The sequence below is a fragment of the Lactuca sativa genome, chromosome 5 (genome assembly GCF_002870075.4).
Source record: "Lactuca sativa cultivar Salinas chromosome 5, Lsat_Salinas_v11, whole genome shotgun sequence".
NCBI classification, from domain to species: domain Eukaryota; kingdom Viridiplantae; phylum Streptophyta; class Magnoliopsida; order Asterales; family Asteraceae; genus Lactuca; species Lactuca sativa.
This window is the reverse complement of record NC_056627.2, coordinates 280,449,323-280,521,411: the sequence shown is the minus strand read 5'-3', so window position 1 is coordinate 280,521,411 and position 72,089 is coordinate 280,449,323. Positions and strand designations below refer to the sequence as shown.

General features: G+C 37.9%; 3 protein-coding genes, 1 non-coding gene and 1 pseudogene across 4 annotated transcripts; 4 read left to right on the top strand and 1 right to left on the bottom strand.

Annotated features, from left to right (window-relative positions):
- Window positions 1-33,430: 33,430 nt before the first annotated feature.
- LOC111920016 (TMV resistance protein N-like) lies at window positions 33,431-40,402 on the top strand (annotated as a pseudogene).
- A 10,332-nt stretch (window positions 40,403-50,734) lies between these two features.
- Window positions 50,735-50,841, bottom strand: LOC111920029 (small nucleolar RNA R71). Its single transcript, XR_002859698.1, has one exon. It is a non-coding gene; the product is annotated as a small nucleolar RNA R71 (small nucleolar RNA).
- A 1,069-nt stretch (window positions 50,842-51,910) lies between these two features.
- Window positions 51,911-52,426, top strand: LOC111920017 (uncharacterized). Its single transcript, XM_023915594.1, has one exon. The coding sequence runs from the start codon at window positions 51,911-51,913 to the stop codon at window positions 52,424-52,426; it is 516 nt and encodes a 171-aa protein (XP_023771362.1).
- A 591-nt stretch (window positions 52,427-53,017) lies between these two features.
- On the top strand, window positions 53,018-57,082 carry LOC128126028 (uncharacterized). The gene is made up of 6 exons (XM_052763723.1): window positions 53,018-53,735; window positions 53,848-54,153; window positions 54,216-54,317; window positions 54,986-55,518; window positions 56,529-56,972; window positions 57,062-57,082. Exons 1-6 carry the CDS (start codon window positions 53,018-53,020, stop codon window positions 57,080-57,082), a joined length of 2,124 nt encoding a protein of 707 aa, XP_052619683.1.
- A 1,668-nt stretch (window positions 57,083-58,750) lies between these two features.
- On the top strand, window positions 58,751-61,929 carry LOC111919986 (sodium/calcium exchanger NCL2). The gene is made up of 9 exons (XM_023915560.3): window positions 58,751-59,193; window positions 59,308-59,523; window positions 59,632-59,813; window positions 59,897-60,042; window positions 60,160-60,427; window positions 60,503-60,648; window positions 60,734-60,992; window positions 61,084-61,362; window positions 61,569-61,929. Exons 1-9 carry the CDS (start codon window positions 58,797-58,799, stop codon window positions 61,803-61,805), a joined length of 2,130 nt encoding a protein of 709 aa, XP_023771328.1. The 5' UTR covers window positions 58,751-58,796; the 3' UTR covers window positions 61,806-61,929.
- Window positions 61,930-72,089: the final 10,160 nt, after the last annotated feature.

The following is a 72,089-nucleotide window of genomic DNA, read 5'->3' as shown; positions in this document are numbered from 1 at the left end:
GGCTCAATTACTGGCGCAACATTTCGGCATATGACCTCGCCACTACGTAGGACGCGGATCGTCGCGGTTAGGGATAGACTTATCTTAGTAGGTCATTAGGAACTATGCTATGTACCCCGACTCTATGTTTAAGTGACTACACTACTCATAGAGCCGTTATGCTGTCGGACTAGTGTCACTCATGTATGCTCTTACGAGCAAATTTTTCATATATCAAATGCGGATAATATTAGTAAACTTTTACGTGCCTTGTTATGATATTACAAATTGCTATGTGTTGAGAAATCTATGATTGTATGTTGAATGATAGGAATGTTTTAGTACATACATTACACCTGGTCAGTAGGGTCACAACCTTCCAGAAACCCCAAACACTCAACATCTTTCCGTTTCATGACAGAAAGATGCCTCGCCGACCTACTCGCGGAAACCCTGGACCAACCCCACCCGAAGTTGACTCCACTGCATTCCAGGCAGTCGTGTCTGCTGCGGTCACCGCAGCTATGGCACAACTCCATCAAGGGAATAACGGAGGAGGCAACGGGCAAGGGGCAGGGAGTTCGAACAACGGAATGAATCAAGGACCTACTAAAACATGTACCTACAAGGACTTTACAAATGCCAAACCACGAACTTTTAATGACACTGGAGGAGTGATCACTCTGAAGCGATGGATCAAGAAGGTGGAATCGGTATTCGAGATATGCGATTGCCCTGAGCAGATGAAAGTGAAGTTCGCGGCCTGCACTTTTGTCGATCAAGCGCTCACCTGGTGGAACGGACATGTGGAAGCCATGACACTCCCTGTAGCCAACTCCATGTCGTGGGTGGAGATGAAAGAAATGTTGATGGCTGCATACTGCCCACGAGGGGAAATTCAGAAAATGGAGCAAGAGCTATGGAACCTCGCTGTGCAGAATGCGAATATCGATGCCTACATATCGAGATTTAGTGAACTGTCTCTGTTGTGCCCGGGTATGATCACCTCGGAAGGAAAGAAGATTGAGCGATTCATCTGGGGACTAACATCACCAATTCAACGAAATGTGATAGCTGCAAACCCCGAAACATTTGACAGTGCAAAAAGATTGGCAAAGAAGTTGTATGACCATAACTACAAGAAGGGTGAGAAGCCGGCGGAGGCTGAAGGAAAGAAGGAAGGTGATGGCAAGAAGGGGAAGAACAATAAGAGGAAGGGGCGTTAGGGCCCCGAGACCTCTAAAAAGCAGCAGACAGTGGTAGTTAACGCTGTCACCGCACCAGTTCCAGCCACACCACATGCTCCAGCCTCAGCTGCTTCAAATGCTCCCAGACCTTATTCCGGTAATCTTCCCAAGTGCAACAAATGTGGTTTCCATCACAATGGAGAATGAAAGGAGTTACAATGCACCAGTTGTAACCGAAGGGGACACACAGCGAAGTACTGCATGACTTACCCTCCCCAGAACCAACAACAGGGAAACAGCAACCACAACAACAATCGCAACAACAACAACGTCACCACCGGCGGCAACAATGCAGGGCCTAGCCACACCTGCTATGGATGTGGGAGGACTGGGCATTTCCGCCGAGACTGCCCTAACAACAACAATCCAGGAAATGGAGGAACAGGAAGGATGCTGACCATGGGTCAGGGAGAGGCGATTCAGGACCCCGTTGTTGTTACCGGTACGTTTCCCCTAAACCACACTTATGCATGCATCCTATTTGACACCGGAGCGGAGCAAAGTTTCGTAAGCAATAAGTTTAAACATCTATTAAAAAAACAGCCCCATAAGCTAAATGAAACCTTTATGGTGGAAATGGCCAATGGGAAAACCGAATCCACCGGGGAAATCTACATCGGATGTACCCTAACCCTCAATCAACACGTCTTTCGAATAGACTTGATGCCTGTATCAATTAGAAGTTTCGATGTGATTATTGACATGGACTGGTTAAGCCCCCACCATGCTGAAATTATGTGTCACGAGAAGGCCATTCGCCTTCGCCTTCCCAATCACGAAACCCTAGTAATTTACGGAGACAAACCTAGCATGAACCTTCGCCTCATCTCGTGCATCAAGGCACAAAAACATCTACGAAAGAACAACTTGGCGTTCCTGGCTCACATAGTGGACAAAATCAAGGAAGAGGTTAACGTTCAAGACATTCCCGTAGCATGTGAGTTCCCAGACGTGTTTCCTGAAGATCTTCCAGGAGTACCCCCGGAGAGACAAGTGGAATTTCGAATCGACCTCGTTCCAGGAGCAAATCCTCTCGCTAAATCACCCTATCGGTTAGCTCCTGTTGAGATGCAGGAATTATCCAGCCAACTCAGCGAACTCTTGGACAAGGGATTCATCCGCCCTAGTTACTCGCCATGGGGAGCTCCAGTTCTCTTTGTCAAAAAGAAGGACGGATCTTTTAGGATGTGCATCGATTACAGAGAGTTAAATAAACTCACTGTTAAAAATCGCTACCCACTCCCATGAATCGATGATCTATTTGACCAGCTCCAAGGAGCTAGTTATTTTTCTAAGATAGATCTACGGTCCGGATACCACCAACTCAAAGTCCGGGAAGAGGATATTCCAAAAACCGCTTTCCAAACTCGCTACGGACATTATGAATTTGTCGTAATGCCCTTCGGTCTAACAAATGCCCCTGCCGCATTCATGGACCTAATGAACCGAATCTGTCGACCATTCCTCGACAACTTTGTCATCGTCTTCATTGACGATATTCTCGTCTCTTCCCGAAGCGAAGAAGAGCATGGCCAACATCTCCGACAAATCCTAGAAACTTTGCGATCGGAAAAGCTATACGCAAAACTTTCCAAGTGTGAGTTCTGGCTCTGGAGTGTGAACTTCCTAGGTCATGTAGTTAGCCAAGATGGAATTCATGTGGATCCCTCAAAAGTCAAAGCTGTTGAAGGATGGGCAATCCCGACAACACCTACGGAAATCCGTCAGTTCTTGGGTCTAGCAGGCTACTATAGGAGATTCATTCAAAACTTCTCTAAGATCGCCAAGCCACTTACCTCGCTTACCCAAAAGGGCGTACCATTCAAATGGACGGACAAACAAGAAGCCGCATTCCGAACCCTGAAACAAGCTCTCTGTAGCGCCCCAGTACTATCACTACCGGAGGGAACGGAAGATTTCGTGGTCTACTGTGACGCGTCAAATCAGGGCTTAGGTTGCGTTCTCATGCAGCGTGGAAGGGTGATAGCTTACGCATCTCGCCAACTAAAGACGCACGAAGTAAATTATACGACCCATGACCTGGAATTGGGAGCCGTGGTCTTCGCTCTGAAAATTTGGAGGCACTACCTGTATGGTACGAAGTGCACCATCTTCATGGACCACAAAAGTCTCCAGCACATCTTGAACCAGAAGGAGTTGAACATGAGGCAACGAAGATGGGTTGAATTACTAAACGATTACGAGTGGGAGATCAAGTACCACCCAGGCAAGGCCAACGTGGTAGCTGACGCATTAAGTCGGAAGGAGTACTCTAATCGTCGTACGAAAACTCTCTTAATAACCATTCAATCTCACCTAGTCACTCAAATTGCAGTAGCCCAGTCAGAGGCCATGAAGACGGAAAATAGAGCAAGCGAAGCATTGCGCGGGATGGAGAAGAACCTAGAGGCAAAGGAGAATGGAGTATACCACTTCATGAACCGTATTTGGGTCCCTAAAATCGGAGGATATAGGGAGGTAGTTATGAAGGAAGCCCACAAGACGCGATACTCCATTCATCCTGGTTCAGACAAGATGTATTTGGATAAGAGGATATAGGGAGGTAGTTATGAAGGAAGCCCACAAGACGCGATACTCCATTCATCCTGGTTCAGACAAGATGTATTTGGATATTAAACAACACTATTGGTGGCCTAACATGAAGGCGGAAATTGCTACCTATGTTAGTAAGTGCCTTACGTGTGCCAAGGTAAAGGTGGAATACCAGAAGCCCTCAGGGTTATTACAGCAACCGGTAATTCCTGAGTGGAAATGGGAGGGGATTTCTATGGACTTTGTGACCAAGCTACCCAAAACGTCAGATGGACTAGACACCATATGGGTAATAATCGACCGACTGACAAAATCTGCCCATTTCCTGCCAATCAAAGAATCCTACAAGATGGAGAGATTGACGCGTTTATACGTTCGAGAAATTGTGAGACTCCATGGAGTGCCAAAATCTATTATCTCGGATAGGGACAGTAGGTTCACTTCACGTTTTTGGCAATCACTCCATAAGGCAATGGGAACTCATCTCGACATGAGCACCACTTATCATCCGCAAACGGATGGTCAAAGCGAACGAACCATCCAAACGCTCGAAGACATGCTCCGCGCATGCGTGATAGACTTTGGGAAGTCTTGGGATACCCACTTACCTTTAGTCGAATTCTCATATAACAAGAGTTACCATTCGAGCATCAAGTTCGCTCCTTTCGAAGCACTATACGGGCGTAAATGTAGATCACCGTTATGTTGGGCTGAGGTAGGTGATATTCAACTAGCAAAAACACATATGTCGGACAAGTCGCTAACGGGACCGGAGATCATTCGCGAAACCACGGAAAAGATCGTCCAAATCAGGGATCGATTACAAGCATCGCGCGACCGACAAAAGAGCTACGCCGATAAACGGCGAAAGCCCTTAGAGTTTCAGGTTAGTGATCGAGTACTATTGAAAGTCTCACCCTGGAAAGGGGTTATTCGTTTCGGAAAACGGGGAAAACTGAACCCACGATACATCGGGCCTTTCGATATCGTCGCCCGAATAGGTCCCGTGGCATATAAACTGCAGTTACCCGCAGAGCTAAACAGTGTACACCCAGTGTTCCATGTCTCTAATCTAAAGAAGTGCCTATCGGATGAAACACTCGTCATTCCCCTTGACGAGATCGAAATCAATGAGAATCTCCTGTTCGTGGAAGAACCGGTTGAAATCATGGACAGGGAGGTGAAGCGTACTAAGCAAAGTCGCATCCCGATCGTGAAAGTACGGTGGAACGCGAAGCGTGGGCCAGAATTCACGTGGGAACGCGAGGATCAAATGAAGAAAAAGTACCCTCACCTATTTTAGCATTCTCAAATCTAGCTTTCAAACAGAATTTCGGGACGAAATTCCCTCTAACGGGGGGATGATGTCACAACTAGAAATTTTGTGTCTTGTAATCACTACATTCAAGTAAAATGTAGAATCAAAAAACTTAAAAGCATGTATGATACCTACTCTATGACAACAGAATTTCAATCAAATACACCATACAAGTGCCACAAATAGTCAATAAGCAATTGGAAACCCTAGAGGTTCTTGTTAGGTCCATTTTGGACTAGGACTTCCTTATTGGACTCAATGGGCCAATAAGCTTCCAATTTGACTATCAAGGGATTAGAACCTTTAAATGAGCTCTAATTGGGTTCACATTCATTTATTTCAACATTTTGGGCCATATTGGGCCTAGAATGGAATAAATTAAATATTATGAATCATAATTAACTCAAACTAGCTCAACAAAGTGTAAAAATCATATTATATTTTTGTTTGGGCCAAAAATCATCCAAACTAACTATAATATGGGCTTAGGGGCATTAAAGCCCAATGTTTTCCTTCCCTTCCAAATTCTCGGCCCAAAGCCCAAATCCAAGAAGAAAGGAGTTGACCTAATCCTTGCCACCTCACTTATATCCCACATATCTCCATGCATGGACCAACATGCATCTAGGATTGTCAACTCACCTCTCTCTCTTCTCTTCTTCTTGACTTCGGCCGAAAGCACCCACACACACACACACTTCATCACTTTTCACACATCAAACACTCTCAAAAACACCTTCACCTCTCTTCACTAAATTTTCGAAGATTCAAGGGCATTTCAAGGAGATTTTTCACAAGAATCACCATCCAAGGTAAGGTTATACTTAAATCTATGATCTAAGTTCCTTGATCTATCAAAAATCTCTTCCTAATCCATGCAAAAATCATGATCTTGCATCCTAGAAACACCTCAAGGCCGACATCTTCATCAAGGTGTGCTAGGGGCCAAAAATCACCTCATTTTCTTCCATCTTTTCTCCAAAACCAAAACCACACCCAAAGGTGAGCTTCATACCCCCTATTTTTCGGTTTTTACAAGTTTTGTAGGGGGGGAGGGGAATACAAGCAAATGTGTAGATCTATGAGTATATGTATGATTTGTATGATTTCTATGCTTATATACATGTTTATATGTGATTATGGTGTTGAAACTAGTCAAAAAGCCCTTAAAATCGAGATTTGCATTAGGATGTATGAAACAAGTGTTAAACATATTGCTATACACAAATCATTTTTAGAAAAATAGCCAACTTGGTTAACATGAACTTATTGGGCTAAAAATCCCATTTTTGGACTCAAAATGTTAAAAATAAGAAGTTAAAGGGCCCAAAATGTCAAAATACAAATTCTGAAGGATGAAATGATTCAAAACAGTTTCCATATGTTATGTTTCTGGAAATATTCTATTGGAAGGATTAAAATGTGAATTTTTAAGCATAATGGGCCAAAAATGAACTTTTCGGCCCAATAAAGCCCAATATGCGAGATTTTCAAATTAGAAGGGCTGAAGCTATGATTTTCTGTAAAACAGGGGACTACTAGTGCTCCAAGCCCATTTCAAGGGTTAAAAATGCTTTTCATATTTAAAAGGGACCAAAAATGCAAAAATATTCTATTTTGGGCCAAAAGTGTAAAAACTGCGAAATTAAGGGTTCTAGCCGTGAAAAATTTCTTTTGTTGGACTAAAACTGTTTTTCAAATAACTTTGGGCTGAAAAATAATTTTTCTACAAGTTTTGATACTAAAGTGTCAAGAAAAATAGTTTGAGGACTAAAATAGAAATTATTTTATATAAAGGATTAAATTTGTAAATTATCCAAAAGAAAAGGGGCTGCAATAATGAAACATCCTAAAGTTGTAAATAATAAATCCTTCATGATGAAATTCTAACATCTCGACTATCGGCAAATTATAATACACCTTCAACACCAAAATCGTTATCAAACGAATTGATTCGGTCTCGAATCAATAACAAATCTGAAACTACTAACGCGACGACACTTCAATACACACATGAAACTCTCAGGAACTCAATACACACGCGGGAATACACCAGACGTCGATACACCGTCTTTGGGCCCAAAAGTTTCAAATCATGTTTGTTGGGCCTAGCTAGCCCAATGGCATGATCTTTAGGCCCGAAGGAAACTCGCTTACATGTAGTTGGGTCTTATATGACCTAATTTCGTGTAAAAGGACTTTTACAGGCTTTGTGCTGATGGACCCCAAGGGCCTTCTGGTGCTGCTAGTAAAGTCGAGAATTCACCAAATGCGAGTCGGACTAAGGGTCCTTCGCATTCACGATAGCCTTGAACGACGTAGGGAAATACCGGGGTTTCGCACCCTCTTCTTTTCCCCTCGGTTGTGGGGCTACATGAGTCCGGGTGGTTGGGTTAAGTGAATAGTGCAAACGACGCCTAAGGGATCATTTGTACGGTTGTCAACTGGTCGTTTTCATTAATGTACGTTTACAACAATTCACAATCCGCAATTAATCCAACGTCTCCGGAGCTCAACGAATACACCTGTCGTAACGAAGAAACAAAACATAAATTATTTAATGCAAAGTAATAGGGAAACGTCGGGTTTTCCTAGGGTTTTCAATTAATACACCTCCGAATTACATACCGAGTCTTACAAATCGTATTCTTACATTTATAGAAACAAACAAGCATACTTACGGATCTTCACACTTTTTACACTAAGTTCTTTCAGAAAATATCGGATTTTTCTGGTGATTTTCAAACAATACAAACCACTATATTTCAAACATTACTTATGAACCCACCAACATTTCATATGTTGACGTTTTTCAAAATACTTGTATTCTCAGGTAACCGGTAAACCGAAGGGAAAAATGTACTCAGTGATGTCTTGTTGTTGTTTAACTAGTATCGAACAATCTACTTTTGAGAATGTAATGTTTTGAGACTATGTACTGAATGTAAACGCTACCAGTTGTAATATTCCAATGCTTGGTATTGTATGATGTTATGTTTCATGTATATTCATTGTGATGGTATTCAATTGAGTCACAACAGCCCCTGGACGTTTTCGTCGTCTGGTTCGGGGGTGTGACAAAAAAATTTTAGTGGTGTTTTAAAATTGGTAAAAATTGATTCTTATGAACAAAATGCTGATATACTCACAAAATCTTTAAGTGTGAAACAACATGAATTTTTATCTAATAAAATGGGTCTTATTGATGTTTTCAGAAAATAAATATTTCGATTGAGGGGGGGGGGGTGTTGAAAACATTCATTCATTTTTACAATCTCATATTTATTTTAAGGTGGTTATTATGAAGGATGTATTGTGTAAATATTGTATTCTGTAAGGATGTTAAGTATATGCAGGCTACTATAGAAATACGCGGGTTGTAATCTGGGTCGAGTTCGGTTCGGGTTATATTCATATATTGATCCAGAGTATAAATAAAGAGAGAGAAGGCTTTGGAACTCATTCGTTCAGTTGAAGTGATCAGATCTAGGGTTTTCTCTCGTTTTCTCTCATAAGAGTTCTTTGGTGTTAGATAGTTACATACATCTATTTTGTTGATTGTATATGCGTATATAAAAGTTTTGTAACTAGTTCTTTATCGTATTGTATTGTTTAGAAGTTGTTTAGGTTGAGTGACAGATTGAGAGTTTATGTAGTGAGTTTTGATTTGTAAGTAACTTGAAAACCACCTGTTTCTTGATCTTAAAATGATATGAGAAATGGTGATGTTGGGAAATTTGTCTTGTGCGTTTTTTAACACATGGGCCAAGGCTAATAAGAGAGGAATATTACTATTCAAAGCAGATTTCAACAAGGCCTTCGACTCGATAAATTGGGGATACCTCGACTGTATAATGGTCCAAATGAACATTAGGACTAAATGGAAAATATGGATTAGGGGCTGCCTGGAGTCGGCTAGGGCCACTATTATCATTAATGGAAGTCTCGCTAAGGAATTTGCTATGTCAAAGGGGATGAGACAAGGGGATCCGTTATCCCTTTTACTGTTCATTATTGTGATGGAGGGACTGAGTGTTACCATGAAATCAACAACCTCCAAAGGCATCTTCGATGGAATTCGCATCCCAAATTTTGTTTCCTCCTTGTCTTATCTCTTGTATGCAGATGATGTCTTATTATTGGGAGAGTGGTCTAAGAGGAATATTGCAAACCTGGCCAGAATTCTAATAAGCTTTTATGCCTCTTCTGGTTTGAAGTTTAATTTCAACAAACCAAAAGTTTATGGTATTGGGGTCCCGAACCATAAAATCGTTAACTGGGCAATTCCATTGGGTTGTAAACCGACATCTCTCCATTTCACCTACCTCAGTGTTCCGGTGGGTTTGAATATGAGCTGTATGGCCTCTTGGTCCGCAATTATGGATAAACTAAAGGCAAAGCTATCGGCTTGGAAAGAAAAAAAATCTTAGTTTTGGTGGTCGGGTTAAACTTGCTAAAGCTGTCCTTTGTAGTATCCCCACTTATTACCTGTCCATTTTTGATGCCCCGATTGGTGTCATAAATTCGCTTGAAAAAATTAGAAGACAATTTATATGGGGAGGCACTGCTTGTAACAAAAGTATAAACTGGGTGGCATGGGAAAAGATTACAACTCCAAAAGCGGTGGGTGGTCTAGGTTTGGGATCAATCCGATCTTTAAACCTTGCAATCCTCACCAAATGGTTATGGAAATTGTAAAGTGAGTCAAACTCCTTCTTGGCATAGGTCATCAGGGGTCTACACAACTTGCATGGCGACCATGCTCAATTCCAACCAAAGAGCCGGTGGACTGGAGTATGGAAAAATATTGTGAAAAGAAAAGATGAATTAGATAGAATCAATATTCCTCTCGAGAAGGTAATGCAACCAGGAGAGTTAAGGGCTGGCTGGATATCACCATTTGTCATGGATGGTGAATTTTGTGTGGCATCCCTCCGGGATAGAATAGAAAGGGCATCCTTCCCAATATGCGACGGTGTATTTCCTGGCTCAATACAATCCCATTAAAAGTCTTGGGCTTTGTGTGGCGGGCAAAACAAAACCGTATTCCTTCGGCTGAAGCTCTTAAGAATAGAGGAGTTACAATGCCTTCGACTATGTGTAGCGCCTGTCGTGAGGCGGAAGAATCGGGTGATCATATTTTGGTGTCATGCTCACTAGCGAAAGGTGTAATCCAGTCGATTTTCCAATGGTGTAACATCCGGGCAATTGAATTTCAATCAGTCTGAAGTATCATTGACTTTGCATCTAAATGGGGGAACTGCCCCAAAAGGAGAAAAACTTTCACGAGGATTTTGTTTGGAACCCTATGGTGCTTATGGAAAGCCAGGAATGAAAGAATTTTTAAAAACCATAACTATGAATCGGAAAAAAATTATCTCTGATGTAAAGGCTCACCTATGTATGGCTAAACATAGAGGAGGATATGACAAATTAGATTGGAATCAATGGATCAATTCACCCTTTCTTTGTAGCTGAAACACTGTAAAATCACCTGTATTAGCTTCTTGCTTGTTAGGTGAATATGTTATGAAATAAAATATATCTTTTTCCTGTTAAAAAAAAACTATTTCCAAGTCCATAGGAAATTAATGAAGGTAACTGGAGGTTAAATAAGTCAAAAATAAGAAAATCGAGAATTTTGTGTAAAATATAACAACAAATAGGGTGTGTTACTTTTGGGTTTCCATAAACAACACCATGTTTTTGTGTAAGCATTCCCAAATATTTTGTTTTTCTAGAAATAACAATGCACTTTGGATAATACAAATATTTTTTTTAAGAAGGCGAATATGTATTAATATTAAACCAAAAGGAAGCAAGAAGCTAGGTTTGGTGGAACAAATTAGTAAATCAAGGAAATAAAAGAAACAAAAAAAAAAGACGAGAGTACAATTTTAGAAAGGATTGCAGCTCTATTTGCACCCAGGTTTTACTATTCTTTCCCCTATATTTGCTCCATTCAAAAGTTTGTGAGATGATAATGTCCACCGTTTTTTAGGGCATGTTGCCTTATTTTTGAAGAATTTGTCATTTCTTGCAAGCCAAATATTCTGTAGTGTGGCATAAATGATCATTATGAAAGTTTGTTTCTTCCTTGGGTAGTTACCCCATGATGCCACATAATCTAAGAGATCCCGCACCGTGTTATCTTGCAAGTTTTATAATCCACACCATTTGAGGATCCAATGTAGTACTGTTTTGGAGAAGTTGCATTCCACCATTAAGTGATTTACTGATTCGTTATGATTCCTACAAAGTAAACATGTTAAAGATTGGACCATTATACCCCTATGAGAGAGTGCCCCAGAAACAGGAATTCTCTCTAACATAGCCTCCAAACAAAACATTTAATCTTGAGGGGGATTAGTTTATCCCATCATATCCGATAACTACAAGTGGAATGATTTATCTTAGAATCAATGAACCTTCTCATAATTTTAACAAGATACATGCCATCTTTGTTGAGATTAAACCAAAATCCATATTTTTTCGAAGATCTAAATTCCCAAGAGTTAAGGAGGAGGTGAAACCAATATAATTCAGTTGTTGCTTCTTGATTCATCGAGTTGTTTTTCCATTACCACCTGAACCCATTATTACTTATCCTTTCTGTGATAAAACATCTTTTCACTATTTCCATTTTGTATAGAAGAGGGAAGAGGATTTGTAATATTGTATTTCCACACCAAACATCCTTCCAGAACAGAATTTTGCAGTTTGGTTCAGGTATAAGAGAGAAAAGATTGTTTTTGTTTATATTGATTTTTTGTAGACTATTGACAACTTTGTAGATGTTGATCCACATCTCTGTTGTGTCTTTTCTCACGAGGTAGTTAGAGGGCTTTCTATTAAGGTTATAGATGCTTGAGATAACACTAGACCAAAGGATTCCTTGTGCCACCACCCATTTAACAAGTAAAGCCAAATTTTGAGCTTTCAATGTACCCACTCCAAAGACCTTCATCTTTTTTTTCTGCAACAACTTTTTGCAAACCGACCCAATGTATTTTGCTTTTTACACCTATGCCACCCCATATGAATCTGCATCTAATTTGTTCAAGAGAATCTAAGATACCTTGTGGTACTTTAAACAAGGATAGATAATAGGTAGGAAGGCTTCCAAGTATGGATTTGATGAGTGTCAGTTGCCCCCCAAATTACAGTGTATTTATTTGCCTTTCAAGAAGAAAGTTTTGACTGAAATTTCTTCATTATAGGTTCCCAATTCTTTTTTAGCAACATATTGGCTCCGACGGGTACGCCAAGGTATGTAAAAGGGAGTAAGCTCTTTAGACATCCAAGAACTTGAGCCATGCTTTGTAGGTCCATATCCGTAGTGCCAATTTCGAACATGCAAGATTTGTCGAAATTTACTTTTAGTGCTGAGGATATTTGAAAGCATTTGAGTATACGTGAGGATTTTGAATGATGCTTCTAACCCAATTTCCTACAAAGATAGCATCGTTAGCATAAAATAAGTGTGAAATGGTTGGCCCTTAATGAGGAAGCTTGAAACCTTGAATTAGGGATTTGTTGCAAGCACCCTTGATGACCATATGAAGTCCCTCCATGGCAAATATGAAGAGAAAAGGGGATAGAGGGTCCTTTTGTCTTACCTCCCGTGAAATTAAGAATTCATATGTAGGTGTGCCATTTACAAGAACTGAAGCTTTGGAATTGGATAGACAATCGCGATTCCAGTTTCTCGATTTACTCCTAAAAGCCATTTGTTCCATCACAGAGTCTAGATAACCCTAGTTCATTGTATCTAAGGCCTTTTCGAAATCAACTTTAAACAAAAACATCTAAGTCTTAGATTTCTTGGCCCAAGTGCATAATTTGTTCATTACAAGAGGCCTGTCGAGGATGTTTCTATCGTTGATATATGCAGATTGCACCTCATCTTCAATGTAACCCATGACACCCTTCAATCTGTTAGTAAGGAGTTTAGCTACAATTTTATAAATGCATCCAATGAGACTGATAGGTCTGTAGTCACTGAAAGTGTAACATCCACATTTCCGATAATAATTGACTACATTTATTTTACAATGTTAGTTATCGAGTATCACATTTTGGTTGATCATAAAATAATATCTATTATATTTTGATAATATCTCATATTCAGATTTTATATAAATTCGGAATTTTATGGTAATTATATTTTATGTATTTAACAAAATGGATTTGTTATCTTAATGAAAACAGTTCATATATATATATATATATATATATATATATATATATATATATATATATATATATATATATATATATATATATATATATATATATATATATATATATATCCTCCCTAATAATTAAAAATAATTTTGCTACTTGTCAATCTTTCATAAGTTTTGACACTTGTAATTTTATGGTATTTTTGAAATAAATATTATCCACTTGTCAATTTCTGATTTGTTTTAAATTTTAAAATTAAAATCATATACTTCTATATGTAAAGTGTTAACTATAATATATATGAAATTAAATTGCAATAAATACATTTCTTTCTTTCTTATTTTTAAGTTTGTTGGAGCATGGAAATGCTCTACAAATAATGAGTAATAATTAGGTTGTATTTTCCCTTTATTGTATTTTATGGTGTAAATACTCTCCCTCCTATATAAAGGGAGAGTTGGTCATTTCTTACTTAAGCTAGCTCACTTTTTTCTTAGTTAGTGATTATTTTTACTCTTCTAAAAATGTAATCCTAGAGAGAGAGAAAAGTGGTGGGTTCTCCCACACAGGGAGAGTTTCTCTCCCACCATGTTCTTCAAGCAATATTATTATCATTCTCTCTTTGTTCTTAGCTTTCTTCTATGAAATCATAATATGTTCTTCGTGTTCATACTTACAAAAACACGATTAATCTCGAGATATCTTACTTCCGCATTCACCGTTCCTTATAAAAATGGGTTCTTACAATTAGTATCAGACAAGGTTCTAAATGGCGTGAGGCGTGACGTGGCAGCAAGGCCAAGCCTCAAGCTTAATGAGCCATGGCGAGCCATGAAATTTTTCAAGGCGTGATGTAAGGCGGCAATTTTGTATTAATTTAAAATTATATTTCCACATAAATATAAATTTATATCAAATATAACAACTTTTTAGAAGTGTTGGATCAATAACTAATAACAAAAAGTTAACAAAAACCACAATACTTGTATCTCCGATTTGAAAAGACATAACAAAGAGAAAAAACTGTGTCTCAAACAAAAAAACACGCGCCATAACATGCCATAAGGCGCCATGGCGCGCCATATCACGCCTTGCCACGCGCCACGCCTAACAGCAACGTTATGAAGCTTTTCGTAACGGCGAAGCCACGCCTCACGCCATGGCACGCCTTTTAAAACACTGGTATCAGAGTCGTACCTTGAAGATCTCACGATTAGTTCAAGGGAACGACTCCCGTTCGGTGATTATCTTGTGATTTTTTCCGTGTTTCTGCAAGAAAATTTTTCGGGTTTCAAACCGGAATTTTTTTATGAAGTTTGCTCTTAGTTCTATATTCTGGGTGATTCTATCTTAGTAAAAATAAATTGTTGCTGATGCTGCTCGTTCTATTTGTTGCTGGAAAAATATGTTCTTAAAAAGTTATAATTTTGCTGTTGAAAAAATGAAGAAAAATGGGAGAATAAATTATTTTTGTGATCTCCAAAATTTTGAAGAAATTGTTCCAGGAGGTATTTGTTCTTGGAATGAGAAGACACAATTAATTGGCTTATTTTCTTTGAAGTGGGGCTCTTTTTTTTACCTAGCAGCTTGAAAATCTTCTTGAGGTATGGAACTTTTATTCCTCTTTATTCTTGCTGTGAATCTTAATTTGAAGAAATATGGACGTAATATGTGTTTCTATAAAGCACTTTGTCCTTGTTACTCTTTTGGGTAAAGAGTACTTTACTATTTGCCCCCTCAAAAAGACAAAAACCATGTGATATTGTCCAATCCCATCATCTTTTGTCCCTAAACCCCATATGTACACTCCTTATCTTTGCCTTCTCAAGACCACTTTTTGACTTAAAATGCTTTATAAAATATTCCCTAATTAAATTATGAATAAATAGCCTTTGCGGTACCATTTTTCATGAAATAAATGGCCTTTGCGGTACCATTTTTCATGAAAAATTAGCATTTTTGTCATATATTCAGCCCTTCTCGGTGCCCCGAACCGCAGTCAAAAACTGCCTACCAGAGTCCCCTAAGAAGCCTCCCCGCAGCCCCTTCTCAGCCCTGATCTGAAGTCATCTCAACTTCTATCCGCAGCCGAGAACAGCAGCCGAGAAACCGCAGCCCTCCCTTACCTTATTTTGCTGACCGAAGTCACTCAGGACCGCAACTTCGGATCCTGCTCCTTCTTCCGACCACATCGTCAATCAACAGCTTGGACCGCAGGCCTCCATTGCGTCTCGGACCGCAGCCTACCCTAAGCCTCGTCCGCAACCCACTCTTCTTCATCCACAATCACCTCCCACCCAATTCAACCTTTCTCATAATTAATATATGCATCATCTTGAATGGATGGTAAATATCGTACATTTCTATTTGTTGTCAAATTTATAACGGATATACTCTAACAAATGAAATTCTTTTTGCCATATATGTTTTTTGTGAGTATTTTAATTAATTTTTTTTCCACATGACATTTTATGGTTGTTTCATTTTTATTAAATGTTACATAATATTTAATTAAATGTATTAATTGTAATAAATATAATAATAAATGTATTTCAATTTCATTAATTGATTTTCCTTCTAATTTCAAAATTTATAAATTAAAGTTCATTAGTTTCCTTTATTTATTTATTTAAATTATTTGTTTAAATTTAAAAGAGAAAAAATATTTTTCTAAAATATTTAGAATTTCATATTTAATTTTTTATAAATAAATTCATGTAATGCATGAGTTTTACACCTAGTTTCTTAATATCCAAGGTAAAATAAATAGTTACCATAATACCTATCATTAAATTGAGATGTTAGTAGATTTATAATTAATATAGAGCATATATGTTAGTTTTATAAGATGAGTAAGCTTTAATATTCTATAGAAGAGTGATAAAAAATGCAGTATAAATAAAAGAATTGGGTTTGAATATTAATCAATTCCATTTCAAACATATCTTATAGTAAATAAGAGATATTTTGGAAGAAGACGTTTTCACTCTCATATACCAAAAGGTATTATTTTCATATTATCTAACATTTATAATAATTTGTTTATTTCATTAATCATAAGATTTTTTTATAATCCGATTAAAGTTATATTTTTGGTCGCATAGCCTTCGTCAGTTTAAACATTTTTTTTTAAATAAGTTATTATCCTTACTAATAAATGAATGTTTTTTTTTTGCCATTTGTCATATTCTCCTTCATTTTGACACATGTAATTTTTCTAAGATTTTTAAAATTATTATTTTCCACTTGTCATTTTTTGAGGATTTCACATTTCTTAAAATAAATTTTTAATAAATTCTAATGGGTTATATATATGTAAGGTTATCATTCTATTAGTTTGATAATATATTCTCATAAATGCTCCAAACGATTTGATTTCTTTCATAAATGCTCCAAAAGATTACATTTTGTATGGAAAATCATTATTTTATAAAATATTTAATGTTTATATATTTTCATATTAAAATTTTACTTTTAATAAACCCGTATAATATACGGGTCTTACACCTAGTATAACTAATATATTATTAGTTATATTTTAACTTACCTTAATTCCGGTGGTAATTGTTTTTATATTAGACAAATGATATTATATAAAATAATTAAAAGATGTTATTATGCAACTAAAATATTATTATTAGTTATATTATAGCTAATGTTAGACAATTTAAACATTTAAACATTTAGATCAAAGAATCGCATTGGGAACTATTTGAGATGAGATATACATTCGGTGTGAGGTGAGTTATCTCACAATACTATGTATTACAATATATATTCATGTATGTTAGGATAGAGAGCTAGTAGAGTAAAAGTATAGTCTTTATGTGCTTTATATTATTATACTCGAGTTATTGAGTCGAGCCGAAAGTATAGTCCCTATGTGCTTATTTTACTGTACTTGAACTAGTAGAATAGTGCTGAAAGTATAATCTCTATGTGTTTAAATGTTATTATATTTAAGTTATTACAATTAAGTTAGAGGTTAACGGCGGAACAACGACAGGTCGTGAACCTATAGACCCGTGTGTTGACGTTGAAATGGCAGGTAGGCCGTAACTCTAGATACACATATTAGTGGTGGATCGGCGAAAGGTCGTGAGCCATTGTTTGTATGCAAGTATATGTATTGGGATATATGGTATATTGGGGAAACTCACTAAGCTTCGTGCTTACCCGGTTGATTACAAATGATTTCATGTACTTCTGCGGATCGTGAGAAGGGAAAAACTTGACTGTACACACGCATCGACATCATGTTTTTGTTTTCCGCATAATTTAATTATACTTTGATTTGAATAATTGACTTCTAATTATCAAACAATGGTTTTCATTATGAATAAAATAAATATTGGAATGAAATGTGGTCTGTTAAAAATGAAAAATTTGTTATGAAAAACCGAGACGTTACAAGTTGGTATCAGAGCCCTAGTTTGTGAGATTTGGATGAACATTCGTGTGATTCCAGACTCAAACTAAGGATCTGAATATCTTAACAAATCTTTTTTAATAAAAATAATTTTATCCAAACAAAAACATGTGGTGCGTACAGTCAGCCAGAGCTCAGAAAGGAAAGTGATTCCCAAAGTATTCATGTTTGTTATGTCTGTTTGATTACAAAAGATGTATCGTAGTTTTATCTAAGTAACTACCAATATACTAACTACCTTAAACCTGTTTGTTTAATTAAGGTAATATGTGATGAGATTATAACCATACTTGATTGACTAGTAAGGCACAACGTACGAGACGCCGAAATGGTATGAAATTCGTCACCGTAGACCTGCAGTTCCCACTGTAGCTAGCAGCAAGGTGTAGGATAGTCAATCCCATATAGATCTATACACAAATTTACGCTCTCCCTCCAGGAGACTCTGGTTACAAAACGTGACACGATAGTATATTGCCGCACCATGCAGTAGTGGCTCACATAAATGTTATCTTGTTATTGTATTAGTGTAGTATGTTCTCCCTGTTTCTAGTATGTAGTATGTTCTCTCTGTTCTAGTATGTAGTATGTTCTCTTTGTTTCTCATTATAGTATGTTTAAACTGACTCATGTATGAACTGACTCTTGTATGTTTTAGTGTTCTAGAAATAGTAAGTAGTGACTTCCTAAACTATACCAATTATAGTTGACTAGTAAAGTTGTTTGAATGACTGATTATGTTTGAACATCTTTGCTACCTAAAGGTATTTGACTGAAAGAAAGGACTTTTATTTCTATATACATATACGTATACATAATATATAACTAAGATTCAACCGACATTTGGACAAGCAACCGAATACCCTAAGTCCACAACCAAACAAGGAATAGGAAATAAGGCGAATTATCAATCCTAAGCCCTTTCAACCTTATTTATATAACTATATTCACATAGACATGATTTTTACAATATATAAGTTTAAAAGAGTTAATAAAGAATTTAACATATAAAAGAGTTTAAACCATTTGAATGGCTTTAGATGACTTGATGTCAGTTTATAAAAAGGTTTTTGAAACAGTTTGATAACACGGTTTTGAAGAATAAGAAGTCTACTTGATTGGTAGTTATTAATAACATGTGATTGAATAATAACTATAATGTTTTCTACTTGTATTCTCCCCTATAAAAGCATTTAAAATCATTTAAAAGATAAGTTTAAGGGGGTATGAACTCACCTGTAGTGAGTGATATGAATGTAAGATCGATATAGGATGCTAAGTGTCAAGTGAAGCCTCGAGCACAAACGGATCCTATTAGGTATATAATATGATACATATATGGATATAATTAGTGTTTATACAACAAATTATGCAAGGAAAACACCTTAGGAACTAGGAAACACTTAGATTGAAGTGTTACAAGTACAAAGGATTGCATAAAATGGGTGTACGACCACACTAAAGTGTGTACGACCAAGTGGTGTGCGGCCACTTGTGTGTACGGACATGGAGTGTACGACCACATGTGTGTATGGCCATGAAGTGTACAACCATACACTCCTTGAAGAACATGCCGAAAAAAGGTGGTCTAAGGCTCTATCTAGCATCCTCTAAGTGTCCATGATCTTGTGTTGGAATATAACTTGAGTTTGAGGCCAAACATGCACTAAACAAGGGGTGTACGGCCATATGAAGGGTGTACGGCCGTACACTGTCACACCCCAAAACCGAGAATAGCGGAATACGTTCTAGGGTGGAGGACGTCATGTACAATATCATAACAATGCATAATAGTAAAAACAAGCAAACACATCCATTGCATTAATATAGAAATTTTAATACAAGCGTGTTCTGTACAGTTTGTTAGACACCAAAAAGGTATAATCAAAATAAATAGAAGTCTTGTATGTGCTCCGTGTTCTCAAAAGCTGCATCTGTACCTGTCTACTGATGACCTGAGAATACAAGTTATTTTGAAAACGAGTATCAGCATAAAGCTGGTGAGTTCATAAGAATTTTAGTGTCATTGCTTGTATAAAAGTGTTTACAATTGTGTAACATGAAAGTTGTTATCAAGTTTGAAAATAGTGTAAATCTCTAGAAAATCCTATATTTTCCAGTAAAAGTAGTCTTCTGCCAAGACTTGGTTACTTGTAGGTTTGATCCTTTGAGTGTGTAAAAGTTTTTCCCAATTAGACTCTCAATTATAAAAATATAGTTTGGACTTCATTTGAACAAAGTAAATGGGAAAATAATGTATTATTCCAGCAGTGTTACTATCGACTGAATGGTAAATAAACCGCAGACTATAGGTAGTGATAAGTATATAATACACCTCGGGAAGTCTACTTTACCTTTAATGCTTAATTTGTTAATTTAAGGATCCGAATGTGAATCTTTATGTAACCATGCGAATAGGCGTTCGAATGTATAATGACCCTCCAGGTCACACGTAGTGTGGCAACATGTTATCATCCCTGGGCCTAGACGGCTCAGACTGTAGCTAGTAGTCGGGATGTGAGAGTGTCCGCCCTGTATAGATCTATACATGTAGAGCCCGCTCTCCCTCCAAGAGACTATGGTTACACGGCGAAGGCGCAACAAAGTGCCGTATAGAGAAATAGCGTATCACATTCTGTTTTAGTATGTTCTCTTGTATTAGTGTATAGTGTGTTTCTCGGTATTATGTATTCAGTGTTCTTTTTTATAGTACATAGTATTCTCCTAGTATAGTACTTAACATGTAGAGACTCATAATAGTGCTAACTAGGGATGAGCAACGGGCCAAACCCGGACCAGATCGGCCCGAAGACCGAAAATCGTGAATTTTCTTACCCGAAAACCAGACCGTTTTTGGATGTATCGGGTTCGGGTTCAGTCCGGTCCGGTCTCGGGTACTAAACTGGGTTTCGGGTTTTAGACCGAGCTAGGCTTTGAAATTGGTACAATGCGGGACTTTACTTAGATCACGTGCAAATGAGGTGTCTACAAAAAAAAATACAAACCTTATTAACATTTGGAACAAATAAAAATTACACTATTTAGCACAAAAACTGCACTTTTTATAAAAAAATGCATGTTTTAACAAAAAAGAAACAACATTGTTAATAAAAAACTGCATTTTAACAGCTTTTTTGTGTATAAAACAACAAAAACAACATTATTTATAAAAAACTGCATGTTTTTATAAAAAAATTTGCATGTTTTTATAAATTCTTTTTGCATGTTTGAACAAAAAATAGCATGCTAGATACATTTTTCCTTGTAAAGTGATAGGAACAAACGTTGATCAAGATTTATAAATAATGTTACAATAAAAACATCAAGTTTTATACATAAAATTATATATAACATTAACTAATAATTCAATATCCTTATCTATATATTTTAAGGAGAAAATTTTTTTCGGTCTGGTCCGGGTTAAATCCCGTATTCCGGGTACGGTCCGGTCCAAACCCGAAACTCGATTAGTGGTAAAAACAAAACCTGAAAACCGGCCCATTAATATATATATATCCGGTCCGGTCCGGGTCCGGTCCCGGTTTTTTTCCGGTCCGGTCCGGTCCAACGGGTCATATGCTCATCCCTAGTGCTAACTATGGTAAGTATCATAGTAATGGTAGTAAAGAGCGGGAAAACTTAACTATACCTATTATAGCTAAATAGCATGTTGTAGTCTATCTTGGATACACCAAAGTATTGAACGGAGTGAAAATATTCATATCCAACACAAATACATACAATATATAACTAAGAATTCAATGACAGTCGGATAGATAACAATATACCCTAAGACCCCAATCAAACAAGAATAGGAAATAAGGCGAGCTATCAGTCCTAAGTCCTTCAAGTCTTACTTATATAGATATATTGGTGTAGATATATTTTAAGAACATAAGAAGTTTAAAAGATTTTGGAAATAGTTTTTATAACGATTTAACATGAAAATGAGTTTGATAAACATTGAAAACAGTTTTGATGGCAAAACGGTTAAAAGTATAGAAATCCTTTCTGATTGTAAGTTAAAAATCACATGTGATTGATACTATAAATTGTTGGATTCAACTTGTATTCCCCCCATAAAAGCATTTAAAAACATTTGAAAGGTTAATTAAGGGTTATGAACTCACCTGCAGCGAGTGGATCAGATGGAAGTGTTGGTTGAGTGCTTTGTGTCAAGTGAAGACTTCAACACACTTAATGACCCTAGTAACATATGAAGACATATGTTTACATATAATTAGTGATTAAAACACTAATTAAACACGTATAAAACATCCTAATGCGAGGAAAAACACTTTGGTCAAGTGCTAGGAGGCTATTGGGTTGCAATAAAGGAGTGTATGGCTTTATACGGAAATGTATCGTCAAATGACCATGTTTGTTCGAGTTTACGGCCCAAGGGAGTTTACTACTGGCCGTAAACTCTCAATTGGGTCTCCAAACTAGTCTTGAAACTACTATAACTTAAGTGGTTAAGTGCTCCAAGGCCTAAACAAGAGATTGGGTGAGTTTGAGGTCCAAAAATGGTCTTGTGTGGAGTTTACGGCCTGGGGACCACTTCCCCATGAGTTTACGGCCGTAAACTCATGGCATGAAGTGCCAAATTGTTGATTCAAGTCCCTAACTCATTGAGGTATAATTCTAGGTTAATGTCCAAGGCTAGGTGAGGTGATTAGGGCACATTTTGCACCATTTGAGGGAGTTTACGGCCTAAGAAGATCCTGGGCCGTAAACTCTCATTCAACCCTCCAAAACCTAATGTTTAAGGTCCATAACACTTCAAGGGTATGATCTATGCTAGTATCTAAGCACAAGGAAGGAGTTAGGGGCATTTTGGCACCCTTGTTAAGGGTTTACGGCCTAAGAATTTCTTGGGCCGTAAACACCTTGTTCATGCTAGTTTTGGGTGATTTCAATGCTATATGGACATGAAATAAGCAATAACACAATCTAGGGTAAGAGAACTTACAGTTTGGGGACGAAAACTTGAAGATTTTTGGGAGAAATCGGGTCTTGAAGAGAGAGGGTAGAGAGAGTGGAAAGAGTATAAATGAGGTTCACTCAACCCTTATATAGGGTGAGTTTACTGCCCCGGAGTTTACCGCGCGAAGTTTACCGCCGTAAACTCCATGTTTACGGCCGTAAACTCCATCTGATGGAGTTTATGGTGTGATTTTTTGGTGTTAGGGCTTTAGTGGTTACTTTCTAAGACTTAATCCTTAAGTGTGAAAGGCTCAGAATACTAAAACGGACTTTAAATTGTGATAAAAGATGGCGGGAATGAAATTGACTTCCGAATGAAGTGATTAACTGTGGAAATTATATATATGAAATATTCGGGTTGTAACATACACTCTTTTTGTTCATGCATTTGATGTCGATTTTAAGATGAATAACAAGTGTTTCTAGAGTATGACAAGCATAGGAAGAGGTACTTACGAATTGGAAGCCTCTAAGGGGTGTTTAAGGTCCAAGAACTAGTGTGTGTTCTTGGTGTTCTTGAAGATCTAACCAAAAGAAGTAATTTCATGGATGAAATCATGGATCTTCACTAGATAGCATAATGAATCAACTTACATTTTTGAAGATCTAGGTGAAAAAACTGATGATAGTTGAGAGAGAATCGATTTCTTGGCTTGAATGTGTGAAAAGTGATTAAAAATGGCTAAGTTTCACATATATATGTGAGAGTGTATGGACATGAGGGGGTGTACGGTCGTATACCCATGTGTATGGCCGTACACTCCTCTTGAAGGAGTGTTTGTCCCGGTTAGAATGTGATGAACTTAAGGAACGCTTTTCTAAACCCTAAATTTGAAGGTACTAGGCTTAGAACACTCAAATAGACTCTAAACATTGCTAAACGGTAGCAGAAACGAGTGTAACTTTGATTGAATTGAATAGTTGTACAAGATAGAAATTTCGGGTTGTCACAGAGTGAATGGAGACGATGGGTCTTGTCGCTATCTATGAATTCCAACGTTCCCCTACAGTCATTATCACACCTCCTTTCATATCTGTGAATCACAAACAACGTTCTCTAGGCATTTCCGTCTTCATATGAAAATATAGATGTGTGTTTGTGTGAGAAATAGAATCTGAATACTCCATGTGTTCATATGATTTACAAGTATGTATCGGTGTTCATCAAATATGAATTGGTGAAGATGAAGAAGTAGGTGGGTGGTGAATTGAGAGAGAGAGAGAGAGGTAACCTCACTTTTTTTAATTATTAAAATAAATGAAAAACAATTAAATTTTAAAAGAATGAAAGAAAAATGAAAAATAAATACCCCAAGGGCATTACAATCATTTTAGTTTACCGAAGGACCAAAAACGCAACGAAACTACCTCAAAAGGACCACCAATCCAAAAAATCGTGGTTTGGACTAAAACCCTTAAAAAATACATACCATGTAACGTCCAAAATTTCAAAACAATTAAAACTTTTCAAAATCACCCATTTTATTAACGTTGTTACAAAAAGGTTTTCAATACATTATTTAACAGAGTAATTTCCCAGGTTCATATCATAAAACACCAACGCGAGGAACGGTACGATCACACCTTTGCCTTGCCACAGACTCTTGAGAACCTGAAACATAAAATCACAACTGTAAGCCCGAAAGCTTAGTGAGATACCCCCAAAATACCAACCACATATACGCCTTTCCAGGCCCTGACCTTCCGGTCCATGTGTCTCAGGGGACTTCCGTCCCTGCTGGGTAAACCTTCCGGTCCTACCCACGCCGACCTTCCGGTCCACAACACAACGTATTGCCTTCCGGCCCATAACATAATCGCCTTCCGGCCCATAACATATTGCCTTCCGGCCCATAAGCATAAAGTGCATATATAACATAACAAATAATCATATAGCAGTTCATAGACAACAATCGATCAACAGATCACGTATCATAGCATTACTCTAAACAAGACACCGGTCTAGCCGGTTACTAGCATAACATTACCCTATGAATCAGTCAACATACTAAATGCATACATACGCCTTTCCAGGCCATGACCTTCCGGTCCACATAGCAATGCCTTCCGGCCTATATCATAACAATGACAACTACCCGGATTTCCATCCAATAAAAAGGGTCGGCCTTGGTGCCATAAACCCTAGCGATATAGTGAGGATAACTCACCTCGAAACTGCCGACTGAACAGATAGCTCAAGCTGCTCCGATCCCTGATACGATCTCCACCTCTGGACAGCCACCAATGCACTGAACTCAAGCAATAAACAACAATTACCAAAATACCCCTGGAACCACTGGTCAATCCTTGGTCAAAGACAAGGTCAAAGTCAACCCCTGACTGACCCTACTCGCCGAGTCAACCCTATGACTCGCCGAGTCCCCATACTCAGAACTTCACTCAACCCGCGATCTAACTCGCCGAGTCACCCCAAGACTCGCCGAGTTCAACAACTCTGAGTCCACTCGCCCTCAACTCACCGATTCCTTAAGATTCCCTTTCTACATGTCGAGTATCCCCCTTGACTCGACGAGTTCCTCCTGGATGAATCGCGGGGCCACCCCGACTCAACTTGCCGAGTCTGAAGAACAACTCGACGAGTCCCAGTTAATCTTCAAGCTACTCGCCGAGTCTGTTTATCGGACTCGGCGAGTCCATGCCATGCAACCGCTCAAACTTCCTTCTAAGGTCAGAACTGCTCCGACCATTCATAGGTCTGGCCTTCCTAGACTGATTCATCACGTAAGGTCCTCATTTCGGTGCTCATAATACACTCCATGACTCATAAATTACATTTTGACCTAAGGCATAAGGATTCCAATCCAAAACCTCCATTGATTCCCGAAATACTCAGGCATGGGACATTCTGGACTTCCAAAGATCCCAATACAGGGTTCCAATCGTTTGGGTACCAAGGTAACATTCAATCTAGCCACAAAAGGGTTCAATAAACCCTAAATCCATATACACATCAACATAGAAGAATGCACTCGAAATGTTACCTGAATAACGTGCTCTCTGTGTCCCCAATCCTCAGAACGTGGCTTCTCTTGTTGTTCCCTTAACCAAGCCTCCTCTTCCTTGCAAGACAATACTTCCAAAATCAACAATGGTCTTCTACCTTGCTCCAGATGCTCACAATCGAATTAGGGTTTCTCTCAGCAGGCTAGGGTGAATAATGACGGCCATAATATCCTTCATATACGTCCCAAACCTGAACGGTTAGGGTTTTCGCTAAACAGCGCAGACTCGCCGAGTCCATATCTGGACTCGTCGAGTCCAGTCGCGAACCCGCAACCAGATCCGCGATCCTACTCGGCGAGTCTTAGCTCCAACTCGCCGAGTCCCCTCTTAAAACACCCAAAATCATAATTATAGCAATATCTAGAATTTCGGGCTGTTACAACTCTCCCCCATTAGGACTAGACTTCGCCCTCGAAGTCTCACTCTGAAAATAGCTCCGGATGCTGCTCCCACATCTCACGCTCTGGCTCCCAGGTCATTTCCAATCCCCTCCGGTGCTACCACTGAACTAACACCAGAGGTATCTCCTTATTCCTCAGAACCTCGATCTTCCGATCTCTGATGACCACTGGTCCCTCGGCATAATTCAGGCTTGCATCCACCTGAATGTCTTCTAATGGGACCACTTCCGACTCATCGGCTATACACTTTCTCAATTGCGACACATGAAAAATGTCGTGGGATTGTCTCAAATCCGTTGGCAACTCCAAACGGTAGACCACCCGGCCTACCCCCGCAATCACATGAAAAGGCACAATATACCGGGGCCCCAACTTGCCCCTCTTCCTGAGTCGAATCACTCCTTTCCAAGGAGAGACCTTCAGGAGTACGAAGTCGCCGACCTGAAACTCAAGCTCGGACCGGTGTCTGTCTGCATAACTTTCCTGTCGGCTCTGGGCGGTCAATAACCTCTGTCTAATCTGCTGAATCTGCTCTATCGACTGAAGCACGATCTCTGTACTGCCCATCACTCTCTGTAACCGAGAATTACCCAAGATGCAACTCTGCTCTAAATCTCAACAATCACTCGACCCATAAGGGTTAGGAAACCAGAAACCACCGGATCCCCGATCCAAGGCCCACTTTGTCCATACCGGACCGACTGAGAGACCCATTCTCACTCTCAGAGCAACTCTCACGAGTTCTCCTCTTGCAATCACATACACCTGCTGAACTAGCCCCCAACACCCACAGGTTGGAAGACCCGATACACTGATGATATCCTCGAACATCTCCCAGGATGAACCACTAATATCCACCCTATACCCTGATCAGAATCACACTGAGAATTTAAGATTCTCTCTCCCCCTGCATCCCTTCTGAGCCTCAACAGACATCCCAAATCGGATGAGTTCCTACTTCACTGCCGCGAACACGATGCTCAAAACCATACTCGAAATACTCTAACCATAACTCTGCTCTGCAGCTTTCACTTTCGTGAACTTGCACTCCCTTTCGGAGTTACACACCTTTCTCTTTTCCTTTCCCAAGGAACCCTCTTGGCCATAATGCCACTCCAACCGGTGCCACGGTGCTCGCCCCAAGCGACACCACCCTTTTTGTGCAACCACTATTCACATACTCTGGCTCTCATTGCAGGGGCTCTCAAGCCCATGCACTCTCTCCATTCCACCAATCACTACCTCAACTAAACAAAATCACTAACCCGGGGCCAGACCTTCCAATGTAATCACACTGCAACATACAAAATCCGAAATCTCAAACTGATCCAACAATACCATCAGAGTCCCCAGCATGACTGGACCGACTCTCATAACACACACTAGCCACTCGAGGCTATATCTCTATGGGTCCGTACACCCAAACTCTGTGAACCCTCAGGTTCTAACTCTGGGAACCTTCCGGTTCCAACTCTAGAAACATGCACAACATAAATCCCGTGGGATTAATGCAGTACAACCCATCACGTACATCAAGCATACAAATACTCTGATCGCATAACTCCGGTTACCTACTCAAACTTGATCCCGGCCTGCTCCCAGGCCTCCACAATCAAATGCCCTAGGTCTGTATCCCGCCCCGCATACCGACACTCGCTCTTGTCAGCCTATACTCTAAGCTGACAGAACACTGCTGAATCCCAACAGCTAAGCACCCTCACATACTCATCGATCTCCCGGAGAATTCTCCAATTCTCCCCCACTTAAAGCACTGACTAACAGCCACCGATCGCCATTAACGACCTTTCAGAACAATCCTGCACCAAGAGAACACTTACACACTGACTGCCTCCCACAAGCATAAGCAACCCTCAGCAAAACACATCTCCTCCCTGATCAATCCGCTCAAAAGAATCCGGTCTTTCAATTATCCACTCCACGACTGCAGATGCTACCCGACATTCAACCCAGTGCCGCATCTCCACTATCAACCCTCACGAATGATAACCAACGGAATTCCCAAACAATAACCCATAACCAAACCTACAACCTGCAAAAGGATGAATACCGCATCGAAAACCGCACAAGGATACCGGCACTAAAACACCAAACTATAACCATACCAAACCATCAGGGAACAACGAATGCCAAAGCAAAAACCTGAAACACCAATCCATAACCATGCCAAACCCGCGAAACAACGAATACCGCATCGAAATCCACATAAGATACCCGCACAACCAATACGCCACAATCAACGCAAGATAATCAAGGCATCAAGAAAACATCATACCCGCAGCTGCCTCCGGCACTGCTCCGTTTCCCTCTGCCGCAAGCTGATAAGCATGACCCTGAGCCCTTGGGGCTCCGCTCCATCCTGTCCTCCTCCTGAACTCCTCAAGGTGGCCGGTGCTAGAGCCTGCACCGGTCCTGCAGAAGGTTGTGGACAGTTGACCCTCAAATGTCCAACCTGCCGACAGTGATAAGAAATCCTCAAATCCCGAATCGGCACTGACTGCCGACAGTCCCGCGCATAGTGCCCCTCCTTTCCGCACTTGCGGCCTGCACCACCGGACCAGCAAACTCCAGTGTGACCCCTCCCACACTTCCCACAAGTGTGGCCGCTCCGATCCCCCATTCTAACATCAACGGTACTGGACCGTTTCAACGCTGGCTGCGACTGCATCGGAGCCTGCCTCAGCTCACGCAACTGCAACTCAACCTCTAACTCACGCCGCATGGCAGCTTCTTGCAACACCAACAAGGTCTCGCACCTCTGCGCAGACACGAGCTGTCTGATATCCCCTTTGAGCATACTCAGATATCGGGACATCTGAGCCTGCTCCGAAGCGAACTCAGGGCAAAACATCGCCCTCTCAATAAACATCCTGGTGATCTCAGTCACCGACTCCAAATCCTGCTTCAACTCAAGGAACTCCCGAGCCAATCTCTCCCTCTCATCCCGCGGAATATAGCGAGTACTGAACATCTCTCTGAATTGATCCCATGAAACCGCAGCCCTCTGCGCATCGGAAAATGACCCCGTAGTCAATCTCCACCAATCCTTCGCTCCGAGCCTCAATAGGTGCAGAGCACACCTCACCCTCTGATCAGCAGGGCATAAACTCGTGGAGAAACACCCCTCCACGTCTGATAACCATCTCATAGCAACAATTGGGTCCTGAACTCCATCGAATGTGGGAGGCTTCGTATAATAGAAGTCCCGATACTGAAAACCCCGACTAGCTCCTCCCCTTGCCACTGCCACAGCCGCTGTAGCCGCCGCGGCAGCCGTCTCTGCGAGAGCCGCATATCGCTCAGCAAAATACTCAATCATGGCGGTCTTGATCGACCCAAACAATTCCGGCAACTCAGCCCGGAACAATGCAGCAACCCCATCACGCAGGATCTCGCGAATCCTCGCATCCCGCTTGCTCGTGCTCGTCTGATCGATAACCTCCAACAGCACCGATCCACCCGGAACTCACTCTCCAGCTCCCGATCCTGATCCGGATCCACTATCATCATGCCTCGAAATCTCCATACCGAAGACACCATACCAATCTCAGACACTTCCCACAATCCTGGGATCCAACTCTCGCAACCCTACCCTAGAGATCATGGTTTCCCTGATACGCGTATGGGTCCTGTGCTTTCAGTAGTACGGGCCCATACTACCTTCCACACCTACCCATATTTGTATAAAGTACTACCACAATACCCTAGAGAACATGCATAACAACTATCAACCCTCACCACTAGAGGAACACTGAGAATATCCCATAAGGGACCCTAGGCTACAGGCATCACAAATCAGGCAACATTATCATGAATTCCTGAAGATCCCTAGCCTAACTCTAGCATGTTGTTCTATCAAGCTCAATAAAACAAATATCATGTATGGTATCTTAGGGTTACTTACTGGCTCCAGCTGATCGTACCTCCGCGTCCTCCTTTTACTAAATTTGAAAACCATTTTAATTTCTCTTTTTAAAATCCTCCTCGATTTGAGACTGGAGTCACACGAATGTTCCCCCAATTCACTCAAACCAAGGCTCTGATACCAACTTGTAACGTCCAAAATTTCAAAACAATTAAAACTTTTCAAAATCACCCATTTTATTAACGTTGTTACAAAAAGGTTTTCAATACATTATTTAACAGAGTAATTTCCCAGGTTTATATCATAAAACACCAACGCGAGGAATGGGACGATCACGCCTTTGCCTTGTCACAGACTCTTGAGAACCTGAAACATAAAATCACAACTGTAAGCCCGAAAGCTTAGTGAGATACCCCCAAAATACCAACCACATATACGCCTTTCCAGGCCCTGACCTTCCGGTCCATGTGTCTCAGGGCACTTCCGTCCCTGCTGGGTAAACCTTCCGGTCCTACCCACGCCGACCTTCCGGTCCACAACACAACGTATTGCCTTCCGGCCCATAACATAATCGCCTTCCGGCCCATAACATATTGCCTTCCGGCCCATAAGCATAAAATGCATATATAACATAACAAATAATCATATAGCAGTTCATAGACAACAATCGATCAACAGATCACATATCATAGCATTACTCTAAAAAAGACACCGGTCTAGCCGGTCACTAGCATAACATTACCCTACGAATCAGTCAACATACTAAATGCATACATACGCCTTTCCAGGCCATGACCTTCCGGTCCACATAGCAATGCCTTCCGGCCTATATCATAACAATGACAACTACCCGGATTTCCATCCGATAAAAAGGGTCGGCCTTGGTGCCATAAACCCTAGCGATATAGTGAGGATAACTCACCTTGAAACTGCCGACTGAACAGATAGCTCAAGCTGCTCCGATCCCTGATACGATCTCCACCTCTGGACAGCCACCAATGCACTGAACTCAAACAATAAACAACAATTACCAAAATACCCCTGGAACCACTGGTCAATCCTTGGTCAAAGACAAGGTCAAAGTCAACCCCTGACTGAACCTACTCGCCGAGTCAACCCTATGACTCGCCGAGTCCCCATACTCAGAACTTCACTCAACCCGCGATCTAACTCGCCGAGTCACCCCAAGACTCGCCGAGTTCAACAACTCTGAGTCCACTCGCCCTCAACTCACCGATTCCTTAAGATTCCCTTTCTACACGTCGAGTATCCCCCTTGACTCGACGAGTTCCTCCTGGATGAATCGCGGGGCCACCCCGACTCAACTCGCCGAGTCTGAAGAACAACTCGACGAGTCCCAGTTAATCTTCAAGCTACTCGCCGAGTCTGTTCATCGGACTCGGCGAGTCCATGCCATGCAACCGCTCAAACTGCCTTCTAAGGTCAGAACTGCTCCGACCATTCATAGGTCTGGCCTTCCTAGACTGATTCATCACGTAAGGTCCTCATTTCGGTGCTCATAATACACTCCATGACTCATAAATTACATTTTGACCTAAGGCATAAGGATTCCAATCCAAAACCTCCATTGATTCCCGAAATGCTCAGGCATGGGACATTCTGGACTTCCAAAGATCCCAATACAGGGTTCCAATCGTTTGGGGGACCAAGGTAACATTCAATCTAGCCACAAAAGGGTTCAATAAACCCTAAATCCATATACACATCAACATAGAAGAATGCACTCGAAATGTTACCTGAATAACGTGCTCTCTGTGTCCCCAATCCTCAGAACGTGGCTTCTCTTGTTGTTCCCTTAACCAAGCCTCCTCTTCCTTGCAAGACAATACTTCCAAAATCAACAATGGTCTTCTACCTTGCTCCAGATGCTCACAATCGAATTAGGGTTTCTCTCAGCAGGCTAGGGTGAATAATGACGGCCATAATATCCTTCATATACGTCCCAAACCTGAACGGTTAGGGTTTTCGCTAAACAGCGTAGACTCGCCGAGTCCATATCTGGACTCGTCGAGTCCAGTCGCGAACCCGCGACCAGATCCGCGATCCTACTCGGCGAGTCTTAGCTCCAACTCGCCGAGTCCCCTCTAAAAACACCCAAAATCATAATTATAGCAATATCTGGAATTTCGGGCTGTTACATACCACAGGGACCATTTTTGCAATTTTTTCATAAATCTACCACGATAAACCATATCCAATCTCTAATGTAGGGTTGTGTTTTTTTTTCTTCTGATTATAGTTGAGCAAATTGATTTTGGGATTTTTGATTTAAACAATCTGATTTTGCTCCAATTTTGATTTTTTTTTTCTGGATTGTTTTCATATAGGTTTTTTTTTTTCGGATCGTTTACATCAAAGTTAAAAGAGTTTGAGAACTTGAAATTGGTTTGTTTTAATTTGGTTGGCTAATGGTAGTCGATGGCAATGGTGTTTGACAACGGAGGAGGTGGTGGTGGTTGTTGATTCTTTTGGCGGTGATGGTTGCCGGTTCTTTTAGTGGTGATGATTGCTAGTTTTTTTTATTGATGCTGATATTTGTGAACGCATTATTTTTTTAAAGTTAATAAAGAAGAAAAAAAATAAAAAAAAACTGAAAAATAAATATAAAGACAAAATAGTCTTTTTATGTCTGTGAGGGACTAAGAACGCAATAAAATCATACTATAAAAAATAGTCTTTTTATGTCTGTGAGGGACTAAGAATGCAATAGAACCATACTATAAGGACGATCCGAATGCAAAAAAAATAGTTAGGGACCAAATGCGTGATTTTCACAAAACTATAGGGACGATTTCAGTAATTTACTCTTAAAAAAAATGAAATCATTTTGTATATTGTATTATTTGTAGTTATCGTAGTGTTTAGTTAATATTCTGCTGTTTATTCATAATGTTTACTTGATAATTTTAATTTAGTAGTTTTTAATTAATGTATTTTTAAATATGTTAACTTTAGTTATTTTATTTTTAAATTTTATGTAGTATCAATTTTATTTAATATTATTCAGATATAATAATAATAAAATGATGATATAACGATTGATTGAGGTCGTGTTCGGTATGTAACGTTCGAGAGTTTTCAGTTTCTAGCTTTTAAAAATTAAACCGCTCGTAAAAAAAAGGTTTCATTCGCAACAGGAGTATTTAGCTCGAAGCATAAACAAAACGCTCCAAAATAAAAAATTATATGAAGAAACTTTTAGTTACCCGTTATCAGCTAGTTTTGCCGAAATGCCCTAAAGCCGAAATATTACAATTATAAAATAGTAAAATGCTTATATAACTTTAAAATTTTATAGAGGTCGATGGTATGAAAAAATAAATAAAGTTAATAAACAGTGAAATGATTGTGGTGCAAGTTGCAACTATTTGAACTCTTTCGACCGTTCAATGTATCGTGGACTTGACATGGTCTAAAGTCAAAGAAGCTGATTTTTTCGACTGGCGGCTGTGTAAAAAAAAGAAGAAGCTAATTGTCAATGGTTTTTGCCTCCCGAAATCGATATTGTCAGTCGGGTTTCTGTCGACTGTTGTAGAAATCAATCCAGACAACTTCATTAAGGCTACAGTTTTTAATGGAGTCTCCACTCTCTGCATATTCACCAAGCTATCGAAAGATTGATGTGTTCTTGAGTTACTTTGGTCTAGGTAGTCGTAACAACTTTGTAAACGATATTCGCCATGCACTTGGAAGAAAAGGAATCTCCACACGTTTGGATGATATAAGCACAGTCGAAGACCGGTATACATAGGTCTCGCAAGGTATCTTTGGATCGGTGGAACAATCATCAATGGCGGTAATTGTCTTCTGCAAAGACTATCTTAGCACCGGAGAGTGCTTGGATGAACTAGTGAACATCATGAAATTGAGCAAGATAACTGAAGGAGGTTTAAATGTTCTCCCAGTGTTCTATGATGTCGACCCCTTGGAGCTTCGCAACCCTGATGAGCCTTTAGGGGAAATACGCAGGAAGAATTGGCATTTTGGGTCAATGTTTCGTCGTGAATATTATTCGGTAGAACAGGAGAAGTTGTGGAGGCAGGCTGTAGTGGAATTGACTAAATTACACGGGTTGAAACTGAAATTGAAGAGCATACCCAATTGGTAACATTCTTACTGATTTGACTTTTGCGTTCTAAGTTGAAAATTATCAAATGAAAAATTGGTGTGAGTTTATAACAAATCTACTTCAAACAGTTTTCTATCTGCAAATGCTTGTTATAATGTGTCTAAAATACTCATCGGATGTATCCTGGGAAGGTTTTAAGTTCATATATTAATTTGGCCTTCAAGTCTCCCAAGTCCCAAATTAAGTTGTTAGATGCAATAATTCTATTAGCTTCCATAACAACAATTTTAATAAAGCATAACCAATATAATCACAAGTTAGTGATTATATTTCTTTTCCTAGGCTTTGACAACACACAATGTTTTCCAAATACCTTCACATTTCCAAGTACACTAGATTAGTATTAAGATGCCACTATTTATAAGGGGCTTTTTTAGGTTTTCTAATGAGGTATTTTATTTTCACTTACAACTTAAGTACATTTCACCAATAAAACATGTGTTTGATAATTTGCCATTACATTAGTGTCAAACTTGTAATTCTTCGGTTTAAATTTATTTGGGGCAATGTTGAGCAAGTGAATATTGATTTCCATATACAGGGATGTACTCGATTTTGTTGAGGAGATTGCTGAAACCGTTATGAGGAATTTAGGTCGCATGAATGCATCCAGTATTGACGAAAATGTTGTAGAACTGGTAAAGCCTCACAAGAAAAATGCAAGATCCTTGAAGGTTAAACCAGGTGATGTTTACATAACTTAATGTAAGCTAGTTTTTTCTTTCTGTGGGCTACAGTGATGTATGTGTAGCATTATTATTCCTAGATGTTTGTGTTTTTAGCAACATTGTGATGATTATATGAAAACCCTTATATTAATAATCAGAGATGCAACCAACTTTCAAGATTTTTAATTCTCAATGTCCTTCCATTTCCATATTGATTAACTTGAATACTTTTGTTCAGAGGTATGCTCTAGCAAGTTCCCAATGGCAACTTCAAAGTTGCAGGATTTTGGGCGGACTTATGATGTATTTGTGAGTTTTAGAGGAGAAGACACCCGTAAGAACTTTGTTGACCATCTCTGTGCTGCTCTTGAAGGGCATCAAATCTATACTTTCAATGATGATGAGAAACTCGATAGAGGAAAGTCAATAGCCCCAGAACTCTTAAAGGCTATTGAAGAATCAGCTATTTCTGTCATTATTTTCTCAAAGAACTATGCTTCTTCCACTTGGTGCTTGGATGAACTTGTGAAGATAATGAGCTGTCATAAGACGAGGGGACAAATAGTTTTTCCGGTGTTCTATCATGTGGACCCCTCAGATGTACGGAAACAGAAAGGGCATTTTGGGAAAGGTTTAGCCCAGCACTACAAAGCTGAGAAAATGCAAGTATGGAGGGAGGTACTTGTAGAAGCAGCTAATTTGTCTGGATGGGACCTGAAGACCATAGCCAATGGGTAATTTCTTGTGCAGATCATGTCTTCATTGTTCCTCTGTGGCTCTGTGTTGAATATCTCTTGATTCTTTTGTATCCATGTTTCAGGCATGAAGCAATATGTATCAAAGATATTGTTAAAAGGATTCAGAGAGAACTGAATCGGGTTTCTGTTACTACTGATGAGAATTTAGTTGGGTTAGAACATCGCACAGAAGAGGTTATATCTCTGTTAGATGGAGATCATGGTGTTTGTATGATAGGGATATGGGGCATGGGTGGTGCTGGTAAGACGACTCTAGCCAGAGTCCTTTTTGATGAAATTTCTTATCACTTTGATGGCGTAAGCTTTCTTGAAAATGTTAGAGAAGTTTCACGACAATATGGTCTGCAAAATCTGCAAAAGTTGTTGCTTGGGGATGTTGTAAAGGAAGAAAACATGAGAGTACGTAGTGTTGTTGATGGTAAACACATATTATCGAAAAGGTTAAGACATAAAAAGGTTCTTCTTGTTCTTGATGATGTGGATTCTCTGAGTCAACTAGAAGCTTTAACTGGATCACTCAACTGGTTTGGTGAAGGAAGTAGGATTGTAATCACAACACGAGATGAGCATGTTCTAGTTGCACACGGGATAAAGGAAAAGAACATCTATAAGATCAGTTTGCTAAATGACAATGAAGCAATTCAACTGTTCAAATGTTATGCTTTCAAGACAAGTATTCCCTCAAAAGAGTATGAAGAGGCTTCACAACAGGGGGTAACACTATGCTACTGGGCTTCCTTTGACTCTTAAAGTCTTGGGTTCCTTCTTATGTGGTAGAAGTTTGGCTGAGTGGACAAGTACGTTAAATAAACTTAAAAGTATTCCAGACAAGGAAACTATGGAAGTATTGAAAATGAGCTATGATGGTCTAGATAATGAATACAAGGAAGCGTTCCTCCATATTGCATGTTTCTTCAGAGGATGGGAGAAAGATACCGTGTTCTGGATACTTGAAAGTTGTGAATTCTACCCGCATATTGTCGCTAGAGTTCTTGAGCAAAAGTCCCTCATAATCATCTCAAATGAGCGTTTGTTGATGCATGATCTTATACAAGAAATGGGAAAAGATATTGTTCGTAGGATGCAACCCAATGAGCTTGGCAGACATAGTAGATTGTGGGACCCTCATGAAATTGTGGATGTTTTGAAGGAAAATACGGTAGAGGAATTCTCCTTTAGGTCCCATTTGTTACATAGTACACTACCTGACAAAACTGAACAGGTTGTACTGTGTTTGTGTTTGACTTGACTGACGCCCATTTTACAAGGACGTACTGATGTCAATGGGACAAAAAATTAAATTTTTGTGTCTGGTGTAGTACTTTCTGGCACTTGGTTTTTATGTTGTTATCTTTGGTTTGCAGGGTAAAAAAGAGATCAAAGCCATTGTAGTGGGCAATGTACATGTGGTAGATTCAATGAACATGTCAGAAGCATTCAGAAATATGCGAAACCTTAGACTGCTGTATTTTCATGCAATGACCGAGGAAATGAGTCCTTGTGCTCCTGCATATCTTCCTAATGAGTTAAGGTGGCTTACATGGAATTATTTCAATCAAGATTCTTTGCCAAAAACTTTCAATGCAAATAAACTCGTTGGACTCGAAATGCCTCACAGTAATATTGTACAACTGTGGACCAGTTGGGATGTAAAGGTACAGATACTCTGCTATACTTTGTTTTGGATAATTATACATATCATATTACTCTTATTGTCCCACAATAACATATATATGGACTTTTTCTATTTCCATTTGATTGCGGCAGGTTCTTCATAACTTGAAGCTTCTTGATTTAAGTTACTCGAAGTTAAAACCCCAGATTTTAACCAGATTCCAAACCTCGAGAGGCTTAATATTGGTTTTTGTCTGAGTTTATTGGAGGTTCATACTTCTATTGGGGTTTTACAGAGGCTAACTTACTTGAGTTTGTCTGGTTGTTTAAATCTCAAGCACTTGCCAGAATCACTAGGAAATTTGGTTGGCTTAGCTGAGCTTAATGTTTCTCACTGTTTGATTGAAGAACTACCCGAGACGATTGGTAATCTCTACAATCTTGTGTACTTAAACCTCACTTACTGCCAAAAGTTAAAGAGTCTACCAAGCACCATTTCTAGATTAAATCGTCTGGAAACTCTTGATCTCCACCATTGCATAAGTCTTGAGAAATTTCCTGACAACTTGGACAGCTTAGAAAGTCTAGAGAACCTGCTTGCATCTAGCACTAGTGTTATCCATCTTCCTGATGCCATTACTAGGCTGAAACGTCTGAAAACTCTTGATCTTCATCATTGCTTCAGTATTAAAACACCTCTGAATCTGAGTGCAGTTTGCAATGATATTGGAGTTGGACAGAATCTCATTTACTTAAACCTCTCTTCCTGCATACAGCTGAAAGAGTTCCCAGAGTCTCTAGGGTACTTGGAGAACTTGTTAAATCTTGACTTGTCTCATAATATGATAAAACAACTACCCTCCTCAATTGGAAATCTAACCAAGCTTGTTTGTCTGAATCTCACTTATTGCCATTATCTGAAGAGACTTCCAGCCACCATCAGTCGATTGAAAGATCTGAAAACTATTCAACTCGATGGCTGTGTTAGTCTTGACGGTTTGCCTGAGAACCTCGATCAATTGGAATCTTTGGAGGACCTTATTGTATCAAGTACCAGCATTAGATATCTTCCAAACAATATTAGTAGATGCAAATCACTAAAATCTTTGAATGTTCATGATTGCAAGAGTCTCACATACTTGCCTCCAGCAATAGGTGATATAGAATCACTAGAGGTGCTTCGTGCTTCTGGATCTGGTATTATGTTTATCCCAGACAGCATTTGCAGCTCAAAGTCCCTCAAAATTCTTGATCTCCATGATTGTTCAAATCTCCAAGAACTTCCTACTTACCTCGGTAATATTGAAAGCTTGGAGGAGATTTATATATCAGGTACACATGTTGCGGAATTACCTCCCTCCATTGATGGATTTGAAGTGCCTTAGTGATGGATGATCAAGATATTGAGAAATCCAAACAACATATGATGGTTAGTATTACGACCCAAGGATAATTAAATCTAAAAGATTTAATTTATCATTATCTTTAGTATGACAACCATAAATCCCTCATCAAATATGTACCAAATTTAGATCCTAAATTAGCTCCTAGACAATTGTATATCACGGCTATATAAGCCTCCTCTGTATATTGTTTTGTATATGAAAAATACATACAGTTAGTTGTTCTCAGGAACCCTAATACCTTATATGGTATCAGAGCTTCAATTGCTCTAAAGCCGATCCTATCTTCTACTTCTTCTTCTTTCCCAACTATTTCAATGGGTTCAAAAACAATACAAGTTACTGCTGCAACACGCTTCCCAATTAAGCTGAACGCCAACAACTTCCCAGTCTGGCGTCGTCAAGTTGAATCTGCCCTAATTGAGCTTGAACTTGACCAGTTTATCACTGGCAATCAAAATCCTCCAAAGCGATTTCTTGAAGAAAAAGATGGTCCTAAACCAAACCCATAATACATCTCCTGGTACCGCTAGGATCAAACAATCATCAGTGCTATTCTTGGCTGTTGTTCTGATTCCATCCAACCCCTAATTTCATCATCTACTACCTCCCGGGAAGCATGGGAACGACTCAATGCTAGTTTTGCTAGTGCCTCCGGATCTCGTGTCATCTCTCTCAAGTCTAAGCTTGTCAAAAACCCAGAAGGCACTCGTCAATCGCTGAATACGTTCAGGATATGCGCGCCATTGCTGATGACTTGGCACTCGGCCAAAGCCCTATCACAGAAGAAGACCTATTGGTGCATATTTTGTCACAACTTGGTGATGAATGTGGAACCATTGTAGCTGCTATCAAAGTGCGTGAAACACCACTCTCCTACTCTGAATTGTTTGACAAACTAAGTGACTTTGAGCGAGCCCTTAAGGTACACACTGCCTCCTCTGACCCGGTGATAACCACTGTCGATTACACTTCACGACAATCAAACAGATCCCAACGTGGCCCCAACAATTGTTTTTCCAATCAGCAAAGCAGCCCAACCAAACGTAACCAATGGTCTTCCCTAGGATCTGGAGGTAGTCGCCCAAACAAAAACAACCTTTTTTGTCAATTCTGTAACTTCCCAGGTCACATGACTCGTGATTGTCGAAAGCTATCTCGATTGCTAAGAGAAAACAATATCACTATCAACAACTCGTAGCCACCTAATCCTAATCCTTTCGCTAATGTAACTATGTCCGGGTCACCTGCTATCTCATCACTCTGGCTATTTGATAATGGTGCCTCTAACCATGTCACAGCCTCACAGGTGATCGCTCTACTCTCCAAAATATCTCGGACTATGGTGGACCAGACGAAGTTGTTCTTGGTAATGGTAACAGTCTACAAATTTCACATGTTGGTTCTAAATGCATTAACATACCACTTAAAACTTTAAAATTACCCAATGTGTTATGTGTTCCCCAACTAGACAAGAATCTCATTTCTGTGGCCAAACTATGCAAATCTAACCGGGGTTCTGTTGAATTTTTTCCTTCTTATTTTGTTGTGAAGGATCTTCGCACGGGGGCGCGTCTCATGCGGGGCGAGAACCATGAAGATATCTATCATGCCACACTACCATCCAATCTACAACTCAACCTCACCATCAAAGCTTCACCACTCCACTGATCATACCTTCGGTCACCCTTCTACAAGAGTTCTCAAGGGAATCCTTTCAAAATTAGGCCTTAGCTCTAAACTTTCTAATATGCATTGTTTATCCTGTTCAATTAATAAAAGTCATAAATGGCTCCAACTCATTTATCGTTACAAAACCATTATAGTTGATATACTCTAATGTGTGGGGACCTATCCAAAACTCCATTGACCGTTTCACCTATTATGTCATTTTCATGGACTATTTCTCCAAATATGTGTGGTTCTATCCAATGAAAAAGAAATCTAATGTAGCCATCATATTTCCTCAGTTCAGACTCTTGGTTGAGAAGTTTTTCCAAACACCCATTGTAGCAATCTTTACTGATAATGGTGGCGAATACATAGGCCTCTCACCCTTCTTAAAAACACATGGCATTTCTCACTACACCACTCCTCCTCATACACCTGAGCAGAATGGTATAGCTGAACGATGGCACAGACACATAGTTGAAACGAGTTTAGCTCTTCTTCATTATGCTAAACTTCCCTTAAACTTTTGGTCTCATGCCTTTGAAATGGCAGTATACCTAATCAATAGGATTCCACACGTATTCTCAATAACCACACTCCTTATGAACAATTATTTGGTCTATCTCCAAACTACAAAAAAACTTAAACCTTTTGGCTGTTTGTGTTATCTATGGCTGAGTCCTTATACCACCTCCAAACTCCAACATAGATCCATTCCTTGCCTCTTCCTTGGATATTCTACCTCAAAATCAGCCTACAAGTGTTATGATCCTACTACCTAACGATTGTATCACTCACGCCACACTATCTCATGGAAATCGGCACATTAGAACTTACTCACAGAACTTGGAAATCGGCACGTCAAAAGTCATTTCTAGAACTTACTCACACCACGTTATTTCATGGAAATTGTATCACTCACTCACACCATTTCTAGGATCTAACATTATTTCATGGAAATCGGCACGTCAAAAGTTGGTTTCTCGTTCCTCCACTGAGGCGGAATACAAAGCCTTAGCAAATGCAGCAGTTGAGGTTTCTTGGGTTCAGAACTTACTCACAGAACTTGGTGTATAGCAATCCTCTCCTCCTACACTCTTTTGTGATAATATAGGAGCCACCTATCTATGTGCTAACCCGGTTTATCATTCACGCATGAAACATATAGCTTTGGACTATCATTTCGTATGTGAGAAAGTTGTTGTTGGCTCTTTAAAAGTTCTACATATCAACTCTAATGATCAGCTGGCAGATGCTCTCACCAAACCCCTCAGTCGGAGCCTGTTTGTTCGTCTACGTTCCAAGATTGGAGTCTTTGATGGATCCTCCATCTTGCGGGGGCGTATTACGAACCAAGGATAATTAAATATAAAAGATTTAATTTATCATTATCTTTAGTATGAAAACTGTAAATCCCTCATCAAATATGTTTTTAGATCCTAAATTAGCTCTTAGACAATTGTATATCACGGCTATATAAGCCTCCTCTGTATATTGTTTTGTATATGAAAAATACATACAGTTAGTTGTTCACAGGAACCCTAATACCTTATAGTTTGTTCAAGACAAGAGGTGAAGCAACGGTGAACATTGCAAATGGATCTTGTTTCGTTATTTCAGTCTCATGTTAGGGATTTCAAATAATATCTTTTAGCTTCTCTTGTTTACACAGTGTTCTGGGCCTTTTCCCTTTTGTTTCAATGTTTTATTTGATGTGTTATGTTTTTTTTCTCTTTCCCATCTGTTTGAAGGAATTTGAGAATGATACTACATGTGGAGGAGTTAAACAAACGACGGATGTTAAAATCCTAAGCAAGCTAATGGCTGTTTCTATTCCTGAAAAAAAAATCATATTCATGATCCTCAAGTTTAATGTAATAAAGATTGTGGAATTAAGAAAAGAATCCCAAGTGCAGCAGAAAAAACATCTGTGAATTCTGAGAAACAAACAAGAATTTGCTCAGGATGTGGAGAAAGAGTTCCTCACAATTTACGTACATGCCCAATAAGAATTATAGCTGATCAATTGACTAAAGACATTTAGTTTTTGTTTTCATTCAATTGTGAATAGAATATTACTTGTTATTATGTGATTGTCTAATATTCTATTCATTTCCCATTCTTTAATTTCATATGTTTTTGTTTTCATATCTGATTTCCTAATATTCTATTCATTTATGAATATATAACTTTCAACCATAATAAAATAGTTAATTCATACATGAATAATTATATGTAGATAATTACATATTTTATATGCTCATTATCTTTGCGGAGAATGTTATGTGTTAGATAAAATATTATGAGATGATATTTAATTAGTTTAATGATATAAGTAGTATACACTTTTAAATATGTATTGGGTAGTAATAGGTGATGGTAGATAGGAGATGATAGGTAAGTGATGACAGATAGGTAATGATAAATATACGATGATAAATAGGAGGTGACTAGGAGATTCCCTGACCTTGACTTGCGATGTTGTGATGTAATCATCTACCAGAGTATAGATGACGACCACAAACTAATCTAAACAGTCTAGTGGAAACACTAGCAGACTCATAACTATGTATTCATGCGATGATACTCTAAACCCTTTGTTGACACGTATTGGGGGGAAATCCTTGAAACAATATTGTCTATGTGATGTAGGAGATGATCCTTAGGAAATGTCCTTAAGGAAGAATAAATAAAGAAAACAGGGATGGGTAATCGAGTTAATTATTTGACATGAAATGTGTGAATAAACAAATTAACTATATTATTGTGGGTTGAAAACACTATGTTTCTCACTAGGTTTCCCAACCTAACCCACTTAGTTTATTTGTATCTCATGTATCAATGTGAAGATACATTACACCGAGAGATTAAATGAGATTTAGATCATTATTGTAAATTAGTGTAAGGTCTGTTTATGCTTAGGTTTTGTATCAGTTATGACATCTCAAGTTTTGAAAAAATATCAATATCGAACGTTTCTTTGGGAATGTTTAATGTTAATATTATCTTACGTTGAAATAATATTTTTGGGACCAATTCCGCAACAAAAGAAATACTCCGTTTTAAAATAAACATAGATAAAAAATTTAGAATGACCATAAATTTGGGAATGTCACAGTTGGTATTACCAGAACATTAGTTTAAGCGAACTAGGAATTTGTAGGATTTTTAGACTTAAACTTAGAATGTTAAATGATGATCGTGAGAAGTGTGTCTATTACATTTTAGACTTAAACTTAGAATGTTAAGTGATGATCGTGAGAAGTGTGTCTATTACATTTTAGATAGTACACCTGAAGTGACACAATCACTAGCTCACTTTAGGATAAGATGCCTAATTTACTTTTGTGTGATAAATGGTTTGAATTATAACATGCCTTAGGTTGCCTATTTAAAATGCTATTATCTGATTAGATCTACGGTCTGTTACCAACTTAGAATTAGGAAATTGTATGTGTTCAGATTTCTAAATGCTTAATTATGGTATTAGAACTGACATATAAAATTTCGGAGTGATAAGGGCGATTACGCATCTAAACCTTCCCTATTTATATTCTCATCTTGGTATACTAAATGCCACTTTGATGTTTAAAATGACATGGTGAGGACAAGAAGCAGAACAATAGAAACCAACAGCCTCAGCGAGTGATGGGTCGTGCACCGGTCATCACACCTGCACCCGAACCCATCAAAATGATGATGATACAAGTAATGCTAGATCATTAAATGGAAGAGACAAGGTGTCTACTATGGGTAAATGGAAGAGAACCTACTGCACCCGTTGTGCAACGTGAGTTAGAGGAGGAACAGTCGAAGGAAGGGAATTACAACCGGACTGTGAGTCAAGATGAACCTTGAGTGGTAAAGAGAAACGATCTGGATAGAGGGATTGCCAAGGATTTATGTAAGTATAAGGAATTCTTGGGTGCCAAGCCACCAAGTCTATCTGGAAGACCAAAGCCAGTAGAGATTATGGACTAGATCTCCGAGATGGAGATGGTATTTGAGAGCTGCAACTGCAACAACAAGCAGAAAATTGTCTTTGCAGTCGGACAACTAAATACCAAGGATTTAAGTTGGTGGAAGTTGTTAGCTGATACAATATCACAGGGAGAAGCTATGAAGATGTCGTGGTAAGAATTCTAGGAGCAACTGAAGATGTGGTATTGCTCGGAAGTGGATCTGATAGACATGAACAACGAGTTTCTGAACTTGAGAAAAAGGAAGATGAGTCTTGATGAGAATGTCATGGCATTTAACGATAAAATGAATCTATTCCCCTGCTTGGTAGCTATCAAACTCTCCACGATAGAGAGGTTTGCTAACGGGTTGCCGACAAACTTTAGTCTAATGGTGAAAATGGCAACTACTTTAAAGACAGTCGTCAGAGCAACGAAGAATGTGGAGACCCAATTTTGGGAGAAGGGTCTGGAGAGAACGGAGATAGGAGAGAAGAGCAAGTTTGAGGGATATTTAAGATTCGATAAGAAGCAAAGATTCACAAATTCTAACCTAGATGACAAGAAGTTTGGGGGTAGTAGTGAAGCCAAGTGGTGTGAGAAGTGCAGGAAGAAGCACTTTGAAAGATGCGATGAAGAAGTGACTTGTTATAAGTGTGGGATGACCAGTCACAATTCCATAGATTGTACATTCAATAACAAGAAGTGTTAAGAATGTGGAGATGGTGGGCATATTTCGAAGAATTGCCCAAAGAAAAATTAAGTAGCAAGGAAAAATGTGTCGCTGAAGTCGAAGGTAAGGGCATATCATATGATCCTCAACGAAACAACAATAGGTCGAGAATAGAGAGCGGATCATCCAGAGTTTAGGATATGTGGAAGGAAAGGAGTAGTATTAGAAATAAATCTTGTAACCGTTTTCGGAGATAATCCAATTTCCTAAATTATGTTATGTGCTTTCTATACGATATCCTTTTATGATAACTTAGTGGACTGTGAGACAATACTTGGGATGAGTATGAGTGGGTGTGAAAGGTAGTAAAGGCCTATACTACCGAAAGCACAGGAATCACACTTGGATCAAGGAAATCACAAGGTTACTAAGTCTATAATAGTTGAGCTATTTTGTTCATTTCCATCATTACCTTTGTCTCAGTAATGACTACAAAGATAATTAAATATTATTCCGACCTGAGTGGTTATATCAAATCGAATCCAAAAAATCTATGAAGTAAGCTCAACGTCGCGTCCAACTTTGGTTAAAAGATCAAAGGAAAAGATAATCGAAGCGATCAGTAGAAGTATCACGATCACTGCTAGAATTAAGCATCCTGTAGCTAGAAGTGCTACATGCTAGAATGTGATAATTTCACATTAGAACATGAAGGAAGGTATCTTTCATGCTAGAGTCGGACTCAAAGAGACCTAATTCTAACCGTTGCATCATACGATGAAAGGTCATTAGAACATAACCCATCGGTATGTTACGGTAGTCGAAGTAAGGACCTTAATTTAGGTTAACTCTTTTCTGGAAAGTGCAGGATCCTCCAATGGAGATCAAATATAGAAGGAAGAGTGGGTGAAGCACCATCGGCGGTCAAGAAGTTTAAGAGTTAGGAACTTAATAGAAATGACATAAGAGTTACAGTTACCACCTATGATGGAAAGGAAACGTGTTGAGTCATTATACAAGCCTAGTTTTGTTGATGATTATGGGACATAATCATCCTAAGGAGGAGAAAATTGTAACACCCGCAGATTCGGGCTAGTCAGTTAAATAGAATAAGCTATAAAATTGACATTTTTATAGAAGATTATTTAGGATAAATAATCTAAACCAAGCTAAAGCTTATGTGACAATGATTTTGTACATATAAAGAACGCTGAAATCCGAATTCGTATGAAGAAGTTATGCTTCTTTCAAGTTCACAATTTAACCGACACGACTCTATGTATCGTAAAAAGTGAATTGGTGAATCGGGAAGAGCTTCGCCTTACACCTTTCTCGAAAGACCTAGATGTACATAATGCTACGTCTTAGTCTAGTTTCATACTGTGTAGAACTACTATCTTCAAGAGTTTATATTCCTTAACAATTCCAAAGTCTATTTCAAGATCAAACAAGTAAGGATGAGCCAGGCAGGACAGTCGAGAGGTAGGATCATTTCGACATATAGTCTTTCTGAAATCCAACAACCAAGCTGATGTGACCATTCTAGACACCTCTCCATATTAGATCAGTCAATATAACAACTTGGAATCATTGATAAATCTTAATTATAAGATCCTAGTAATGACTTACAACTATAATTATAAATTACACAGGGGCAAAGTAAGTGTAGTTCACTTATAGAGTACAATAGACGATAATCGGGATCACCAGTTGCAAAGATAAAGTCTATAAGGGTGATGCTGGCCATTGCTGCATTTCATGATTATGAAGTATGGCAGATGGATGTCAAAACCGCTTTCCTTAATGGGAAGTTGGCTGAGGATGTTTACATGGCTCAGCCAGAGGGTTTTGTCAATGAAAAGCATCTCAATAGAGTGTGTAAGCTTGAGAAGTCCATTTATGGACTTAAGCAAGCATCTTGCAGATGGAATCTTTGTTTCGATGAGAAAGTCAAAGAGTTTGGTTTTCTACAAAGCGAAGATGAACCATGTGTATACGTCAAAGCTAGTAGGAGTATAGTAAGCTTCCTCGTATTGTATGTCGACGACATACTACTCATTGGATACGACATCCCGACACTGCAGGAAGTAAAGTCCTGGCTCGGGAAGTGCTTCGCTATGAAGGACCTCGGAGAGGCTGCCTATATTCTAGGAATAAGGATAGTGAGAAACAGAAGTAAAAGACTAATAGGACTTAGTCAGAAAACTTACTTGGACAAGGTATTAAAACGTTTTAGTATGGAGAATGCAAAGAAGGGAGAGTTACCAATCCAAAGTAATGCCAAGTTGAGTAAGACTCAAAGTCCGAGTATCGAAGTCGAGATAGCAGAAATGAGCCGAGTACCATATGCTTCCGCAGTTGGCTCGATTATGTATGCGATGATTTGTACTCGCCCTGATGTGGCCTTCGCTTTGAGCATTGTCAGCAGATATCAAGGGAACCTTGGCAAAGCACATTAGACCGCAGTCAAGAATATATTCTTAAGTACCTTTGGAGGACCAAGGAATGGTTTCTAGTCCTCAGTGGGAGTGATGACTTAAAGGTGTGAGGGTATAGTGATGCCAGTTATCAAAATGACAGGGACAAATACCATTCAAAGTCGGGTTGGGTCTTTACCCTAAAAGGAGGAGCAGTGACTTGGAAAAGTTCCAAGCAAGAGACCGTAGTTGATTCAACATGCGAATCAGAGTACATTGCAGCGAGCGAAACGTCAAAGGAGGCAATATGGTTGAAGAACTTCATTGGAGACCTTGGAGTTGTGCCGGCCATACAGGAGCCTATGGAAATTTCTGTGATAATGAAGGAGCAGTTTCCTTGACAAAGGAACCGAGGGATCACGACAGATCTCGACATATCGATAGAAAATATCACTTTATTCGACATCGGGTGGAAGAATGACTCGTCGTAGTGAAGAGGGTATCGTCAAAAGATAACCAAGCAGATCTGCTTACGAAGGGACTAAGTAGGGTTAAACACTTGCAGCATGCTAGGAGCATCGGGATGAAGGACGATATTAGTTTAGATTAGATAGTTTAGAAACGTGTAATAGATAAATTGTAATTAACATTCGATGATTAAATAAAAGAGTATTATTTATTAGTAATGTTACTGTCTTATGTTAACTGTTTAACTATTGTTTCATTTTGCATTTTTTGACTTCCTGAATAAGAAGAATTATTTGAATCGTCCACAGTCATTCATATGTTGGAAGTAGGTATGAATGAAGACTATCATGAATTGGTGTGTAGATTGTCTAAAATGCGTTAGACATAGCAAAAGTTTGCTACAACGTTCATGAGTGCTTATGAAATTGATTTGAGCATTGGAATAAACCCACGCTTGCTGGAATCACTTCATGGAATTTGTCACGAGTGATCGCAAGTCGATAATATCATATGGTCTTACCTAGATATATGGTTTGTTGTTTGCTAATTGGTTGTGCATTGATAATGCGTAAACGTATCAGTAACTTGATCTTATAAAGCACATTGTTGTGTATGATTTGATTAGTGGATAGTAAATGCATATAAGTCGAAGTTTACCTACTCCTTTTATCCTAGTAGGGTAAAAGCGATATAAGCCCCTCGATGATTAGATTTGACTTATGTGTCGGGCCCAGTCAGGACGAAATTGATGTGTTCAATTAAGTTCTATGTCAAATGAATTAGAGATCAAGAAACAAACTGCTGGACAATAAGTATGAATACGTTCCATGTAATTGTCCACACGATATCTAGAACAGAGGATTATACGATCCCTTATCTAAAGGACAGGTTATTGATAAGATCAGAGTTCAACATCATCTTTGAGAGCTACGATTGCTAATAGGTTTGTATTTACATTTGTAGTTACCAAACTTATCCAAGTGGGAGACTGTTGGATTAGTGTCTAAGCCTGTAACTATATTTGGTAAGTATTTGACCTGGTTGTGCATGGTCCTTTTGGGTTGCCTTCACCAAAGCAACATGATAGGATGATTTATGAATAAAGAGGTTGTTATGATTTATTAATATGTTATATGAATAATATATTAAAAGAGAAATCATATAGTTTAATTAATATTAGACAATAATTAATTAGGAATTAATTATGTGGCTAAAAGATATTAAATAAATAACAGGGACTGGAACTGTCAATTGAGTGATAGTTAATTTGGGTTGAGAATCCTTATGGAATCAAGGGGTGGACTAAATTAGAGTGGGAGCCCATCTAATTTTCGTCCAAGGCCTTTATTCTGAAAGGTTTTGTGGACTGCTTAAGGCCTAAGCTATCCAATTAGGGTTTTGACTGAAACCCTAGCAGCATAAGTATAAATAGACCCCTTAGGCTTCAGAAATCGGCTAACCCTAGTCCTAAGAGTGCAAGAGATGAATTTTATAGCCTCCAACCTCTCTCCAAGATCATCCTCTTGCTTTTGGTATTTGTAAGCCATTAAAGGAGTGGCATTTGTGACTCTAAGCTCCAAGGACAAGAAGATTCAAGCTTTGAAGAAAAGGTAATCATCTAGATCTGTTTTGTTATGTTAATTTTGAATTATACACACTAGATCTAGGGTTTTCAACTCTTGGATGAATGCATGTACAATTAGAGAAACCTAGATCCAAGCATTAGGGTTTTCATGAGCACATAGGATGTTCTTTTGGCTCAAACCCATCATAGTGAACATGAACCTAATCACATTAGAAATCGGTAGCTATTGATATATTAATCTATTTCACTTGCCATGAAATCAACCATAGGAATACGTTAATCAAATTTGAACAAAAGTCTCTTTTATCATTGAATCTATTATCTTTTATTCTCTTAGTTGTTAATTTTCTTTGTTTAAGTGTTATTTTCTTACTTAAGTTTCTCGTCTTGCAAAACTAGAGAAAACCCTCTTTTATTACCTATTTTTATTTAGGTAATTCTAGTAGTTATTTTAATTGTTACTGTTCCCTGTGTTCGATACCCTACTTGCTTGAACTATATTGCTAATCGATAGGTACACTACGTTTTGTGTGTTTATTTTGTGTTTAAATTAGTAGGATTAAAACTAGTATATTTCACACGTATCAAGTTTTTTGGCGCCATTGCCAGGGAACGGTTGTAATAGTTATTTTAATTGGTAGTATTATCGATCATTTGTGTGAAATTTATTTCATACAAAGTTACTTGTTTTTCTGTTTTAGATTTTCATTTTCAGTTTTATGTTTATGCGTTGAGCTCGTCGAGTCCATTACTGAACTCGACGAGTTGGTCGCGCTTTCAGTTTTGTTTTGTTCGTTTTGTGCGTGATTTTCTATTTTATTTCAGGAAGTTTTGACCCGAGGCTCCAGCTCTACACTAGTGCCACCTGTTGAAGACCCGGAATCGATTATTCGCAAAAAGAAGGACAAGGCAATCGGAGAATCAAGCGGTTTGACAAGAAGATAGATGATCTCGAGCCGAACACACCTGAATTTGAAGATGAAAGTGAACCCCAACCAGAACAAGAGATGGGTGATATCGCAGACATTCCCATGGACAAATACAAAAGAAGGATGTGTGACGATATAGGGTCAAGACTCGTGCAACCCACGATTCCAACAACTGCGAACTTTGAGCTAAAAGGTCACATACTCGCCAAACTAAAGGACATTCCATTCTACGGGAAAGGTCACGAAGACGCATACAAGCATATCGACAAGGTCAACGAGATAGACGACTACTTCAATATCCTCAATGTGCCTTGCGAGACTGTTTTACTTCTTATGCTACCGGTAAAATCACTCCCTCCAGGATCCATCACAAGATGGGCTAAGATGCGCGAAGAGTTCATTGATCAATTTTTCCCTCCCTCAAAAATAGCAAAGTTGAAAAAAGCCATTGCAAACTTCGAACAACAAGGTAGCGAGTCACTCTATGAGGCGTGGGAAAGATATAAAGGCTTGTTGAGGAACTGCCCCCATAATGACCTAAACATTCAGCAAGAAGTCTCCATTTTTTATGATGGAGTCAATGTGACAACAAGATAGCTCCTTGACTCTCAAGGACCACTCACGAAGAAGGCACCCGCGGTTATAAAGAAACTAATTGAAGAATTCTCTAAGCATTCTAGAGAATATCATAACCCAAGGAATGATTCAACTCGAGGAGTGTTGAACTAAGTTTCTGATAACATGGCAGCAGTGAAGGCTAAATTGGAGAGCATGGACCACAAAGATGGATCAGTCCATCCACGCCATCCGCCTAGGATGTGACAATTGTAGCGGGCCCCATCTTATTAAAGATTTTGACCTTGATGAGAATGCGAACCAGAAAGTACAAGTATGTTATTCAAGTGGCGATAGATATGAAGAGGATTAGTGAAACGAAAACCGAAAAAGGAGTGGCTACAATACGATAAGTACAAGAAGGCAAAGGACGAGAAATATAGGCAAAATACGAGAGGTTTCTATCAAAAGGAGGGGTCGGTGCAAGAGAAGAAAATGGACTTTGAAGACATGCTCAAACGATTTGCAGCTACATCCGAGAAAAGACACAACGAAACCGACGCGGCGACACGAGAACAACAGGAAATAATGAAAGAACAACAAGCATTAATGAGAAATCAGCAAGCCTCTATTCTTAACATTGAGAAACAACTAGGGCAGCTTGCAAAACAAATCAACAAGCGGACACCGGGCAGATTTCCTAGAGACACCGAGAAAAATCCGAGAGGTGCACATATAAATATTGTGACGACTAGGAGCGGAAAAATAGTCACTCTAACCCTGATCCCGAATGAAGATCCTAAAGAGGTGCATGAGGAAGAGAAAGAAAACTCAAAATCGCAAGAAGTCGACGCAGCTCGATGAATTCCAGAAAAGAACTCGATGAGTTCTCCATCTGAACAGAAAAATAAACCTCCAATTAAGCCGTATCAACCTCCATTGCCATTCCCAATCTGAGCTAGACATGATAAGCAGAATGAAGAATATCAAAAGTTCCCAAAGCACATCAAAGCCTTACAACTTAACATTCCTTTCATCGAGGAGGTTGCACAAATGCCTAAGTATGTCAAGTTCTTGAAGGAGCTTGTCACAAATAGGAAGAAGATGGAGGAGGTATCCAAGGTGGTTCTTAATGAAAATTGTTTAGCTCTAATGTTGAACAAATTGCCAAAGAAGATGGGTGACCCGGGTAGTTTAACTTTGCCATGCCAATTCGGGAATTTAGCTACTAGTTATGCATTGGCTTATTCGGGAGCGAGTGTGAAACTTATGCCATATTCATTCTTTAAGAAGTTGAACCTTTTGGAGCCGAGACCGATTCGAATGACAATTCATCTAGTAAACAAGACAGTGTCATTTCCAAGGGGGATATGTGAGCACCTATTGGTGAAAGTTGATAAGTTCGTATTTCCCGCAGATTTCATAGTGCTAGATATGGAAGAAGACCATCAAGTGCCGATCATTTTTGGAAAACCTTTCCTAAACACCGCAAGCGCCATAGTAGACATAAGAGAATCCAAACTTACCCTTTGGGTAGGAGAAGATTCAGTTACTTTTGGAGTTGATTGAGCCATGAAACATTATAAGTTTAGTGATGACACGACCTTCTCAGTGGACATTTTGGAAGAATTAATGGAAGAATGGAAAGAAGACAAGTCAAGCGAATCCACCGTTGCCTTTGAAGATGACTTTGATGCTGAAAGAGACCTAAAGGAGATAGAAAAATTACTCGAAGAAAGTGAATATGAAGAATTAATAAGAAGTTCTGAAAAGTAAACTCGACAAGTTGAAGAGATAAACTCGACGAGTTTGGGTGAAAAGTCGCGATCAGACGGGAAAACTGGGCACAACTCGATGAGTTTAGTTTCTAGACTCAACGTGTTTAGTGTTCAAAACTCGAATTTAAAGTTGAAAACTTTGCCAGAACACTTAGAGTATGCATTTTTGGAAGAGGGTAATTAAAAACCTGTGAATATAGCTTTTGACCTCACGAAATCTGAAAAAGAAGAGCTGGTTCAAGTTTTGAAGAAAAGAAATAATGCCATTCCGTGAAAAATTACCGATGTTAAAGGAATAAGACCTTCTTGTTGCTCTTACAAGATCAAACTTGAAGAAGGAGCGAAGCCGGTAGTGCAACATCAAAGGCGGTTGAACACGAACATGCAAGAGGTGGTCAAGAAGGAGGTTGTCAAGCTCTTAGATGTTAGGATCATATATTCGATTTCCGATAGTCCATGGGTTAGTCCAATTCAAGTGGTGTCAAAGGAAGGAGGGATGATGGTGGTGATGAATAAGAAGAACGAACTCATACCTACACGAACAGTAACTGGTTGGCGGGTGTGCATCGATTATCGAAAGCTAAACGATGCCACTTGCAAAGACCACTTCCCCCGTCCTTTTATTGATCAAATGTTTGAGCAATTATCTGGCCATTGCTATTATTTTTTCTTAAATGGATTTTCAGGTTATTTACAGATACCTATTGACCCAATTGATCAAGAGAAGACGACGTTCACTTGTCTTAGTGGAATATTTCCTTATCGACGCATTCATTTTGGGTTATGCAATCTGCCGACGACCTTTCAACGATGCATGATGGCGATATTCCACAACATGGTGGAAAAATTTATGGAAGTATTTATGGATGGATTTTCTGTTTTTGGCTCTTCTTTTAATAATTGTCTTACTAACCTTGATTTCATGCTTGCTAGCTGTGAAAAGACCAATTTAGTCTTGAACTGGGAAAAGTATCATTTTCTGGTGAAAGAAGGCATTGTTTTAGGCCATAAAGTATCCAAAGCGGGGATCGAGGTGGATCGGGCAAAAATTGATACTATTTCTAAATTACCCCCACCAACCAATGTGAAGGGCGTTAGGAGTTTTTTTAGGTCACGCGGGTTTCTACCGCCGCTTTATCAAAGATTTTTCTAAAATAACTAGACCTTTAACTCAATTACTTTTAAAAGATGCACGTTTTAATTTTTCTAAAGAATGTTTAGCTACTTTTGAAATTTTGAAAGAACAATTAACTAATGCTCCGATCATTATCGCCCTGAATTGGAACTTACCCTTTGAAATAATATGTGATGCGAGCGATTTTGCCTTAGGAGTTGTACTTGGTCAAAGGGTTGAAAAGCACTTTCAACCCATTTACTATGCAAGCAAAATCTTAAATTTGGCTAAAGAGAATTACACCACAAAAGAAAAGGAATTATTAGCCGTGGTCTATGCCTTTGACAAATTTCGTCCTTACCTTATTTTGTCGAAAACTACTGTTTTTACTGACCATTCTGCAAGTATTTGTTTTCCAAGTAGGATGCAAATCCTAGATTGATCTGATGGGTGCTTTTACTTCAAGAATTTGACATCGAGATCAAGGACAAGAAAGGGATGGAGAATGTAGCTGCCGACCATCTATCTAGATTGGAAAATCCAGAAAGGGACGAGATGGACAACAAAGGTAATTAAGATAGCTTCCCAGAGGAGTACTTGATGGTGATCATGGGGGAAGAACCATGGTATGCTGTCATTGCAAACTTCTTGGCTGGAAACTTTCTTCCAAAAGGGCTCACTCACTAGCAGATGAAGAAGCTCTTATTAGAAATCAAAGATTATTTCTGGGATGAGCCCTATCTTTTTAGGAGTTGTGCACCTGAGATTATTAGAAGATGTGTATTTGTCAAGGAAATCCATGACATTCTAGAGCATTGCCACAATGGGTCGGGAGGAGGACATCATGGGGTACAATACACAACTAAAAAGGTGTTTGATGTGGGGTTTTATTGGCCCACAATCTTCATGGATGCTGCCACCTATGTGAGAGAGTGTGATGCTTGCTAGAGGTCGGGTAATATTTCTGCAAGGAATGAAATGCCTCAAAGGAACATCCAAGTGTGTGAAGTATTAGATGTGTGGGGTGTGGATTTCAGGGGACCATTCCCATCATCTAGAGGACACAAATACATACTTGTGGCGGTGGACTATGTATCAAAGTGGGCAAAAGTGCAAGCATTACCAAAAAATGATGCAAGGGTCGTGGTGACGTTTCTAAAAAGTTATTCTCTAGGTCTGGAGTTCCAAAAGCATTGATAAGTGATAAGGGAACCCATTTTGCTAATGAACAACTAGCAAAGGTGTTACTAAGATATGGTGTACGCCATAGATTTTCAACACCTTACCATCCAAAAACAAATGGGCAAACCGAGATCACAAATAGGGCACTCAAAAGAATCTTGGAAAGATCGGTGGGTGGCAATAGGAAAGATTGGGTGGATAAATTAGATGATGCACTTTGGGAATTCCGGACTACATTCAAGACACCCATTGGAACCACACCCTACAGATTAGTCTATGGTAAAAACTGTCATTTACTGGTGGAGCTTGAGCATAAGGCTTATTGGGCTTTGAAAACATGCAGTTTCGAACCAAGTGAGTTGCGTGCCAATCGACTTTTGCAAATGAATGCCTTAGAGGAGTTAAGAAACGAGTCTTACACTAACTCGTTGATCTATAAGGACAAAACAAAAAGGTGGCATGATGCAAGGTTAAAAGGTAATAAGGAATTTGAAGCTAACCAGAAAGTTCTTTTGTACAGTTCAAGACTAAAGCTCTTTCCGGGTAAATTGTGCACTCGTTGGTCCGGGCCGTTTACGATTAAGCATGTATATCCATAAGGGGTGATTGAGTTATGGAACAAGGATGGGTCGATTTTGAAGGTAAATGGGTATAGGGTTAAGCGATATGAAGAAGGAATGCCAAGTGAAGAAGGGTTGGATTTGCTGAAAGCCGCTGCAACGTAGAGCGGGAATGTGTCCAGCTAAAGACTCCTAAAAAGAAGCGCTTACGTGAGAACACTTTGCTTAAAATGATTGCTAAATCGAATCTTTTCATTTTTAACAAACTTAAAACCCTAGTTTTCACTCTAAGTCTTCTGATTTGCTTAAAATGATTGCTTGAGGACAAGCAAAGTTTGAGTGTGGGGTGTGTTGAAATTTGTTTAAGAGAACACTTTTTTTTTTCAAAAAGAGCCAAAAAAATCGCCGAGTCCATATGCGCACTCGACGAGTTCATCTAAAAAATCGCGACATTTTGACGGAACCTGTCTCTACTCGACGAGTTTGGGACACCGAACTCGACGAGTAGGTTTTTATTACCGAAAAAATAGTATAACTTTTAAACTTAGTAAATTAGGGATTTTACCCTAAGAAGCAAAGTTTCTCATTCACAGCTGCCACTTGCCTTGCACTCGATGAGCTTTTTCTCTCAAGCAAGAACTTTCTAATTTTTGTGATTCTTCTCCAATTCTTGCAAAAAAGGTTAGGTTTTTCACTCTTAAATCTGTTAAAGATTCAATTTTTAAGAGTTTGATGGTTGCAATTTGTTAAAAATCTCGATTTTGACTTTGGTATGAAAAGTAGGGTTTTATTTTTTAACAAATTAGGTTGTTTTGACTAATTTTTATTATGAATTAATGCTTGCTTTACCACTCTAGACAAACCCTGAAGTAATTTTAAGTTTAAGTGGTTTAATCTGTTCGAATCAATAATGCGATCTCGCAATGTTCATCGGAATCGTCGAGTTGCTCTTGGAACTCGGCGAGTGGATATTGCTGTTGCCCAAATTTTTGATTTTTAACATATTCTGTGGTTTTTCCTTGCTGTTTATTTTGTAGAAAATGAATAGAGACATAGGACAAAATGCTCCAAGAAACCAAGGGGACTTCCCTTGGTTTAATTTTCCTCAGATTGGATCTAAATCTACATTGGTTAGATGGAGGAAGAAATTGGAAACACTCAAGAAAAAGGACTTTTACTTACCGAACGAGTCGAATTGGACATGGTTGGAGCAGGTGGGTTTGGTGGAGGCCATGGACCCGTATTTGACACAAGTTTTCATAAACTATGAGGTACAAATTACTTGTGACGTGTGGAGGAGGCTATTTCAGATGCAAGAACTGGTCTACCAGGAGCTGTGTTTGGAATTTTTTTCCACAGTTACGTTCCGAGGTGGAGACAATTACTATGACACGAACGTGTTGACTTTTTGTCTTGGTGGTGAGTTTCGGGAATGTAGCATGACCGAGCTAGGATGGAGAATGGGCTTATATGACCAATCAGTAGTCATGACTGCAACTTTTGGTACCTTTTCGATAATTTGTTTTGCTTTTTATTACTTGGTGTTTATTTTTTATCTTACAAAAAATAGGGTGAGGGATTGAATGCATGAATATAGCGTGAGGAAATAACGTGACAAGTCGAGTCTAGACGAGAAGATTAGGAGTTTTTTTATACATATAATATATTAAACCTTGAATGCATGAACTAATGATTTGACTGACTTTTCTTATACATATAATATATTAAACCTTTATATATATATATATATATATATATATATATATATATATATATATATATATATATATATATATATATATATATATATATATATATATATATATATATATATATATATATATATATATATATATATATATATATATATATATATATATATATTCAACTTTTGAAAGCCTCTAAAACCCTATAATCATCAAGAATTCAATCTCCTCCTAGGCAGGTTCTAGAATTGGTAAATATTCAACTTTTAAACATTGTCACCTTTAGTCCTTTCATTTTTAAATAATCTAATTAATCCTGAAATTAATTCCAATTAATTTCTGATTAATTCTTAATTAAACAATACAACTTCTAATTAATATTTTATTCTCATAATATGTTAATATATTTTGTATTTTGATTTCTATTAATTTATTAATCATATAATAAATTAATAATCGGTCTCTTTCTCCAAAAAGCAATCCAATCAACTACTAAGCTCGAGGGTAGAGGTGACAATGGGTAGATTGGATCCTGATTATAAAAGTAATGGGAATGCATAAGGGATATATGTTATTTTCCCAATAAAATAAATACAGTTGTTTTAGATGTTAAAGGATGCCCATTTAGATGTTATGATTGATACCTGTTAATAATACAGATATGCTTGTCTAATTTATTGTACATGGTTATACTAAACAAGTATATAGGACTATATACAATACAACCATTAGATCCTGATTATAAAAGTAATGGGAATTCATGTATATATGTTGCTTACAAGAAACATGCTAAAACAATCAGTCTTTATCTCCTTATGACAACTAGACCACTAGACTTTTTTATAATTAAATGATAGAAAAAAAAATCTGACACTTGATCTGCCTATCATTATTTTTATTCTAGTCTTTGATCATGTACAGGTTCGAAAGGAATTTTTTTTCCCACCATCGTCGAGGTACCACGTATGTCTTATGTACAGGTTCGAAAGGAATTTTTTTTTCCCACTATCGTCGATGTACCACGTATGTCTTGAATATATCTCATCGTATTTTCTTTCATATTTGAAAAGAAACCCACATTATTTCCAGCTATAGGTTTAATTAATTATAGACGTTGCTTGCGCGAGGGAAACAAAGGAATTAACGATGGCGACGTCTCCATCAAATTCAACTCGTTTGCAGTTACTTATCTTTTCATGTGAAGCAAAATTGATCATATGTCATAACTAGGAAATTATCTTGAAAGATTCAAAGAAGATGGTTTATATTTGTGTATCCGACAAGCGGAATTAAATTAACAGATCAATCTTGTCACGTAAGAGCAGGTGAGGTTTCAAGAAGATTCAACAGCTATTATGCAGTAAAATTCAAATGCATGTATGCACCAAAATGTCATTTTCATGGCTTTAATCTCCTTGTTCAATACGGAAGATAGTATAAGATATTTGAACTGGTAAAAACAAAATCGTTGACCCTGGAGAAGTCTTGGTTTTTATAGACTTTCTTGGATCTTTCCTCCATTTATCAACTTTTCTATATATAACCTAGTACTTGATAATTAAACAACACAAAAGTAAACACCACCAACAATCATTAAAGATGATAAAATTCTCAAAAACGGCTTCCTACGCTTCATTGATTCTTATCCTGTTAGCAGTGAAGGCTACAGGTCGGGTTTTACATTACACTGCCTCTGAGTTGATTTCAGATGGCGCTGATGATCAAACAGGAGATCAAGGAGCATCTTTCTTGCATCTCAAAGGAATCGATGATTTTCCTGAAGAACACTGTGAGCAAATGTACGGGTTCTTGCCATGTTCCGAAAATCTCCTAGGCCACCTCTTCCTTATTTTGGTTTATGAATACTTGCTATTTCATGGAGAATCGTATGTTTCTTCGGGAGGAAAACGGATTTTCCAGATTCTGGGTCCTGGAATCTTCGGTGCAAGTGCTTTCCAAGTTCTTGGTTTCCTTCCTGAGTCATTGATACTTCTCGGTATGTTCCTTCATTATCTTAATTCTCTGGATACCCTCAATCGATCCGGACCCACAAACTGAAAATGTTAAATACCTAAAGACTCCTCATTGGAAATTTGTTCATCATGTGCAGTATCTGGACTATCAGACACAAAAGATGGAGCTCAAGAGTATGTCTTAACTGGAGTTGGCTTACTAGCTGGATCAGCTATATTCCTTCTCACTTTACTGTGGGGAACTTGTGTCATGATTGGTAGTCGAAAATTTTCTTCAGAATCTGCTTCAAGCTCTTCGATGATTAATGATCCTACGCAGAATCAATTCCGAAAACTGATTTCATTATGCACTGGTGAGCTCCGAACTTCTTCAGTTCACCTCCTAATTAATTCAATCCGGTTTCTTGTGTATGTTTCCAAGATTGCTCATAAATGGAGTTAATTTGTTTCCTTGTTTGTAGGTTCTGGTGTAACTACAGATGAAGAGACAAGTAAAGCAGCCAAAATTATGCTTCTTTCTGTTATACCATTCACATTCATCCTAATCCCAGGGTTATTTGGTGCAAATTTGTCTCGGGGATATATTTTCACAATTGCTCTTCCTGGATCGGTTTTGTTCTTGATTGTATACTTCATTTACCAGGTATATATCCTCTACATCTATCTTTGTGAACATTATTAGATTATATTAATAAGATATAATTAGCTAAAGATTCTCTTATGTAGGTGTTTGAGCCTTCAATACAAAAAAGAAGATTATCATACGTGAAACACGAGCATTTAGTTGTCGACATACTAAAACATCTACAGGAGCACACTGCGGATAAGATACTCAATGAAGATGGTTCAGCAAATCTAGCAACTATAAAAGGGTTGGTTTCTTGTTTCTTTTTCCTTTTCATATTATCTATGTATATGCTTTATTTGTATTTATGTTTCCTGTTGGATAAAAATTAAACTAATTAACGAGCATTGCATTGTCTGTGCAGTCTATTTTCCAAGATCGATCAAGATGGTGACAGCTACATATCTTTTCCTGAACTAAAAGCAATTCTCCAGGATATTAAGTTCAGGAAATTAACTTGGAGCAAGGATAGAACATTGGAAGAAATAATGAAAGAATTCGATACAGATGGTGATAGTAAAGTAACTATGGACGAATTCGTCAATGGATTCATAAATTGGCTCGATGAGACAAAGAATGCAGCGAATAAACGGTCATTCCGCTCAATTAACTCGTGGAAGGACTTGTATCAGGTATTTAAAATTCAAACTTGAAATCTGGCATATCATCACATGTCTTTTCAATAAATTCTGACAATCTGTTTTCAGATTATCCAACCATGGGTTCAGAGTAAAAAGAAAGAAGAAGAGATGATGAAGATCCTGGTATCTGAACTTATCAGACATGTCCAAAGGTTACCATTAGGTAACTTCTACAACGAAGATGGGACACCAAATATATCCGCAATAAAAGGGTGAGAAACGAAATTTGACATAGGTATTACACCGATGAACAAGTAGCTAAGTAAGGTAATTAACACATTTTCTTGGCAATTCTAGGTTGTTCGAAAGAATTGATCTTGACAACGATAATTTTATATCACAATCCGAATTGAAGAGATTGATCATGGAAGTCGATTTTCAGAAAGCACCAGAGAATGTAGATGAAGCAACAGCTAAAATAATGCAAGATCTTGATGAAAGTGGGGATCAGCAGATTGATTTAGATGAATTCATAAATGGATTTAGAAATTGGCTCAACTCATCCAATGGTGAAATCATCCCCATATCGCCTGGGTCTAAAACGGATGCATCCGAAGTAAGTCAAGTCACACCAAATCTTCTTTTCATTGTCATAAGTTTTATGAAGTTATATATATGATCTAAAACGTCAAAATGCATTCACACAGAAACCATGGGAAAGATGGGTTGATGATGATGGTGTAGATAGATCGAGATGGGCATGGACAAAGGCTATAACATCCTTGGTGCTTGGGATAACCATGTTAGCACTTCTGGCTGAACCTCTGATACACAGTGTGCATGATGTCTCTACTGCTGCAAACATACCATCATTTTTCATATCTTTTATCCTCGTTCCCTTAGCCACAAATGCTCGAGCAGCAATCTCAGCCATCCAAACTGCAAGCCAAAGAAACGAACGAACTACTTCCTTGACATTCTCCGAGGTTTGTTCTTTTCCTCTTCACTTTTATCGATTCTACTAGATGAAGTACGAGAATTCTTGCCATTAACAATCGATGACGGTTTAAATTTAGATGAAGTACGAGAATTCTTGCCATTAACAATCGATGAGGGTTTAAAGTTATAATTCGATTTTTTTTTCAATAATCAATTTAAATGAACATGTTTTGTTACACTTTATCACATGCAGTTATACGATGGAGTGTTCATGAACAATGTTCTTGGATTTTCGGTGCTTTTGGCGGTCATATATTTTCGAGGCTTGACATGGGACTTCTCTGCGGAAGTGTTGATTGTTTTGATAGTTTGTATCATTATGGGTACGGCAACTAGCTTTAGATCGAAGTTCCCCATTTGGACATCTTTCATAGCATACCTGCTCTATCCATTATCGTTGGTATTCGTTTATCTTGTTAATAGATTCTAATACGAAAATAAATTTTTTTGTATTGTTTAATTCATTTATCTTCTGTTAGATTTTAATGGGATTTTTTTGTATAGATGTATTCATTCATAAAATCTATTGGTTATTGTGTTATTATCATATTTTATTTAAATGTGTTTGTACTTGTCTATACATAGATAGGTTCAACATCATGTATAAATTGTGTGATTATTAATTAATGAAGAAGGCAAGCATCACCATATTTCATGGAATCAAAGGTTTAATGTGATATATGTTTTTACTAAATTGACAATTTCTACAATAGGTATTTTGTCTTTACAGCAAACCAAGTATAAACAGGATGTATCAGTCTAAAAAATTTTCCTTTTAAAATGCAATTAACTCATTCTTGAAGGACCAAATTTGCCAAATTAACAAAACCCTTTTAGCCTCAATTGAACGTATATTTTAGAAGGTTTTGAAAACCGCACCGTAAATCGAATTTGTCGTCTTACCGGTTCGATGGTTCAGTTGGTCCAACTTGTTGGACTGGTCTCAAAAACCGGAAAAATCGGATGATGTCATAATTATATTATTATTAAATTTAGTTATATAAAATTACAAAAAATGAAAAAAATATATTTTTTAAAATTATCGGTTGTACCGGTTTTTCGGGTTCAACCAGATCGGTTTTTAGCGGTTCACATAACGAGCAGTTTTTTGGTCTATAAGAACTGATTACAGGACCAGTTCCCCGTCGAATCCGCCGGTCCGGTCCGATTTTCAAAACATTAATATTTTATATAGAGAGGTTTTGAAGACAATTTCGTAAGCCATCTACTTTTCTTCTCATTTTAGAGCTGCATTTCTATAGTTTTATCCCTTAATCACCAATGCACCATTATAGCTCCTTCTAATTTCTTTGGTCAAGCTCTGTAAACACTATAATATTTTAGTGGATTGGTTACCGGCTTCCTCCACTAGTAGTTTCTTTTTCCTCATTTGAGTTTTCCACGTAAATATCTTTATCTCTATGGTTTAGTGTTTTGCTTTGTATTTTTATTTAATGCAATTGATTGTCATTTGATATATTAGTCATATTCCGCTTGAACTAATATTCTTCTTGTGATTTAGATTTTTGGGTTGTATGATGCATTAGGGCTTTTTCGTTTCAGTACATCTTTACTCACTTGTTTATAACAATTGGTATAAGAGCTTCTAGGTTTAATGTTAGTTTGTTGGGATTATTTTATCAACTGATTGATCACGTCTTCGATGAAATATGATATTTCATTGTTTGATCGGAACACTAGGTTTCCACTATGACAAGTAAAGATGGAAGATGTGTCTTATACATATGGATTTACAGAAAACAATTTTGGGTTTGGATAAGATGCTCGCTTCATGGACGAAAGAAGATAAAGAGATGAAAGATTTAAAATCTCAATCCTAGATTCGTTTGCATTTGTTAAATGATGTTTTGCAAGATATTTTAAAAGAAACTTCAATGGATGCTTTATGGTTTAAGTTGGAGCAATTGTTAATGATTAAGAGCCTACCAAACAAGTTGCACTTAAATCAACGGTTGTTCAATATCAAAATGATTGAAGGAGGTTCTTTAGCTGAACATATTTCTACATTTAAAGAGTTGGTTAATAACTTAGAGAATATGGATGTCTAGTATGAAGATGAAGCCTTGGCTTTATTCTTGTTGTCATTGTTACCTGAATCTTACAGTCATTTTCATGATATTATCATCTATAAACGTGACACTATTATTTTAGATGAAGTTCTTACAACTTTGGATTCAGAAGAGAATATGAAGCATATTAATGGTGGTGGTTCAAGTGATAATAAACCCGAAGGTTTAATGCTAGAGGAAGAACAATAGATAGAGGTAAAACCTCTCAATCTTCCAACATGGCCAAATCCAAGTATAAAGGCAAAACAAAGTTTTGCACTTACTGTCACCAGAATGAACATTCACTACTAAAAAAACATCCCTTTAAAGACACGTAAACAATTACAAACACGTCCTAAAAATAATGTCAGTCTTCCAAAATTTGAAGGATAGAAGACACGTATTTATGTGCGCCCTAAATTTGGTGTCCAACAACTTTTTTACAAACATGGAGGGTACCTATCTTAAACGGGTGTCGTGTAGAGCAAGATGCGCTTTATAATTTTTTAAACATGCATTGCTAAAAATCGTAGGACCATTCTAGTTAGGGCTTTTTTTTTTCAAGAATGAACGGTCTCGGTGCTCTGGTCTCTACAACAATTGACGATATCACCTCTCTTCGCCTCACCTTGTCGGCAACCTCACGTCCCTTCGGTGACCTCATGCTCACTTCTTGTCGCTGACTCGTTTGTTTTTGCCACACATTCGTTTCTTTTTAACTTCGTCTTCATAAAAATCGAGTCTCTTCTCTCCCCTCTTGTGTCTTTATTTTGTTCTTGCATATCTCGCTTACATCCATCCCTTCATCTCTACCCCCACCCACCTCCATTCACCTCTCTTGTATCCCCTTCACCCATCAGTATATCCCTGAATGATGCCATGTACATCAAAGTAGGGAAGAGAATTTGGCCTGGAAACCTGGACCGAGTTAGGCCTAAATAAAAATTCAATTTAGGTTTCGGGTATCTATATTATGCTTATTCGGTTCTCGGGTTATTCGGTTTGGGTTACCCAAATAAGAGCTTATTCGATTCTAAATACCCGTCCCGAATAACCAATCCTGGCCCCCTTTCTCTGATTAACAGAAATCAAAATCACGATTCACACTTTTATCCTTGTCGTTCATAAAAGAAAAAAAACCTAAGCTCATTCTCGTCGTTTCAAAATCGACCAATCTTCTCAGCAATTTCCAAACTCGAAATCACTTCTGTTGATCCTTCCTCTTGTTTTAGACTTTCAAAAATCAATCATTCCTATTTTCTCTAACGTTTCACGAATTCCTATATTGTCTAGTCATGGAAAATTGGGCTCCAACTCAAAAAAAAAAAAAAAAAAAAAAAAAAAAAAAAAAAAACACTCAAGTAAGAAATTAGTTTTCAATATATTAATCTACTATGTAAATGCTCGTTTTTCAATGTGTTAATGTGCTATGTTATTCTTTGAATGTTTTATTTTGATGTATAAAAATATATTTTTATTCTATTATGTGGGTTATTCGAGTTATAAAATCTTAATACTGTTTATTCGGTTTTTGTTTCCAGTTATATTTGGTCATTAATCGTCTTTTAAATGTTATTCGGGTAATAACCGAACCGAGCTGATTAGTACCCAAACCGAGCCGAACCCTTATTGGTGAATCAGTCCGGTTTTTGGTTCATACAATTACCCTCATTCGGTTTTCAGGTTATTGGGGTTCGGTTCAGCTCCCACCCGAATAACATCCCTACATCAAAGTTGCCCATACTTCCTTTCGTATTATTGTTTGACATATGTCAGTCCACCGCTTCCTTCTCTATCCATCGTTCTAATATTCTGATAAGGTTTATGTATCAAATTCGAATCGATTGATGTCTCTACAAGTTCTGCGCTCAAACCCAGAAGGCAATTTCGATATCCTTGTCCCAAGTTTCAACCAGGTAATTAAATCTCTTTGATCTCCAATCAATAGTTCCAAATGTTTAATATTTTGCAATAATTTTCCCCAATTAGGGTTTTCAACCTTTTTGTGGTTGTTGATTGGCAAAAACTCACGAGTTGCTCGGATGACGGAGAGGTTGTATATGTTTCTCAATAAATTTTCATAATCAGACGGCTACAGAAATCCCAAAAGCTTTTTAGATATTGCTAAATGAATTCTAAATTTCAAATTATTTAAATGTTCAATACATGTAAGGACTTGGGCACTTTGAAGATTCAAGATGAAACTACCAGTGGGAGTTGTTTGTATAATCATTTTATACATTTTATGTAGAATAACCAATTATCAAAGCTTGAAGATGTAGTGATTTTACTATTTGTTTGTCTCTCCTATTTCTACAACTTCAATTTCAATCAGGTTTGATTCACTCCCCAAATGGAAAATATGTTTCTTTGTAATATGGTAATTGATTAAAGTTGTATTGAAGCTAATTGAATCGCAAATGTTTGTGATGATCTTTCCTTTCATTTCTGAGAAGATACAACAAATTAATTTGATGTTTTCGGTTTAAATTCACAAGAATTTTTTTTTTAAATTTTAGAAAAAGAATCATAACTAGTGCAGACATCATGAGTGGTTCACAAATTCATCGCACCCTTCCTTTTCATAGTTTGTTACATAACTTGTTTTATTCAACTGATAATCTGTCATTTCTCATCTTATTATAACTTTTGGGGTGCACTAATATCTTATCATAGCTTGTTGTCTACTAGTTTGTCAACATAATTTGTTCTATTCAACTGATTATCTGTCAATATTAGAATTTGGTTTCATTGATAATAAAGTTGTACAACTGAAGGTCTACTTAATGGTTTATAGGGATATAAAACCATAAAATTAAGTTATGCCTTATTATTGAATCTTGATGATAAAAGAGTTTTTTTTATCTCAATACAACTGACGCATAACATGGAAGCCAATAGTATGTACATGTGGGTTGTGGTAGGTAACTAAAGGGTTGTTGCCTAGAGGGACATAATTGTTTCATGAGAGGTGGAAGCCAATAGTATGTACATGTGGGTTGTGGCAGGTAACTAAAGGGTTGTTGCCTAGAAGGACATAATTGTTTCATGAGAGGTAGAAGGTTTGTAAGCATTTTGTGATATATTTTTTGCTTCAAATTCCCTGTGAATAATGTGTTTTAAATATTGTCAATTTAAAGGTAAGGAAAATACATAATATTGCACTTGGCTCTTTTTAAATTACTAAATAAGCTAAAGTAGATTTAGATGTATTTATGTTTAGGGTCATATTATAAAACAAAAAAGTATGCCACATCAGATTTTTAGTTGTCTATTTCATCAAATAAAAATGTATGTCACAGTTTAGGTGGTACATTAGCAACCTTGCTTGCTCTCATACTATCCTCTAGTCAATTAGCAAAGTTAGTTTTTACAATTTGCTGAATCATCAGTTCATCATTATCTTTTATTCATCCATGTCACATTTTTGTCTCATTTGATTCACTAGGCTAGGGGTTGTTTATGTATCTATGTATAACTTTGGATATCCAAGAGTTTGTAACAAAAAATTGCTCAAAGTTATAACGAGGTAATCTCCCTCCCAGTGATTAAAAGGTGTTTGTTGTTAGGCTTTTGATCATTATTACCCTTTTGTTCTTGCATTGTAGAAAGTTAAAGACCACTTGAGAGTTATGAATCATAAAGATATTATTCCTTTTGTTTCTTGTTTGACGGGTTATTGCCATGATGTAGAAAATGCATTAGTGGGTCAAATCATGTTCTAGATTTTTCCTTGTAGTTTCAAGAAAACATAATATGTTAGTATAAAGCTTGATTTTCCTTGTAATTTCGCCTCTTTTTTACAAGAGAGAAATGTCAAATTTGTGTCACTTGTCAGTTCACTATTTTGTGTAGGTAGATTCTTTCTTTTAGTAAATGTCTGTACATATATTCACATCTTTTCAAGTTCTGTAAGTATTCTTACCTGTCACTTAACTGCTTTCAAGACTAAATGCAATAAATATCAATGTACTTTGCTTATTATTCTTGCATTTAAGTTTCTTTCACTAAAAATGAGTTGAAGTAAGTTGCTATTCCATGTATTTAGGCAATTTTTGGTTAAAATGCAAGAAATAACAACATAATTTAATTAGTTTTATTTGGCAAAAACACAATTTACTCTTTTTATTACACAAGTCATTTTATGACCCCAAGTGTAGGAAATAGCAATGTAATTTGTTGTTTCTTGCATTTAAGCTTCTTTTATTGGAACTAAGTGGAAATAAGTTGTTATTTCATGCATTTAGGCCATTTTTGGTTAAAATACAAGAAATAGCAACAGACTTAATTGATTTTACTTGAAAAAAACATAATTTGCTCTTTTTACTACATAAGTCATTTTATGTCCCCAAGTGCAGGAAACTTGTAGAAAAAGAGTCAACACTGGTTAAGTTGATGCATCTTCAAGTGGAAAAAGTTGCAATGCTTAAAGTTTACATGGAGTCTATCAAAGGAGAACTTACTCACGAGTTCCTTTTATGTTGTGTTTTTATTTTCTAAAATAAATATTATTTAATATTAGCAATTTATTACATTTACTTACTATTTGAATGATTATTTGTATCTGACATATGATATTTTATGAAATGAATTATCTTTCTTATGTATGGTATTTTATTTTTTAGTGTGAGAGTTTAGATGTGTTATTTAATTTGAAAATTAGTAAATCTCTCATAAATATATATATATGTATATATATATATATATATATATATATATATATATTAAAACATTTAAAATTATGACACACAAAAAGATGTGTTGTTTTTATTGATGACAGGGGCTTTAATGATACAACTTGTGTGTCGTAAATGCATGTCGTAAGGTTATGACACGCAAATGTGTGTCGTCTTCCTTTATGACAAGGTCTTCCTTCACACGCATTGGCATGTCATATGTTCCTTTTATGACACATTGTCTGTCATTAAAGGTAGTTTTTCTAGTAAGGATCCTACCTCATTAAAGGAATATAAAATCAAATTATGACTAAGGAGATAGGCCTTTAGACGAGCACTTTGAGAAACCACAAGAGTAGCTAAAGTGAAATTTAGGAGTAGGTTGTAACTCATCAGGAGCAAATCTTAATGGAGAAATTTCCAATCTATTGTTGAATTAAAGAAAAAAAAAGACTATTAAAAAAAGTCACAACAAAGTTTTAGTTTTTTGTTTTTGATCATTGTATAAATAAAGTTTCAATTTTTGTTGTTTTTAGTTTGATGCAACAAAGTTTTAATTTTTTAGGTGCAAAAATATTGAAGGAAATGGCAACCAAGTTTCAAATGTACGCAAACATAACAACAAAGTTTCAATTTTTTTTGACTATTTTGTTGGGATATTGTCACTGTAGCACAATAAAGTTATGAGTTTGGTCCGATTTGACCATTTATGTATATTTTTTTTGCGCAATAGGTCATCTAGCTTTTACTGTACATGTCAGTTAATGCAATATCATTAGTTTTTAACCATTCGTCCATCAACAAGTTATCTAAATTACATTAATGGTCCTTATGATTTAAATTTCTTTCGTAGTTGCTCCCTTACTAGCTATGGGTTAAATAACACGACCAAAACTGCCACATTTATGAAACTCTAGGGACCAAAGTGTAAATTTCTTATCTTCTTCCCCATTAAATCGCCTTCTGGATTACCCAAATCAAATTTTATTTTCTCGATCGCCTTTTGGACCAAAGTGTAAATTTCTTATGGTTAAATCTACTAACAAGCATTCTAGACAATACTTGTGAAATTTCTTTAACATCATCAATCAAAGCATAAGTAGAAACTAAAGAATTCCAAGAGACAATATCTCAGTTATCCATTGATTTAAACAAGCTCTTAGCATCAAGGATATCTCCATATTTACCATATAAAGTTAGGAAACAATTGGCTAAGGGCAAATCACAATGAAGCCCGTATTAGATTGCACAAGCATGAAGAGACTGGATGGGAGTATATTATGAAACGCCTGAAAGCATGGCTAATATGTTGACTGAACTTAGTTTAATTCCTAATCGAGTATAACAATCGATAATGGCAGTCTAGGGAAGAACATTTCTATCAAGCATATTATCGAACACTTTGTTGGCAATATCAGTGTACTGAAATTTGGCGTAACAGTTAATTAAGGAAGCATCAGAGGAGTACCCATCGTTAATGGAATGTTGGTGGAAAGAAAGGTCATGTGAGAAGAGGTTTAGAGAAGCAGACTATGATTAGATTCCTAGAGATGTTAAGCATGAATGACGAAGTTGCCAACATTTTGACCAACAGCTCAATAATGTCAGTTCTTGTGAAAATACTCTGGAAATCAAAAGACATATGCTTTAGGTGTTTAACTTGTTTCAGTTCTTGGCTTGCTAATACACCATTATACTGTTATTGATGATGAATTCTCGAATTCTAGAATATTGGGTGCTTTGAATGAAGGTTTATAGTAGACAGGAAAGAAAAGGATAAAAGATTCTCGATGGCTTCTTGGTGAACCAACTCAGATGTTATCAATAACCTCTGTTACATATTCTGAGCTCCTAGAAAACAAGAAACCATCTGACTCACCGTTAGATCATCTTTAGTGCGATTAGTTTGTTGTACCCCTCCCACCAAAAACCCACATTCAAAGAAATCACCGTAGCCGTCTGAAAAAGGAGACACTTTTAATGAAATCGCCGGTCCTTGGCGACGATTTCTTCCCTAACATCGGTCGTCACCTTCTTTCGCTAGTGGGGGACATGAATTTAGTCTCAAATCTTATTTCGTTGATTGAACATGAAGGGGAGATTTTGAGAGGGAAAATTCTAGTTTTTATGACGTTGTTTGTTAAGAACAAGAAGTAGTGCTTAGGGCAGTTTTTGTTGAATGGAAAATTAGTGTGTTTGTATGTAAATAACAACCAAGTTTCAAACCATTTTACATATTAATTTAAAATAATTATGATAAGTTCACGTACAAAAATTAAAAATTATAAAACTTATATGTAAATAACTGTTTGCATATTTTGTGATGACTAAACTGCAAATTTGGTCCCTGTGGTTATCAAAAAAATATGGATAGAGTCCAAAATCTTTTCAACTTGCACCATCGGTCCAAAATGAGATCTTTTTTGTGGATATGGTCCCTATCAAACTTAAAATGACGATTATACCCTTTTAATTTGTTTTTTTTTTACATTTTTTTTATGTTTTCCTAATATCATAATAATTAAAAATAAATAAAAACAACTACCCACGCCATCCCATCCCACAGTCTCTCTCTCTCTCTCTCTCTCTCTCTCTCTCTCCCTCACACTCTCCCCTCCATGGATGAAGCTTCAACTACTCCATTCACAGTCGCATACATTCTCCAAATCTAAACCCAAAAACCACCCATCACTACCACCTCCCAAATCAGCCACCAGTCACCACCGGAGACACCCAAGAACACAACCATCAACCTTCACCTCTTTCAACCATCTTCAACCTCAACCATAATCCCACCATTACAGCCTAACCTTAACCACAATAACCCACCCTTATTCCTCCTTTTTACTGCCACTATAACGCACCAAAACATAACCAATACCATCACTATCAACCACCTTATACCTTTGTTAACCACCAAAAATCAGTTTGATCGAACCAAGGATGGAAAATGAAAAAATCTAGTGATTAATCGATCTAGAGAAGAAGGAAGGCTACTAATCAAATTTTGAGCAAGTAAAAGGAACGTCGGGAGAGGTTGCATTTGTTTTTGTGTAATCGATTTTTAGACAAGAAAGAACGAATGTAGTGTAGAGCAGCGATCAATTTTGAGGAAGAAAAAAGAGGTTGCGTTTCATGGAGGGGTACCGATTGAGTGTGAATCGGTTTTTAGAATAAAGGAACAAGAGCAAGAAGGTCAATTTCTGTTTCTGGATGAGAAAGGGGGTTGCGTTTCTCCATCGTCACCCTTTTTCTCCGGCCACTTTTGCCTCCATCAATGGCATTGTCGTTTCCTTTGTTCATCTGCATCTCCGGCAGCAGCATAGTTGCTGCCTTCCATCGGTTTTCTTTCACTTGATCTTTATCTCTTGCCTCATTCAATTGCTTGCCCCTATTTTCTTTCCATCTTCGATCCATCAACAAAAAGGAGGGGAGAAATTGTAACGTCCCAAAATTCAAGACTAAAAATTTCTTTTAATAAAACATCACTTAAGGCCAAATCATCGATTCAAAACATGATCAGAGTAATAGTTTCCAAAACACATGTTCATTATCAGAGTAAAACATTCACAGGCTGACTAATCTATGGTGTGTGCCATGCGATCATCCCGAGCTCCATCATCCGCTACCGGAAGCACCTGAAACCAAAACTGAAAACCGTAAGCACGAAGCTTAGTGAGTCCCCCCATCATGCCACATACCATACAATCATATGATGAACAGCTAGGAGATATGGGCCTCACCCACACTCATGGAGATACGGGCCTTGCCCACACTCCGCTAGCTGGGAGATACGGGCCTCGCCCACACTCAACTATCTCTGAGATACGGGCCTCGCCCACACTCAGCTACTAAACCATAACATACAAGTATATATAATCATATAATGAACAACTAGGAGATACGGGCCTCACCCACACTCATGGAGATACGGGCCTTGACCATACTCCGCTAGCTGGGAGATACGGG

Bases quoted from the DNA above. Each gene is read 5' to 3' on its own strand.
- LOC111919986 (XM_023915560.3), top strand. From the start codon at position 58,797: ATGATAAAATTCTCAAAAACGGCTTCCTACGCTTCATTGATTCTTATC. The intron at 59,524-59,631 runs GTGAGCTCCGAA...CCTTGTTTGTAG, and splicing joins ACTGATTTCATTATGCACTG to GTTCTGGTGTAACTACAGAT. The intron at 60,993-61,083 runs GTAAGTCAAGTC...GCATTCACACAG, and splicing joins CTAAAACGGATGCATCCGAA to AAACCATGGGAAAGATGGGT.
- LOC111920017 (XM_023915594.1), top strand. From the start codon at position 51,911: ATGCCTAAGTATGTCAAGTTCTTGAAGGAGCTTGTCACAAATAGGAAG.
- LOC128126028 (XM_052763723.1), top strand. From the start codon at position 53,018: ATGCAAGAGGTGGTCAAGAAGGAGGTTGTCAAGCTCTTAGATGTTAGG. The intron at 54,318-54,985 runs GTAATTAAGATA...ATGAACAACTAG, and splicing joins GGACGAGATGGACAACAAAG to CAAAGGTGTTACTAAGATAT. The intron at 55,519-56,528 runs GTATATCCATAA...TTTATTTTGTAG, and splicing joins GGCCGTTTACGATTAAGCAT to AAAATGAATAGAGACATAGG.